At 38.1% G+C, this 72,089-nt stretch overlaps 2 protein-coding genes across 5 annotated transcripts; one reads left to right on the top strand and one right to left on the bottom strand.

Annotated features, from left to right (window-relative positions):
* Nucleotides 1-12,192: 12,192 nt before the first annotated feature.
* On the bottom strand, nucleotides 12,193-12,650 carry LOC118987328 (cytochrome c oxidase subunit 8A, mitochondrial-like). The gene has a single exon (XM_037046424.1). The coding sequence runs from the start codon at nucleotides 12,590-12,592 to the stop codon at nucleotides 12,275-12,277; it is 318 nt and encodes a 105-aa protein (XP_036902319.1). The 5' UTR covers nucleotides 12,593-12,650; the 3' UTR covers nucleotides 12,193-12,274.
* Nucleotides 12,651-36,574: 23,924 nt separating this feature from the next.
* On the top strand, nucleotides 36,575-66,643 carry C1GALT1 (core 1 synthase, glycoprotein-N-acetylgalactosamine 3-beta-galactosyltransferase 1). Of its 4 annotated transcripts, XM_037046421.1 has the most exons (5): nucleotides 36,580-36,804; nucleotides 49,090-49,206; nucleotides 51,718-51,954; nucleotides 55,326-55,993; nucleotides 62,988-66,643. In XM_037046421.1, exons 3-5 carry the CDS (start codon nucleotides 51,735-51,737, stop codon nucleotides 63,204-63,206), a joined length of 1,107 nt encoding a protein of 368 aa, XP_036902316.1. In that variant the 5' UTR covers nucleotides 36,580-36,804; nucleotides 49,090-49,206; nucleotides 51,718-51,734; the 3' UTR covers nucleotides 63,207-66,643. The 4 variants fall into 4 exon arrangements, with proteins under 4 accessions (XP_036902317.1, XP_036902316.1, XP_036902314.1 ...); XM_037046422.1 differs by lacking the exons at nucleotides 49,090-49,206; nucleotides 62,988-66,643 and adding an exon at nucleotides 59,046-59,236 and having other exon boundaries at nucleotides 36,575-36,804; XM_037046419.1 differs by lacking the exon at nucleotides 49,090-49,206 and having other exon boundaries at nucleotides 36,581-36,804.
* The last annotated feature ends 5,446 nt before the right edge of the window (nucleotides 66,644-72,089 follow it).

The following is a 72,089-nucleotide window of genomic DNA, read 5'->3' as shown; positions in this document are numbered from 1 at the left end:
GCTGACTCCAGTGTTTGGTCTCCTAGACAGACGCTGAGGCCACTGGCACTGTGAGTCTTCATATGTATGGGATTGTCACAGTGCATGTAAAGCACGAGGTCTCAGCATCCATTCCAGCCACCTTCTATACTACCTTCTTGTACTGCGCAGGCTAGAAAGCTGCAAGTTACGTTTCCCTGACTCCTTTACAGCAATGTTCAGACTCTGAGTTGAATACACTGAAGGGACCTGAAAAGCAGGAGTGACACCAGGGGAGTGTTACGAGTCAGTGAGTCCAAGGATGACCGTGGCTTCATGAGCCTGATTCCCACTGTGGCCGTCACCCGAGAATTCAGACAGATGATTTTCCAACAGACTCTGGGCTCCCCACTTTCAGGTCTGTGGCGGGGCAATGGCTTCTCTGGCAAATCTGTTTGATAGTCATCTCCTGGGACTTATTGCTGGAAGTTCACTTGGAGACTGTTCCTCTAGCTCGCCAATTATTTTGCAAGCAACCAATGAAATCTCTTTCTACCTATAATTGTTTGAGTCATTTGCTTCCCTGGAACTATACACTGACATTGTGAAAGATGGTGTGGGGTTACATCCATAATGGTAACTAAAATAATTACCACCATCATCAGATTCATAGCAACTTTTACTGAGTAGTGACTTTCTGCCAAGACAAACACAACGGGGCACATGCAGGGGGCGGCTCTATTTTTTCTCTCCATCCTACTCAAGCTCTGTGAGTAGATATGCAAACCACTCCATGAGAAAAATGAGGCAGGTCTTCTAACTTTTTCAGTCACTTTCACCTCATCAAAAGTCCTCCAATTCATTCAGTCCCCCAAATGCTCCCATTTCAGTCATTAAAAAGTCCATTCCATTAGCATATAACCCAATGTTTTCATTCCATTTAAAGCTACTTACAACTCTAGCTTGAGCTTTCTTAGGGACCGAAAGCCTGTCGTTCTGAGAAGAGGAAATGATTGGCTTCTGCTCCATTTGTCTGGAGGATGTTTCTTTGTTTCCCTTCCCCTTTCCATGTCCCCTCCTCCACCAGACCGCCTTAGGATCCTCTGGGTGTGGGAGGTGGCAGGGAAGAGGTGAAGATAGTCTCTTAAAAAAAAGTCTCTAAACTGGCCTGGCTATCACCGGCATTGCAGCTCTCTGGGTATGGCAGATTCCAGCACTGATTTTTGCTCTGCTGTCCATGGGGGTGCACCTGGGCCCCTGCAGCCACTAGACAGGCAACTTCAGCCGTAGCCTTCCACATTTAGTCTCTAAGACACGAGTCAAACATCAATTCCCACTTCCCTTGAGCTCCCGGAAGGGTCCCTGTCTGCTGACTTGAGGTGAGAGGGCAGCATTCCTCTCCCCGCCCACATGAGGAGCAGGAGGAAAACTCAGAAACATTCCTCTCTTTTTGGCCTTAGCATGGCCTTGCATGTGCCACCTCGAAAAGATTCGTATTCTGTAGCATGTCTTACACATGTGGGTTAGCAACTCACTTCAGAATGTGGAGGTCCTCTGCAGTCACTTGCATCGTTTTGGGTCTGTGAAGCCATGGAATGTTGGTCTCTGGCCCAAATTGAGACAGGGTGCTGTTTCAGCGTACCAACAACACTCCAAGGTGGTGATTCATGCTCCCATTTTAAAGACACACGGAGGTTCATTTCAGGTTCCAACTGAGGTTTAGCAACAAATGAATGAAGGGCAGAAAGGGGACTCCAGCACAAATGGGTACGTCGGCGAGGCCTTTGCTGTTAGCTGTTACAATTACACAGGCCTAAGCAGAAGTAGGTTTATAGTCATGAGTGACATGTTTTTTTGAGTTAATAAATCCATTGTAATGATCATAACCTGCATGCCTTTTCCATACGGACAACTGGAAAGCTACGTTTTCCCTCCCCCGCATGTGGGACTCCACCAACATGGGTGATGTGAACTGAACTATGTCCCCCAAAGTTTACACGTTGAAGCCCTAACCCCCAGAGCCTCAGAGTGTGACCTTACTTGGAAACAGAATCCTTGCAGATGTAATCAGTTAAGATGAAATGATACTGGGAGCAGGGTAGGCCTCTACTCCAGTATGACGGGTGTCCTATTAAAAAGGGAGAAAATCTGAACGCAGACAGGTACACAGAGAGAAAGCCACGTAAATATGGGTGTTAAGCTGCTACAAGCCGAGGAACTACCCAAGTTAGGAGAGAGGCTTAAAATACATCTTTCTCTAGTGTCTTCAGAGAAAGCATCGTCCTGCAGATGCCTTAATCTTGGGCTGTGAGCCTTCGGGTTATGAGACAACATATTTCTGGTTTGTAAGCCATTCAGTTTGCAGGGCTGGGTGATGGCAGCCCTGGAAAACGAATAAAACAGCTATGCAACAGCTGTGAGAGTGTGACCGAAATTCTGGCTGAAATAAGTGCTGTGGGAGGGAGAGCGTCTGAGCTGCTGAGAGAAGACCAGGTGCTGCAGCAGCTGGGGTGGGGTGGGCATTTGTCCAGGCCGGGTGACAGGGAGCGGGGCTGGTCACTAGGGACCTTCGGGCAGGCTGAAAAGCAGAAAGCTTCTAAATTAATTTCACTTTCCTAATAATAGAGGATTACCAAATTTACTTTGAAAAACTTTAAGAAAACAAAAAACCCCTACATCAGAACTTTGCATAATTGTATCTGGGAAAGCCTAAAGCTATTAGGGTGGGTCAGACAGGAAGTTATACCTGTAACTTAATTCACAGAACTAGGAGTAAATGAAAGGGCAACATAGTATAAGCTGATCTTGAATACTGAATGTTCTTGATGGCTTTGAGAATAGGAATGCTAACATACAGGAATATTTTAATAAAATTCACTTACACATTCATAGGACCTCCAAACAAGTCTCTATAAACAAGTACAGAGATTTTCAAATTGTAATTCATGTAGAATGTGGAGGCACATTTGCATGTCCTAAACAAGATACACACATACACACACACATTGTTTTAAAGATTTTAGGTTTTAATTTCCAAAACTATTGACATAAATAGCACAGATATGCAATTAAATATTAATAAAAATATCTCCGAGTCTCAGTGGCTTATCGCCACATACATGTACTTTTCACCCACATCTGTCCAGTGTGGATCAGATGGCCCCCTGCAGCCCGTAGCTGTGCCGTTGGGAAGGCCTGGCTCCCACTGAAGGGAAGGGAGGGACAGAAAAGGCACACTGGCTTTTAACTGGCCCAGTCCAGGAGAGCCGCACGCCACTTGCGCTCATAGATCATTGGGCAGAACAAGTTAAATGGCCCAACCTGACTGCAAGTGAGGCTGCATAATGTAGGAGAATACCTGGGATATGAGGGGAATACTAATTATCTCTGCCATGCGGCTATACAAGGAGTAAGTGTATAAAATGCACTAAGTCCAAAAGTGAGATGTTAGTGAGAGATCCAATGAGAATCTAATCTCAGTAATCTTAATGAAAGGACACTCTGGTGCCTTCCCACCTATACGCAAATTATTACAGCATGACTAATTGCTAAAGTCAAGTGATGCTCAAGAGCCGCCCCCCTCCCCTCCGCCGCCCACCATTACTTCTGGTAGTTCCCAGAGGAGTGTCCCACATGTGACCCCTCCTACAAACCCAAATAAAACAAAAAGGCAGTAGGGGTTCCAGGACTTGGAAGAGAAATAAAAAGCATGAGAAGAGGGTCTCGGAGGAGGGAGGGAGGTCTAGTCAGATGGCAGCTGGCAGGAGCCCTGGGGGAAAGGTGGCTAATGACAAATACACCCCATGTCAGGGCAGCGATAGCCAACATCCAAGTTTGCCTCATCCTCAACTCCTTCCTGAGCTGCAGTGCTGTCTCTCAGCCTAAATAATGCTAGCAGTCTGCTATCCCAGAGAAAGGGCCTGGCCTTCCGAATTAAAGAGGGTGGGTCCCATATTTCACAAAAATTCACTTTTCAGACTGTGTCCCAATGTTTTTTTTCCAAAAAATATTGTCACTGTGCAAGTTCCCTGTAGGAAAATAGAAGAGAGGATTTTTGTGGGCAAGACGGAAAGGCCGCATAGAGGGTGGGTGGCGGCAGATCTGAAAGCATGTCTAGGCAGCGTATTTTTCTCAGCTGTTGCCAGCAATGTTGTGCGAAAAGAAAAAACCATTTTCCATGTTTTCATTGTACTGTATTTGCATAAATAAATCTTAGAGGGATACCGAAGGAGCTAATAAAATAGCTACTTCATATGGGGAAAGGGGGGAAATAGGGCAGACAAGGGTAGGGGTAGGAGTGAGAATGTTCACTATGTACCCTTTTATATTATTTGATTTTCAAACCATGTGAATATATTATCTATTCCAAACTGTTAAAATAATTAAGGAACAGTCTCCCAACCAACCACAGCTTTGTGTTCAAGCTACTTTGAGAGAACAAAAGAATCAAATCAGAATCTATCAGGAGAAGCCGGGTAGAGAGTGGGCAGTACCCATAAGAAAACAAACCTGCCAGCACAAGTAGGCGATGGGAGCAAAAGGCGGTGAAGGGAAGTGGGAGCCCTTGACTTGACTCCTCACTCCTTAAAGCTCCAGAGATATCTGGGGGAGAACCCAAGGAAGAGGAATGTGAGGCTGAGCTTTCTGCACATGGAACAGGAGGTGGAATCTGAAAATCTCAATAGAAGAGGAAAGGGTGGTCCCGGCAGGATGGGAGAAGTTGGGGATATCCAGCTGACCAACACTGGGCTTGAACCACCATGACATTCAAGGCCCTTGACAATTTGACCTGATCCTTTTTGGGTCTCACTGCTCTCTTTTACTGGAGCATTTCTTCCACTTAGCAGCAGTCCAAGGGACACCATTAAGAAGCTCACACTCTGGTTGGCAAAAATGGACTTACAGACAACAAAATGTTACTAATGCTCTGCCAGGAAAATGCACAGTTTCAGTGGGGGCACCAGTGAAGAGTGGCCAGTTGAGCCAGGGGGAGACCGGGCAATTAGGCTTCATAGTCAAGGTAAAGTGTGAGCTAAGTCCTGGACAAGGAATGGATATATGGGAAAGTGGGGGAGGTGAGGAGGACCTTCCTGGCAAAGCCGTCTGTGCATAGGCTTAGAGGGATGGCTCAAAATGGGGTTTCAAATCTGTGCTGTGCAAGTGACTCCATGGGGTAAAAAGAGAAACAAATAAAGGAGGTGCTGAGCCGGAGAAGCAAGGAGAGAGTCTTTGCGATGAACTTCATCCTACTGGGGGTGTCCAACCTTTTGGCGTCTCTGGCCACACTAGAAAAAGAATTGTCTTGGGCCACACATTAAATACACAAACACTAACGAAAACTGATGAGCAAAAAAAAAGTTTTAAGTACATTTACAACTTTGTGTTGGGCCACATTCGTAGCCATCCTGGGCTGCATGTGGTCCTTGGGCTGCGGGCTGGATACCCCGGCAACAGTGGGGTATTATAAAGGTGAGTAAAAGATCCTGTAGACATTTGATAACATGGGCTTCAGTAGTGAGAAATGATGGCATCTACTGGAAGGATGTGGGACTGGAAGTTGGTGAGACGAGTTAGAAAACCACTGCCTTGGAAAGAAAAAAGTTGGAGGGAGCCTTTTAGGCTTGGGTGTGTTTTATCGTAACACATCCAAGTGTTACGATACGAAATAAGGCATTTGCATTACACCTTACTATTGTGCTGTGACTCTGCTAGCTATGAGGCCTTGGACAAGTTACCTAACTTCTCTGAAGCTGAAGTTTTTCACCTGCCAAATGACCTGCTTTACAGGGCTAAACAAAACAAATATAAAGCTCCATGCACACAGAAAATCCTTGATTAATGGAAAAACTATTACTCCCCAAAGCCAAGGATCTCAACACTGTCACCTTTCTGTGGGAAGCCCTGGGTATTTCAGTTACCTATTGCTGCATAGTAATAAATTACCCCAAAATGTAGTGGCTTAAATCAACAACCACGATTCTGTGGTTTTTCTGGGTGGTTTTTCTGCTTATCTGACTGGGGCTCCCTCCCAGGGCTGCATTCAGCCAGTGGCTAGGCTGTGCTAGGGGGTCTAGCACATATCTGTGGCCACAGCAGGGCTGGTTGGAATGCGGGGACGTAACTTTATCCACATGATCTCTCATTATTCCATTGTCTAATCCAAGCTTTTATATATGGTGGCTGACTTCCAAGACAGTGGAAAGGGAAGCTGCAAGGCCCCTTAAGTTTCCCAGATTTATTACTATGAAACAAACCATCCCCAGATAACTCTACCATTTACTTGATTTACTTGCTTATGATTCTACAATTTGGGCAGGAATTGGCCAGTTAATAGGAACTGATTGGGGCAGCTCAACAAGAACTACAGGATTCAGGGTGCCAGGCTTATTCACAAGGCACCCCAGCTCGGGTGACCGAAATGTGGGGAGACTGCCTGGATTTCTCTCTCTCTGCTCTCTGTCTTACCATTCAGTGACCTAGCCTCCACTTTTTTATGTGGGGGCCAGATCCTAAGAAGTCAAAAAAGGAATTTGCAAGGCCTCTTAAAGTCTACAACTGCTTAGTCATGCTCCTAATTTTCACCCCACTCTGTTGGTCAGAGCAAGTCCCAGAGCTACTCCAAATTCCATGCAAAGGAAATAAACACCACCTCTTGATGGGAGGATTGGAAAAGGCTCATTGCAAAAGGGCGAGTGCACTGGGAGGGGTTAGCTGGCTCTCCGGAAAGGATCTACTCCGACGAGAACGCACTAGTTTGGAACATCTACATACTTGGCTAAAGATTCTCATTCCATCACTCATTATCCATTTGACCCCAAATTTAGTGAACTCAGATTGACCACCAAATCTCTGGACTGTCTAAGTATGCGGTATATGTCCCCTGTGAGCACCTTAAGGGAAAGATTCTGTGGTAGTCATCCCTCTATATTCAGGATTTAGCAGGATGCCTGGCACTTACTAACAGAACAAAGCACTCAATAAGTATGTGTATTGAATTAACAAATAAGGAGGTAATAAATAAATAAATAACAATATCAGCTATTTACTGGGCACTTCCCATATATCAGAACTAGTCTAAATGCTTTAGACATACTGATGACTCATCCAAGTGTTACGATACTATGTGGTAGGCCCTATTATTCTCCACATTCATATTAGGGATCAAGGTACAAAAGCTAAACAGTTTGCCCCCAGGTGAGTATGTTAGTATGTGGTGGCCTCGATTTGGCTCCACTTGATCTGGCTCCGGAGCCTTGTCCAGAACCATCAGGCTTTGCTGCCTTCATGAAAGTATAAATGACTATAGTGGACAGGGGATTAAAAACTGATGAAGTACTGGACCTGGAAATGAATAATTATCCCAGACATGAATCTTCTAGAAGAATCATAGCATTCTGGTTAAGAGTACAGTGTATAGACCTCTGTGTCAGACATATTGATTTAAAGTTCTGCTCCTCCAAGTATCATTCCTTTCGATGGGACACTCTCCAAGTCTCAGTCTGAAAAATAAATCTAAAAATAGTACCTATCTCGGAGGATTGTGGTGAGACTCAAAAGAGATACAGAAAATACAGACCTTATCTCAGAGTTCACACATAATGAAGGCTCAGTGAACATTTACCATTGGTCACATATTAAGGAATATGGAAATGAAATGGTAAGGCAATGTTTAAAAGAAAAACATTAGGGTCAGATGCAGGTGTATGTATATTATACATGATAAAATTTCCCCCCAAAAGTTTTTAAAAACTTTTTCAATACAGTGAAATCTAAGAAGTTGGAAAAGAAAAAACAAAACTCTTTATTGGAAAGCCAAGAAAAGTTAGAGCATTAAATATGTCATTTAAGCATTAAAAATGCCATTCTTTTATCAAGAATGCTCTGTTGATCTTTTGAAAGAGGTGGGTTATATCAAAAAAATTGTAAAGGACTACTACAAGCAGAAGACAAATACCATATGATCTCACCTATTAGTATAACCCAATCAACAAAACAAACAAGCAAGCAAAGTATAACCAGAGACATTGAAATAAAGAACAAAGTGACAGTAACCAGAGGGGAGGAGGAGGAGGGATAACGGGGGAAAGAAGGGGAAGGGTCATCAAGGAACATGTATAAAGGACCATGGACAAAGCCAAAGGGGGGCAGGATGGAGGGTAGGAGGTGGGGGAGGGTTGAGGGAAAATGGAGACAACTATACTTGAACAACAATAAATTTCTTTTAAAAAAGAAAGAAAATAAAGGGGTGTTAGGTAAAATAGTAAAGTATTATAAATCCCAAGAGTCAAAAGGACTACCCAAAGAGCAAAACACAGAAAGTGATTGATCTTTATAAGAAAGGAAAAGAAAAAAACCCCCAGCATGCTAAAAAGCTAATGTCAGTTTTCAATTTAAGGTTCAAGGACACTATAAAGAAACTCAGAATGTAAACACCAAGTGATGAAAGGACAGAAACTTATTGACACAGGTTTTATTAAAAGAAGATCATGCTAGCTAAGTTCAATAAGCCTGTGATTGATATCTGATGAAAGAAAAGTCACAGACGTGGTCACTGGGGTTGTCTAAATAATTTTTTTACATCAATAAACCTTTATTAGAAAATTAGCAAATAACTGCTGTGGAAATAAAAAATGATGCATTTTATTAAATTTCATTGACAAAGATGACAGTTGGGAAAATCCTCCTGTAATCTTTTCTCAGCCTGCTGTGTCCGGCCCTTCTCCTCTCCTCGCCCTTATTGAGGTGGGACAAAGATCTGTACGGCAACAGCGGTGGTGGGGGAAGGCGGGTGGGAGCTCCTGAAGTTGCTGCTTCCTTGTTTCTATTGTATATATAATAGCTACCATAAGGGTTTTTTTTCCATGTAGAAACTATATATATTTTTTACTTCAAATTATAAATACAAATTGAAGTAGAAGATTATAAGACTGCATAGATCTTTCTTAAGAGGACTTTCATAAAAGAATTGGCTGTACAAGGCTCTAGGGGACTAGAGATTCTTGTACAAGGTGCATGGTGTTCCTTTTTCAGATCAAATGTTCATTACACAGCTCTGTAGACTATAAATGATGCAGCATTATAAGCACTTTTGGGAAAAAAAGGCACAAAAGGTCTTATTTATTTTAGGTATGAAAACGTAAGAGTACTTTAGAAAGAGAAGATAAAGTAATATACAAGGCTACTTGGCTTTAATCGACTAAAACAATGGGATTCTTTCATTTATCCAGCAAATATTTGTGAAACACATAATTATATGTGCCAGACACTGGGAAGACAGCAACGAACAAGACAAAGTTTCCACTCTCTTGGGCCTTGTCCTCTAATGGGGTGAAACACACAATAAAGAGACAGTTGAGAATAATACACAATTGAGTTCTATGAAGAATGGTAAGTCAGGGTAAAGAATGGAGGGGAAAGTTATGAACCTCTTTAGGTTTGTCCTCCCATTTTTAAAGGTCTAACCCCAGACCAAGAACTTGGCATATATTAAGAACTCAATAAATCTTTGTTGAATGACTACCCTACCCATCAGTGGTCCCTGGTCAGCATGAGTCTCCAGGGTGTTTGCTGGTGAGTGTGCTAGAGTGTGACGGGTCACAAGGAACAATGGAATCAAAGAACCTACAAAGGAAACATAAAACCTCTGGGGTCCTTCTCCTTTGGCTCCTGCCTGGTGAAGACATCCCTCTACTGCCACAAGTAGCTCCAGGAACACAGGGCTGGGCGGGCCTCTTCATCTGGCCACCACATGGGGCATGAAGCAACACTCATAGAAGTTATTTTTATTGTGCACATATCCTGACACTTCCTGGGCCTCAACTAAGTCCTAGGACACCCACCCCCTCTCCAATAGGCCCATAGGCACAAAGGATCTCCTATGTCTTTGAAATCAGAATTATACCACCTTGGAGAAAGAGGCCAGGACCTAGAAAACTGGTTTGTCCTCCCTGGGCGGCTAAAAGGAAGCAGTGTTCAGAAACTTTCAAGGACAAAGACCTTTCATCCTTTGTCAACACTGTGTGTATATGTATGTGGACCTACATTTCCTCTCCTGGAGTCACCTGCTCCTCTCTTCTTCAATGGGCCACCACATGCTAATCCTGTTATTTAAACAGTGCAGGAAATTAAAATGATCCTGGAAGTCAAAATGATATGACTGAATTATTTTTTCTTTTTTTTATTTAATTCTTGTTCAAGTACAGTTTTCCATCCCCCACTCCCATCCCAGCCCACCCCCCCAGGCTCCCCACCTCCCTCCCATTTCCACCCCCCTTAGTTATTCTCCATGTGTCCTTTATACTAGTTTCTGACTGAATTATTTTTTTAATACAAGCAATACTGAGAGAATGAGAGGTCTTGTGACAGATCAAGTTATAGATCTTCAGATTTGAACCCAGGCCTGCCTGATTCCAAGCCCTTGTTTATTTCATTTCATGACCCAGCTTCTTTTATGATCCCAATTAAATAGGCCCTGGTAAGTGAGATTCGGGCAGGGGTTAAGGAAGCCTGGGCATGAAACAGAATAAGACTGAACTTTGGGCAAGAGCCAAGAATATCAACAACAGCAACAATGATAACAATATGCCAGGCATGGAGCCAATCTGAATGGAGCCAAGAAAGACAGCCCCAAATCTACCAAGAAGATGCCAACCAGCATTCCCACAAGTACTGGGCTCTTGTGGAAACTCTCCCTAAAAAAAACATGAAAAAGGGGGTCTTTAACACCCAGAAAAGTAGGGTGGTGAAGATTAGACACTGGTGAAACCAATTACACAAATAACCACAGGAAGTCAGGGTGGGGGAGAACAGGGGCCTTTACATCTTTCAGGTGAGATAATAGTACTACTAATAAGGCCAACAACAGTAGCAGCAAGGGCGGCCCCCAATATTTGTTGAGACCTAACTGCCAAAAAGTGTGTTAAGTCATCTGCATATGTTATGTAATCTGATCACACTATCCCTCCATGACGGGTGCTCTCGATGGTCTCATTTTACATATAAGGAAACTGAGGCTTGTGGGGCAATTGGGCTGCACAGTCCTTAACCACTGCATTATAGATTCTAATTTCCTGTACAAATACCCTATCCTCAGTAAGGACATTTCTACTTTTAACACTCATTTCACTCTATTTATCAATAAATAATACCCTAGTCTTATCATGCTAAGACTGATTACATCTAAATTTCTTTTTATTTTTCCCCCAATTATTTAAAAATGCAAGAACCATTCTTAACCTGTGGGCCATAAAAAACAGATGATGGGCTGGAGTTTATCAACCCCTGGTTTGGAGCAAAGACCATGCCTATTATCATACATGATCCAAAACATATTTTGTGTGTATGTGACTTCCTCTCTGATATAAAGTCACTCCTTTCACTATGTCTATATTAAAAACTATCCAGATGTTTTGTGACGGTACTCACCACTTCTGCGGCCCTGAAATGTGATGTGTGTGTTATGGGCTGTTGAGTCCAACCCACGTCCTGATGACACTATGAATGAGCAAGGTCCACGACCTCCTGGCAACAGCCCTGCCCGGCTCCTGTACACTCACTCATGCCTATGCCTTCTTTTATGGAGTCAGTGCCCCTCATATTCGGTCTTTCTCTCTTCCTGCTGCCTTCTAGTTTTCCCAGCATTATTGTCTTTTCCAAAGAACCCTTCACTCTCACAATGTGGCCAAAGTAGGACAGCTTCAGTTTTGTCATTTTTGCCTCCAGTGATGTTTCAGGCTTAATTTGCTCTCTGACCCATTGGCTTTCTTTCTGGTGGTACAGGGTATCCGTTGAGCTTTCCTCCAAGACCAATTTTCTTTCTATCAGCCTTCTTCACTGTCCAACTTTCAACTCCATGCATAGTAATTAGAAATATGAGGGTGTACATGGGCATAGCCTTGGTTTCTAAGGACACATCTTTACTCATGGTGATCTAATCCTTCCATTGCTGCCCTTCTAAGTCTCAGCCTTCTTTCGATTTTCTCAGCTACAGCCTCCTTTTGAATAGATGCAATACTTACAGCAATATAGCTCACATTTACAAAGGGATTAACACATGCCAACCTCTATATTAAAGTGATTTTTATGCATTATCTCATGATGTTCTTATAACAATTCTATGAGGTAGATAGTATTATTTTCATACTTCGGGTAAGAAAACTAAGGCTTAGAGGGAGGTAAACTAATTTTTTTCAAGATTTAAATAGACTTTATTGTTACAAGGTGGGGGGCGTCCTACTGAACAGGGCCTTATAAACTGGAATATGTGGTCCCAGGATGTCCCGATGGAGAAATCGAGAGGTCCCAATCGCAGAAGAGGTCACTGTAACCAAAGGACGGGAACCAGGGGCGCAGACCGGGAATGTAGCAGGCACCAGCAGGACGGGCGGGGTGGTCGCGTCCCAGGGTGAGGGAGAGGACAGCCCCTTCCCTCCTGCTTCTTGTAGCTCTCCAGGTGAGACAAGACCCAGTCGGCCGGCAGGAGGATGCACAGGAAGCAGCAGGTGAGCCCAATGGTGAGATCCATGGTCCCGATCTGCTCCCCCAGAGGCTTGGAATGGACCTGGGCGTGTGGCACCAGGAGCCGCCAGGCCGGGCCCATTAGGCCCCTCAGCAGCAGCGGTGTCAGAGCAGACATGACTGCACTGGATGGACAGTAGACAGAAAGCCGACAGAGTCCAAGGTCGGGAAGTCAAAATGGCCTAATTTTTTTTTTTAAATGACTCAGTGTCTAGTGGCAGAGCTGGGAATAGGATCCAAGCAATTTACCACCCAAACTTACTGCTATTAGTAAAATTTTAAGTTAATTCTATAAACTATCTAACACTAATCCCATAACTAGATTTGCAATATGCATTAATGGTCAAACTAAATAACTCTGGTTGCTATTTATCACAAAAATCAATGTTTTTGTTACTTCCTGATGAGGTTTACTCAGGATTGGGTACATATTTGAAATGAGAAAACCTAAAATTCTGATCTGTCAGCAGAAGATTTTCTAGCTGTAATGTTGTTTTTGCATCACATATGGTATTGCCACAGTCCAACAGAGTTAGGGGGCCCTGTCCATAACAACACCTACAAGACATGGAGACAGGAGGCACTGTGCAGTAGTGTGGTGGATCGAAGAGTTGGTTGCAGAACCTTCCTATCCATTGCATTGAGCATTGTGTGCCCAAGACCACAAGTATTTTAAAAGTCTACAAAATGGCTTGATGCTTGAAAAAGAAAAACATTGGGCCCACAATACATAAAAGAAGATATTGAAAAAAATGGAAATTGGCTCATGTTAATTAACTACCTGTAAAGGTAACATCAAATCAAGTTGGCTAACTGCAGCTAAATCTTCATTTGGCTATATGCAAATATCTGCAGTGGGGGAATGGCTGCCTTTTAATATGTTTCATAGGAAACATATAATGAGGTGGAGCCAACACAGGAAACGGGTCTGAATGGTCTTCCTCTCACCCAGCCTCCAAGATGCCAGCCTTGCACTGCCCTCTGTAGCTTCCTCAGATTTCTCCAGCCCCAGGCCTTTGGTAGGAGGCCTCTTCCCTAGAGCCACATTGGATCATGGCACCTCAAATATAAACAGAGAACAAAATTAAGGACAGACAAAAGTTACACTATATATAAGTGACCATGAATGAATTGAAATCAAAAAATGCTAAGGAAAATAAAAGGTAAGAATTACAATTTGTATTTCCATTGAAATAAGATCCGTTTAAAGATTTTTTGTGTAATTTAGTTCTACATATATTGATAATGAAAGATGACCATGATATATTTAGTGAAAAAGACTACAAAACAATATGACATGATTCTAGTTTTGTTTTAAATACTAGTGTACGTTTGTTCAGAGAATGAAAAAGTCTAAAAAGGGCAAGTCAAAAATGTTTATAAACATAATAGTTTTGTCTGGGAGATGGGATTATGAACAAAGAGTTTTTTCTCTAATATTTCTATAATAAACATAAACTGCTATTGTAAATTTTACAAAGTTAATGAAAAAAAGTTATGGTACAGTCTTCAAGAAACATTTTACTATGGGATACAGAAAACAGGATTAATTTATTTAGGATAAAAGATGAATAATGCAATTTAAAGGTTATACTTTATCAGTGAATGCGTTTTTAACAAACTATAGAAATGATCCCTGAAAGTACAGTCTTAGCGAATGAGTTTTTAAAGAGAACTTCACTAAGCAGCAGAAAATTCTGAATTGATTTCCTGGCTCACCCATTGGCCATCTGTGTATCTTAGGCAAATCACTCAAAGACACAGTTTGTTCATCTTTATCTAATAAATTTTCCCAGGACTACCATTCTTAGACTTCACATCCCTAGCTCTGTGGTAACTAGTAATACAGACGACCCTTCCCTTTTCCTCCAAGGTATATACTGAAATTAAAAAATTAATTCTTTGCCCTGGCTGGTGTAGCTCAGTGGGTTGAGAGCAGGCCTGTGAACCAAAGGATCGCGGTTCGATTCCCAGTCAGGGCACATGCCTGGGTTGCAGGCCAGTTCCCAGCAGGGGACGCATGAAAGGCAACCATATATTGATGTTTCATTCCCTTTCTCCTTCTTTTCCCCTCTGTCTAAAAATAAATATTAAAAAATTAATTCTTTAACTCATGTATCCATCCATGTATCCATTTGTTCAACTGACATTTATCGGCATGCTGTTACATGCCTGGAACCAAGCTAAAGCGCCTTCTATTTCGTGGTTGTCTGAGGCTTGTTTCCTTGGTAGATTTCTCAGGGAACACTACACCATGAGTTACTGCGTGTTCATAGATACTTGATTTCTCTATAGTTTTTATACTTAAAAACAAGTTTGAGTGTGTATAAAAATCATTGTTTCACGTTTCCTTTCCTTGCGTATCTTAATCTATGTTGCTCTGTTGTTTTATGCTGTGGATTGATCTAATGAAAATATGGTTTTATTTTTCTAAGTGACTTGGTCTTTATGCCTGGACGTCCAAAGACTTTTTCTCTTTATTTTCCAGTTTTACTAGAATAAATCTTGCTGTCGAAAATTCTGGGTTCATTTCCCAAGGTCAGTGGTGTGCTCTTTCAATATAGATGTTCAATTTATTTTAAGAAAATCTTCTTGTATTATAAATTTTATATTTGCTTTGTTCTATTGGCTTCATTTTCTTGTTCCCACATAAATTACACTTACATTGGACCTTCTTTTCCTGTCTCCTATGTCTCTCATTTTTCCTTGAATCCTACTTATTTATTAATTTTCCTTCTTCAGTAAACTGTATTTCCAAGTTCTGCTTCTGACAAGTTGGGCTAGGTTACTTCAGAACAATGTGATAGGTATTGGAAATTCTCTCCCTATGTGGTATGGCTCATTTGGTAGGAGTGTTGACCCAAAACTGAAAGGTTGTGTGTTTGACTCCTAGGGCACATACCTGGGTTGTGGGTTCAATCCCCAGTCCAGGTACCTATGATCCCTAGTCCCAGAATCCAGCATGTACAACAGGCAACCAGCTGATGCTTCTCTCTCTCCCTTCCTCTCTTTTTAAAAGCAATGAAAAAATGTCCTCAGGTGAGAATAAAAATTTTTTTTCTTTAAAGAATTCTCACTCAGGCAGTGAGAATTTATGGGGACATTATCCAGGGAATCCCAAAGGGATGAACAGCACTGCTTTCAGATTTGAGGCATTTGCCTATTAGAGAATAGCAGCCGAAAAGATTAGAACTTTAAAGCTTTTGATAGATTCATGCGGTTGGGGGAAGATTGGAGTTCAGGGACATGCAGGGAAGAGGAAATCCATAAATTTCAATTGGGACCAAAAAGGGAATACTTACACTATGAGTAAGGGTAAATGGGAAAAGACCAGCCCTCCCAGTGACTTAAGACCAGTCTGAATGATCTTAGTCCCCAAATGAGTTAGTCATCTCATTGCTGAGTTTCCTAGTTCTCATATTTGCTGTTCTCTTCTAGTTTCTATTGTTTTCTAAAATCATTTTAGATAATTCTACTATGTTATTTAGTTCTTATCTGCTTTTTGATTGTGTGTTTCTGGTATGCATTAATTATTCATTGTTGTATTATTTAGTTTATAATAGTACATTTGGTGTTCGACAATATCCTTTTCTGGTTTAATGTAGAAAAAAAATGGAATGTTCTGTGCTTTCAGAAAGTGGTTCTCTTGCAGGGATTGTGATGCAGAATGGTAGCTTTCCTTGTTTCACTGCTTGAGAGCTTTCTCCTCTACTGCTGTTACACAATAGACAGGTGATAGGTAGATAGATGGATCGCTACATAGGTAAATATAAATGTAGACAGCCTTCCAGTGTAGTCACACCTGCCTTCTGCAATCCGTATTTTCTGGAGTCCCACCTCTTCCCCACAGCGCTTGACCCTTTTCTCCCCTTCGTCCTCAGAGTTCCTGTCCTGCTCAATTTTAATACTCTCCATAGTAGCGTTCTCCTTAGAAAAGGAGTTTTATCAGCTACTTCAGTTCTTTGAGGACTTAAGCCACTGCATTGGCTTTCATCTCTCTCTCCATAGTCCCTTGGTGCGTTGTAGCTGTGCTCTTTATGTTCCATGCATCCACAGCTGGAGTCTGCAGCCTTGGTTTTGCACTGCGGTTCTCACAATATTTACTTGCCAAGAATTCCACTCAAGGAGGGACCTTTTCTTCCTGAATATTTGTTGGTAACTGTTGTATTACTGTGCTTATTGAACCATCAAAACTCTCTTTCTCTCCTTCTACTACCTCTGCATAGCTACTAAACCTCAGTATGTCCTATATGGCTCCTGCGTTGTCTGTGGTTTGGGTGGGGCAAACCCAGTGGTGTTATGAGGGTCATGGGACGTTGTGTCCCTTAGTTTTCTGGAGGATGGTGTGAGTAGAGTTGTTCTATTGCTATCCTAGTTATTTAGTGTGTTTTAGGAAGAGATTGGAGAAATTCAAAACTATGCATTATGATCTTGCCCTGCCTTGGGCTTATTTTTAAATCATGAACATATCCATCAGAGTAATACAGTCACTGTTTCTGCCTTGACTACCTGCTAAGACTATAATTACTCCCAATACAGTTTCTATTCAACTTAGACAAGTTTTTCTCAGCTTCCCTAAAGATATACTTTTGAAGTAGAACCAGGTTCTGTACCTGAAAGGTGCCCACAATTCTAACATTGCTTTCATTTTCCTCACCAACTCTCTTCACATTATAGCTTCCTTCATTAGCTAGTCTCAGAGTATGTGCATATACATTCTGAAAATTCCTTTAAAAGCAGACTTCATTTGAGAAACTCCTTATATTAAAATTGCTGTATTTTCCTCATAGGCATGTTTCAAGTCGTTCTTTTTAGTTCAAGGGCCTCAGTCAAAATAGTCCTTGAATGTTCAGAGAACTCACTAAATCAAAAATGGTTTTCTCAAGTTAATATTGCATTAACTTTGCAGTACATTCCTTCCTAATGAAAACTGGTGTATTCATGCCTGCTATCCTCAAAGTATGACAGACCTGATGTAGTTCTTTGATGAATAAAGTAAAATTATTTTTCTGCAATTTTGTAGAGTCCCCTCTGTAGAGGAAGGGGGTTAGAATGGTCCCCCTTCCTTTCTCTAAATAAATGAAATTAAAGGAGAGGTGTTTTTTAGTCTCCAATGATCTACTGTAGGATTCTGCGCTTGACGCTGCTTGGTTTAATTCAATCAACATTCCAACTTACCATGAGTGCCTCCTTTGTGCTAAGCTTTGTGTTGAGTGGAAAAGATAAGAAATCATCCTTTAAGGGGGCAGTACAGGTAGATGTTGACTTGAATCCTGATCTATCATTCACCAGCAGGTGACTCGAGTTAGCTATTTGATTTCTCTGAGTCTTAATTCCATATCTACATGATACATATATAGCTATTATGAGAATTATATTTATATATACTTTTAATATTATATGTACTTAATATATACACACATTTGTTTACCTACACAAATACATATGTATGTGTACATACATATAATCACGTATATACATATATAATTTTTACAACAGCTATATCATGCAGGAATTGTATATGTAGATACATAAATAGTAGGCAGTGCTCAATGTTCATTCCTCTTGGATAATGTTACAATCTACTTGTAACTTGGTAACATTTCTTTCTCTTTTACCTCTCCCACCACACAAATATGACTCTTAAATAGCCTATTGATTTTCTTGCTAAATGAATTAAAATTGGTGTTTCAAGATATTCCTCCTTTCTCAAAAATTGTGTGACATTTGTGCAATGTATTGACACAACCAACAGGATTCTTTATCTGGGATCACAAACTCCTTAGGTGTTCAGGAAGTTCTTGAACCTGCTGAAATAGTATGTGGGATTGAGTATGTTTATGACTCAGGCCTTGTTGGAAGGAGGCAATTCATTGCTATCCCCAGATTTTTAATGGGACGGAGAAACAAACAACAAAAAAGTCAGGAATCATAAAAGCACAGTTGGGTTTCACAGAAGAGTGTATACTTTAGCAGTCAGGCACTGACTGTAACATTTCCTTTTCTAAAATGGTTAGCTCAGAGCCAGGAAGAGTTAAGAACTTAAACTTTAAAAGATAATGGAAGTAATGATAGCATTCTGTTTTTCTACTAGGAGGGGCAGGTTTGAAAACAAGAGCTAAAAATGAAAAGGAAGAGACTGAAAGGAAGCAGGCCAAACACTGGCAGCAGTGAAAGAATAGGAAGCAAACAAAAAAAAAGAGAAAAAATAACACCCTCCCCAATATACACACACCCTGCCCCTAACACACACACATACACACACACACACACACACACACACAGAAAGAGGAGAGGGGAAGGGAAATCAATTATACAAGAAATATAAATGCAAAGCAGGAGAGAGATTTAGGGAGGGAGAGAGAGGAGGAGAGAGATTGATTATTGGACTGTGGTAGTTTGCTTCCTTCTGTCTCCTTCCCCATTAATCTTTTCAAGCTAAAGAAGTCTCCTTACAGATTTCAATAAAAGAGGGAGTTTTACAGACTGAATGAAGGTACAGGAAATTCCAATTTTATCTTCATTTCATTACAGTGTTCTTGGCAAGTCATTGTTTATCACCTGAATTTTCTTTATCTGCAACACTTATATGCTTAGTGATAGTAAAACTAGAAAAAGTCCCCTGTCTGCACATGAGCTAAAATCCGGAAATTCATTTAAAGGTGATCCATTTTGAAGTAAGAAGGGGTTTTCCTACTGAAATAGTATTTAAAACAGAATTACAACAGTCCATAAAAGCATATCTAACACGTAATGGAAGAAAAGGAAACTGGCCTTTGGGTCATCAGCTGGGAGCTTGGTAAACTGGAACGTGGCACATCTTCTCATTTCCTTTCTCACACCCTACAGAGCTTTGTACTCAGCAGTGTTGACAATTTGGAGGGCAGGGCGTGTCTGTACTTCAAAGAATAAAAGGCAGCAATACCATGAATGGCTATTTGTACATGAGATCCCTATTTCTTCAAAGACTTCAATTCTTTCCTGTCCCAAATGTGTGCCCTTCTCAACCCAAGTATCTCGCCACATTTTATATTGGATACAAATTCCAGTCTCCTCAGAGCACTAGAGATCTGGTTCTTCTGAACTCTGCAAGTTTCTTTCTATTCTGTTGCTGAATATCATTCTCACTTTTTCTCTAGACCTTTCAGGCTTCAACTATAAAGGGTTACCTCCCTGCTCATCAGCTTTCAACTTTCTACCCTCAACTCCTAGCCCCTGCCATTCCCCGCCATCATTTATATCCTTGATAAAAGTCTAATGTATAAGGGGATAGGTAATGTTATCTTGACTGAGGATGCATGTATTAAATGGTTCAAGTAGAGCACAAGGAAAGATAAAATGCTATCCAGCTTCTTGTGAGAAAGGAGGTCAGACTCCTCTTCTTAGCCAGGAAGTAGAAAAATGGATGTAGAGACAAATATTTAGAAGAGGAAAAAAATAAAGATGGTCCTGTGTGTCTGTTAGTTTGGATCCACTCAGCAAAAAACAAAACAAGTGTGGCACAAAGTGGAGGTAAGGTTTGACTTTAAATAGGTTCAAAAGTATAAACAGATACATGCAATTCATTCTAGAGACAAAAGGTGAAATAGAGGTCACATGTCCACGGACACATCCAAAGATCTGATGTAGCTGCAGCAACTGTATCAGAAAAACTGGTCCCGGGACCAATGTTAACAGATGGCAGAGAGAAAGCAGAATTGTCTCCATTTACAGACACAGTATTAGTCAACAGAAGTAATTAGTATTCAGAAAAAAAATAATGAGGCATAATACACAATCAAACAGAGTTTAAGCAACGAGAAGGCTAAGACAAAGTAATGGGCAGCAATTTGCATTTTTACAATAATTTAATCATTATTCATTACTTCTGGACTGCCAGGTATTTTGTACAAACAATGGTATATTAGATTAAGGGTCTGAATTATTTGCAAGTAGACTATTGGTCAAGAGGACTTTGAACAAGAAGTCTATTGACATGCACCCACCCTAAACAGAGAGAGACTGAAATTCCCCAAAGTAGTTGCTTCTAATTTTGGAGGGCTATCCTAAGCCATAGACTCATGAGGCTTTAATTTAACTGCTGGAAAGAAAAAAAGAACAACTTAGAAATCACTTAATCCAACTTCTTTACTTTAATGATAATTGCCCTTTGGATGAAAATCACTATGCACATTTCAATATAGTAATCTATATTGGGACTATCTTTGCCTGATAATTAATATTTGCTACTAGGAAACTAAAATATGGCAACAAATTAAAATATTTGTTGAAAAGACACTTCCCTTAAAATTTTTTGTCAATTCATTTACTATCAGTATAGTTGTTCATAAAAATATATAAATATTTTAACTATATATACTACCATTTACTGAGTACTTATAATTATGGTAGGCCTTTGAAAACATCCTCTCATTTAAGTAACATGGTCACTCTGAAACATACTGTATTTTTTGGACCTTAAGACACACCTAGGTTTTAGAGGAGGAAAATGGGAAAAAAAATTTTGAAGCAAAAAATGTGAAATATTTAATAACATAAATAATATTTCACCAATGTAAATGTAAACAGAACTCAACAGCAGAATTAACAACCATCATTCCTCCCAAATTAGGGGAGTGCATCTTATAGTCTGAAAAATAAGGTAGGTATCATTATCACCCTCCCATTTATAGCTGAGGACCATGAGGCTCTGAAAGCAGCTACGATTAGAGCCAGCATTAGAACACATTTTAGCTAATACTTAGTATTTCATCAGGTTGAATCACCATGGAAACATTTTTTTAAATGTTAGCAAAACATGAACCTTTCCATGCTTTCTCTAGTATGTGATCTTTCAAGTATCCTTAAAATATGTGTGTAAGAAGAACCTATTGAGGTTTACCCTCAGGCCAAGATGGTCGTTAAAAGGGCTGACATCGTGAAAGTATTTGAAAATTCTAGCTTGGATTAAATGTGAAAAATCCAAAAGCTTCAGCCCAAATCACCATGAATGGCACGGTGAAATTATCATGAGCTCATTTGTGGGCACAGAACAAGACTGATGGTTCGCACCGCATCTCTTTCTCTTCCTTTCTCATATGGAGCACTGATGTGAATGCTGTTTAGGGAGACAAAAGTCACTCAAATTACATCACCTATTGACTGTGGATACCTAAAAAGGAGGCTGAATTTCAAGGGGAATGAGATACAGCCTTCCTCTTGCTTTAGGTTGTGCCATAGGCTGGGTTTCCCAGACAAGTCTCTAGAACAGAGATCAGCATGCACACAATTCATTAGGGAGCGATTTTGAGATGAATGCCCGAGGAAGGGAAGAGAACGAGGCAGGACTTGACAAAGGGAAAGCCTGGGGGATCATTCAGTCCTAACAGAGGATTTACCCAACTAGATAAAAGAACTCTGATGATGGACTGGCCATAATGAATATCATTTGGTTTTGGGCAGCTGGGTTTTTATACCCTTGGGTTGATCAGTCATTGGACATGGATGCCCTTGAGCTAAGGCAGCTGTCTGCACCTGAGGCGATTCCCTGAGAGGGCTGGCAGCCTAGCATTGTCACTGGCGACACACCCAATAGCTGGGGGGAACAGTCTTACAGTCCTGAAGGGGGATCAGAGCAACACATCACAGTGTCTACCTCAGGTATGCTGCCTTTGATTGTATGTACAGTATTGTTTTGTGTTATTTAACATGTATGGGGTGAGTCCTCATAAAATGTCCAAGTCTGATAAAGATTGACTTTGTCAACTTTATTGGGCACTTAGGAATTTCCTTTAGACCTTCCTCGGTAGAGGGACCGAATAGTGTCTGGGAAGTTAGAACTTAAAGGGTCAGAACCCTAACCTCACACCTGTCAGAATGCCTATCATTAATAAATCAACAAACAACAAGCACTGGTGAGGATGTGGGGAAAAGGGAACCCTAGTGCACTGTTGGTGGGGATGCAGACTGATGCAGCCACTGTGAAAAACAGTATGGAATTTCCTCAAAAATTAAAAATGGAACTGCCTTTTGATCCAGCAATTCCACTGTAGGGACTATACCCTAAGAATCCCGAAACACCAATTCAAAAGGACCTATGCACGCTAATGTTCAGAGCAGCAGTATTTATAACAGCCAAGTGCTAGAAACAGCGTAAGTGCCCATCAATAAATGAGTGGATCAAAAAAACTGTGCTACATTTACATAATGGAATACCACACAGTTGGAAGAAAGAAGGAACTCCTACTCTTTGTGACAGCATGTATGGAACTGGAGAATATTATGCTTAGTGAAATAAATCAGGCAGTGAAAGAAAAATACCATATGATTTCACATATAAATGGAGCTTAATGAACAAAACAAACAAATGAGCAAAATAGAGCCAGAGGCATGCAAACAAGGAACAGAATGACAGTGACTAGAAGGGAGGTTGGAGGGGGTTTAGGGTAGAAAGAAGGGGAAGGTATTAGACAAGGAACATGTATAAATGACCTATGGACATAAACAAGGGTGTGGAGATTGACTGTGGGAGCAGGGGCTGGGCAGGTCAGTGGAGAGCAAAGGGGTAATAATCAAGACAACTGTAATAGAATAAGCAATAAAACTAATTTAAAAAAAGAACTTAATAGGTTGGACTGGTATTTTTCTGTGAGCAGGACAAGAAATTACAGTAGCCAGTGAGAGAAGATGGCCAGAAAACCAAAAGTCAGAAGCCAGGTGAGGAAGGAGCTCAGACCGGGTTGTGCCCACCCACCTGTGTAAGGGAGTGGTGATCCGCAGAAGCAGGGACATTTTAGTCCCTTTATTTAAGGGACTAAATAAAGCTCTTTCATGGGCTGAATTTGGCCAAAAGGCTGTAGTTTGCTGATGCCTGATTTAAAAGATTAGCATTAAAAATACTGTCCAGGAACCCACTTGGTTTCATTTGCATCCAACATCACAGATTATTGTGTGACCCTCGGCAAGATCGAAAAACTTTGTGTGTCTCAATATCCTCATCTAATACATAGATGTAATAGTAGTACTTATCTTATAAAGATGTGAGGAGTAAGTAATAGCCATGGCTGGTGTGGCTCTGTGGATTGAGTGCCAGCCTGCAAACCGAAAGGTTGCTGGTTCGATTCCCAGTCAGGGAACGTGCCTGGGTTGCCGGCCAGGTCCCAGTTAGGGGCATGCAAGAGGCAAACAATCGATGTATCTTTTGCACACAGAAGTTTCTCTCCCTCTCTTCCTTTCTCCCTCACTTCTCCTCTCTCTAAGAATAAATACATAAATAAATAAATAAATAAATAAATATTTTTTAAAAGAGTAGGCAATATAGTCCAAGTTAAATATTGAGTAGGTTGTCTATCACTTAGGTATTCAGCAAGCAATTTTTGGAATTATTATTGTTGTTACATTAAATATAATAAACACTAAATTAATTAAATATTGTCTGTCAAAGCCACAACTAGCTTACATTTTGGAGGCAGGAGAATAAGAGAGTAGTTCAAGTGAATTGTTAAAATTTTAAAACAATAATCAAGGAAAAAGTTGTATAGCCTTTCTTTATACTATTCTTGCAACTTTCCTATAAAACTAAATTTATGTCAAAATAAAAAATGGAAAAGAAAGAAGTAAAACTCTTTGACTTTGCTGGAATTACTCAGGATAGAAACATGCATCTAGGCACCGCGACTATTTTTTTTTCTGCTTGGTTTTATGTAATTGTGAAACCTTTACAAAAACCTTTTAATTTAACCCTTATCTTTTTTTTTTGTTGAAAAGATCACTATTTCAGCCATGCTACACAATGAGAAAAAAAGTATGTTGTACATACTTGTACTAGAGAGAAGAAGGGAATATTGTATTCATGGGGCAGGGGACAGATGAGATTCAAGAAGGGGAAATTAAAGTGAGAAAGTTTTTAGAAGGAGGTGAAATGCAGGAAAAAAGAATGCAGAAAGGCATTATTGCTATATTCTTTCCTGGTTCTTTCCTGGAGATATTTCTTTGTTAGGAATAAATGAATACTTATAAGCACCCACTGTGTGCCAGGCACAGTACTAGGTGCTTTCACATTATCTCATTTACTAATTACAATACTGTGGGAAATAATATTAATGCCACTTTACAATGAGAGAAATTGAGGCTCAAAGAGAATAATTCCATTTTCTAAGACCACATAGTAAGTTACAGGACTTGGGGTGGGGGGGGATGTAGCAAAGGTTTTGAGTCAGAAACAACTGGGTTAAATATCCATCAGCAGGTAAATGGATACACATATTGTGATAAATCCTTAAAATGGAATACTGCTCAGCAGTACAAAGGAAGGTACCACTGATAAACTCAACAACTTGGTTTAATTTCAAAGTAATTATGCTAAGCCAGACAAAAGAGAGAATACATTATATGATTCCATTTATATAACTCTAAAAAAAATACAAACTAATATACAGTGCAAAAGCAGGTAAGTCATTGCTTGGAGATGGGGTATGGTGGGGAGTGGCAGGAGAAAACTTTTGGGGTTGATAGATATGTTTACTGTCTTGATTGTGGTAATAGGTTTCATGGGTGTACATATGACAAAATATCATATTATACACCTTATATATGTATAGTTAGTTATTGCGTGTGAATTCCACCTTGATGAAGCAGTTTTTAAAACCTGGGTTGAAATCCCTGTTATACTACTTACAAGTGCTTGATCTCTGAGACTAGTTTCTTCATCAATTAATATGGTTGATTAACACCTACTTCAGAGGGTTGGTGTGAAGTTTAAAGTAAATCAGTGACATCAGTGTTTAGTATAGTGCCTAAAACATAACATAGTGTCTAATATATAGTAAGAAAGCAGAAGTCATATAAGACAGCCTAGACTCTGAGTTCTTCCCTCTTAGAGCTTTCTTCACTTTAATTAGTAGTGTTAGTCACTGTTATTTTTATTTATGGCTATAATTTACACTCATCAATCTTACTCCAAAACCCTAGATCTTCACACTAAACCATGACAAATTTTATGATTTAAGGGACACCATCTCCCGATGGAGGACCAGACCCAGTCTTGGCATAAAATCTATTTTGTCTAAGAGCCAAGTTTATCCAAGCTGTGGTAACTATTGTACTCTTCAGCTCCAGAATTTGTGTTTAGCTCCTTTTTATTTCTCGTCTTGTCATGTTTCTCTGTATTCAGCTCTCTTCTCAGTTTCTCACTGCTGTGAACTTGATCCATCAATGTATTCATTTCCAGTTCTGCCTCCTTGATTCAGGGAGTCAGCTACATGCTGCCTGGGAACTTTCTGAAGACAATAAGGTTGATAATAAGGCTCTCCTTGTCTGCTTATGTCTACCTCTTTATTGATATTATCATTTTGCTCATCCATTATTTTCCACATTTCCTTTAGCTCATTGCTCATGTTTTCCATTAGTATTTTGAGCATAAGACAGTTGTTTTAAAATCTTTATCTGGTAGTGCCAATGTCTGAACTTCCTCAGAGATGGTTTCTATCAATTTATTTTGTTCCTTTGAATGAGCCACACTTTCTTGTTTCTTTGTAATTTTTTAAATAAAAACTGAATTACTATAATGTGGTAACTAAAAGTTAGATTCTTTGTATGCCTTGTAATTTTTTCTTTTTTAAAATGCATTTTATTGATTATGTACTACAGTTATCCCATATTTTTTCTCCCCTTTATGCCCCTCTTCCCTGCACCCTACTCCCATCAGTATTCCCTGGGTCGTACATATAAGTTCTTTGGCTTCTCCATTTCTCATACTATTCTTAACCTCCCCCTGTCTATTGCTTCTTATTCCCTGTACCTTTTCTATTATTCTCCCTCATTCCCCTCCCCACTGATAACCTTCCATGTGATCTCCGTTTCTGTGATTCTGTTCCTGTTCTAATTGTTTGCTTAGTTTGTTTTGGGTTTTTTTTTTTCAGGTTCAGTTGTTGAAAGTTGTGAATTTGCTGTCATTTTACTGTTCATATTTATGATCATCTTCTTCTTAGATAAGTCCCTTTAGCATTTCATATAATACAGGCTTGGTGATGATGAACTCCTTGAACTTGACCTTCTCTGGGAAGCACTTTATCTGCCCTTCCATTCTAAATGATAGCTTTGCTAGATAAACTAATCTTGGATGTAGGTACTTGCCTTTCATGACTTGGAATACTTCCTTCCAGCCCCTTCTTGCCTGCAGGGTTTCTTTTGAGAAATCAGCTGCTAGTCCTATGGGAGCTCCTTTGTAGGTAACTGTCTCCTTTTCTCTTGCTGCTTCTAGGATTCTCCCCTTAATTTTAATCTTGGCTAATGTAATTATGATGTGCCTTGGTGTGTTCCTTCTTGGGTCCAACTTCTTTGGGACTCTCTGAGCTTCCTGGACTTCCTGGAAGTCTACTTCCTTTGCCAGATAAGGGTAGTCCTCCATTATTTTTCCAAAAAATTTTCAATTTCTTGCTCTTCCTTTTCTCCTTCTGGAATCCCTATAATTTGGATGTTGGAACATTTAAAGTTGTCCTTGAGGTTCCTAAGCCTTTCCTCATTTTTTTGAATTCTTGTTTCTTCATTCTGTTCCAGTTGAATGTTTATCTCTTCCTTCTGTTCCAAATCATTGATTTGAGTCCCAGTTTACTTCCTGTCACTACTGGTTCTCTGTACATTTTCCCTCATTTCACTTTTTGTAGCCTTCACTTTTTCCTCTATTTTGTGACCATACTAAACCATTTCTGTGAGCATCCTGATTACCAATATTTTGAACTGTGCATCTGATAGGTTGGCTATTTCTTCATTGCTTAGTTCTGTTTTTTGGAGCTTTGATCTGTTCTTTCATTTGGGCCAAATTTTTTTGTCTTGGTGTGCCTGTTACATAGTAAGGGACAGAGCCATAAGTATTCACTAGGGTGCAACCCACATTGCTGCATTGTGGCACTTTTTGTGAGGGAGGGGTGTGAGAGGGAACAATGTTCCTTGCTCAGCTCTCTCACTTTCATCACTTCCTCCACTACCCACAAGCAAATTGGGCCCTTCTGGTGCTGATTCCTGGGTGGGTAGGTTTGTGTGTTCCAGGACCGGTGGGTCTCTCTGGTGAAATCTCCCGTGAGGCTGGGAGTCTCTCCTATCACTGTAATATCCACAGGTTTTTATAGTCAGAGGTTTTGAGGCTTTATTTCCCACACTGGACCCCAGGGTTGTGCAGTGTGTCTTGCTCCCCAGTTGTCCCTCCTGGTTTATCTGAACACAAATATGGAACAGCCCATTCTGCTCACCACTGCCTTGCCATGAGTCCTCTCTGTCCCAGCTGCCCATCTCTGCCCCTCCTACCAGAAGAAACATGAATGAATGTTTCTTCTTTAACTCCTTGGTTGTTGGACTTCCATACAGTTAAATTTTCTGGAAGTTCTGATTATTTTTTGTTTTTAAATTTGTTGTTGTCCTTCTTTTGATTGTGTGAGGAGGCAAAGTATATCTACCTATGCTTCCATCTTGGCCTGATTCCTATTGTGATTTTTTTTCTGATAAAAACTGAACATTGGACTAATATAATGATTCTCCCCCTTTACCAGGGTTTACTATTTGGGGGTTGTTGAAGGCTGTAGTAGTCTGTTTATTTAATTTCCTACCCAAACTATTATTGCAAAGACTGTTGTATTCCTGTCAACGTGGTCACTAAAGTCTGTGCTCCTTAGCTTGTATACAGCTTATGGTTTGATAGAAATTTCCTAGAATGCTGGGAACCTCCCAGTCTTTGCAAATTGGCTCCGAGCCAGGGCCCTCCTTCAATTTGCCAGGCTTGCACTGTGCCAAGGGATCAGCCCAAGGTGAAAGCTTAGGGTCTTTTAAGATTATTTTTCTGAGAACCTATTTACCCTGGGCATGCATACAGTTTTCCAAATTCCTCTATATCCATGGTTGCTTTTAAATGTCATAACTTTCTAAAGAAACCCGCTCCACCTTTTGCCTTAGACAGCATATTGTATATTTCACTGTATTCCCTGTCCCAGCTGTCTAAGGGCTATTAATTTGGCTTGCATTGTTTTCCAGCTTTTCCACCTGAGCTCTGAGTTAGGCAAAACACAGCAGGACATTTTGCTTCAATCCTTCAGGTTGTTCCCTGTATTAATTAGTCTAATTGGGCTACCATAACAAAATGCCACAGCCTGGATGATTCAGACAACAGAAATTTATTTCTCACAGTTCTGGAGACTAGAAATTCCAATATCAAGCTTCCAGCCAATTCAGTTTCTGATGAGGGTTCTTTTTTCTGGTTTACAGACAGCTGCCTCCTCACTGTGTCCTCACCTGACTGAGGGAGCGATAGCTCTTGTAACTCTTCTTCTTATAAGGGCACTAGCCTTATCAGATGAGGTTCTCACCCTTATGACCTCATTTAACTTTTATCTCCTTGTCATGGGCCCTACAGTCACATTGTAGGTTAGGACTTCAACATAACATTTTGGAGGACACAATGCAGTTCCTAGCACCCCCAGACAGATTAGAACAGACATCACAACAGTCCGTGAGCAAGGTCGGCTTTGCCCCCTCCAGAATCAAGGGAACAACGCCACCCTGAGAACACAGGGTGCTGCCACTTTAAGACTGCTACCAGTTTCAGACTGCTGCTTCTTCACAACTGACTGCAGCAGCATTATGACGGCTGCTGCTTTAAGACTGCTGACACTTTAAGACTACTGACATTATAAGACTGTTCCCATGCAGGGGAGGAGGCAGGGGGAAGACAGGTAGGGGGAAGTAAAATCCCCAAATTTTCCTGCTGCTTTGAAGTGCCTTTTTCTTGATTCAGTGCTCACTTGGTTGCTGTAAACTTTTAGTGTTTTCTAGAGTTCTCACAAAATTGGTTCTGACAGGTGCTGTGGGGAGAAAAGAACTTGGAGCTTCCCACTTTGCCATTTTGCTTATTGTATACAAAAGATTATAATTTTGCCTGCTTTTCATAAGCCTTATATTATTCCTCACACCAAAGGTTTCAACATGCTTCTCAGTTCTTATAAATGAAAAGAAATATTTAGATCTCTCTTAAATGAAGGGAAGACATGTATTTTAAAGAATGGGAAAATTACCCATTCACATTAACTTAACCCAAAAAAGTGTAATTTAATATAAGAATGCAGTGAGGGATTCATAGGACTCCTGAGCAGGCAAGCCATCTGCCGGAAGGGGGGATGGGAAATCTGCGAGAAGCTAGAAAGTGACTCTCTCCTCGTTTTCTCTCTCTCTCTCTCGGGGACCACACAGCTCTGGGTCAGTATTCTTCTCAGAAAATCTGCTTCATTTCTGTCTCTCCCTGCAGACTGGGTTCCCCTCACCTTGGGTTTATGTTTGGATTACAAGCCCCTGTTACAGTTTCAGTGTTCATTCAACAGAGAGTAACTGAGGCCTCTCTCTCTCCCAATTCCAAATTTCCAGCGGAGAGAATCTGGTTGATTCATGTTCCTTAAAGAACCAAAACCTGTTGAATCAGCTGTGGCCAGGAAGTGAGAAGGGATTTCTCATATACATAGCTATGGGGACCCAACCTGTAGAAGGAATTGAGGGGAAAATGGATGAGAAATGGGACACTTTTCTATCAAGAATGGACAGAAACCCAAAGAGATATCTGTCACAATCCATTTTTTAATGATTTTATTTATTTATCTTTTAGAGGGGAAGGGAAGGAGAGAGGGGGAGAAACATCAATGTATGGTTGCCTCTCTTGAGTCCCCTGCTGGAAACTGGCCTGCAACCTAGGCAGGTGCCCTGACTGGGAATCGAACCTCGATTGTGTGGTTCGCAGGCCCGTGCTCAATCCACTGAGCTACACCAGCCCGGGCCCATTTCTAAAATTAAATACATTTAGATACAACTTAAAAGAAAAAAAAAAGTGCCACGTTATGCAGCTAAAATTTGTCAGTCAGTTTTTTACAATAATAGAATTAACATACATATTTATAAATGTTCTACTACTTAGGGATTTTAAACTAAAGCCAGCGTCACCTATTCCATTTACAACAAATGTTCTCTGCTTTTGTTGAGCCACTAGGGAAAATAATTAAAGAACATCCTGATTCTTATTCCAGAGAACTAGAGAAACACCAAGTCACCTCAGGGAGCCCCACCTCTTAAGTAGAGACTGTTTCTCTAGATGACACGAGTTCCTCAGCACACACGTGTCCGTCTCTGCTTTTAAGCTAGTATGTTGTGAGTCATGCTGAGTCCTCTTCCCTTGAGGTTAGAAGTATGTCCTAGACTTCTTTTTTCTTTATTTCCTCCTCTGCTCCATTTTCCACCTTTATCCACTTCATGTGTCACTGAATTCAGAAGATAACACTAACCTTTGCAACAATCTCAAAGTCTTGGTAGATTTGGTGGAGATGTAGCTGCAAGGAATAAAAACTGTTTGAAAAGTGCTCTCTTAGATTCCATAAGGTAAAAATACTTTATCCCGGCAGGTATTTTGATATGAGATGAGAAGCTCAGTTGAAAAGAATATAATGTCCAGAAAGGGAAGCTCTGCCCTTTTCTTCTTAGGATTCTTCCTACTTAAATAAATAAAAATGATAGGTAGCAGGAGCTATTTCCAAACACCAATAAACTGTCTAATTAAGCCAGTAGTTTCAGCTGATTTGGAGTCACAGCTGATTTGGAGTCACAGCTGAATAGCAGAATGCAAGAAAGAACAACAATACCTAACCCAAAACCAGGGAGTCTGGGTAATTCATCCACTACATAATTGGCACTTGAATCTTACACTGGGGCTCTCCATCTTCCTCATCCTCGTACATTCACTCACCTGTGGGGTTAGCCATTCCCCAAGTTGTGCATTGTCAATAACTACCTAATCTCTACCTCTGATGTCCTCCTTTCTGAAGAAGAAATACATGTAGTCTACCATTTATTTTCTTGCTGCTGGGTAAAATTTTGCTCTAGGATAAACTCTTAGATGCAGAGCAAATTACTGGTTAACTGTATGTTTATTACTAAGTATGTTTAACTACCACTGTTACCATAAAGAAGGGCACACACCCAACCACAATTACAAATTAATTCATGAAAAGAAAAAAAGCCAGTCGTGATTATGTATTCTTTTAAAAGTGCAATAAATTTTCAACAGGCTAATAAAATGAGATCTGACATTTAATAACCTACCAACCTGCCACATTCTTAAACCCTAACTGCTTACTATAAATGACGTTAATACTTTGCAAAGGAACACAGTAAAATCAGTTACTACCTCTTGAAAGAAAAGTCTTCCTGGTATACACACCTAAAATATTTGATGCTCAACTGTAATTTGACTTTGGATACAAGAGCACAGCAAAAAGTAATGAAAGCATTATGTGAGAATCATTTGGCTATATAAAAATTCAACAAAAAGAATTTTATATTTTGTTATTTTTATAGAATTGTGAGATATACATCCTTACATCAGTAAGATTTATTCTAAATTAATGTATGTATAGATATGTATAGATATGTATACATAGATATGTATAGATATGTATATGTATAGAGAGATATGTACACATATAAGTAAATATTTTTTAGAGAACTGGTTGTTAAATATTTCCCAGCAGACCATTGTATAAAACTCTCTTTCAAGCTTCTCCCCTTCACATACACACATTCAAATTAAAGTGAATATGTACTCTTCAAAAAAAATATTTAATGTTTAATTGCTTAAAAATAAAATAGGATAGACCTCATGAGCCTAATGTAATTAAAAGCATGTTAATGCTTTACAATTACACTGTCACATATAATATCACTGACTACCTTTTGAGGCAGATTTGGATTATTTCCCCCAATTTATGGATAAGGGAATTGAGATTTAGAGCTCTTAAAGGACTTGCCCTGGGCCACTCAGCTAATCAGTGATGAAATTGAGAGCATTAGTCAAGTCTCAAGGGTTCTACTGTTCTACTCACTATATATTTCTTCCAGGACTGTCCATGTTTAGATCTCAGATTCACAATTGATTTCTCTATGACAGGGGTGTCAAACTTATTTTCACTGGGGGCTACATCAGCCTCGCAGTTGCTTTCAAAGGGCCAAAATAATTTTAGGACTGTATAAATGTAACTACTCTTTAGCTGTTAAGGAGTTAAAATTACATTTGGCCCTTTGAAGGCAACCTCAAGGCTGATGTGGCCCCCGGTGAAAATGAGTTTGACACCCCTGCTCTATGATCATGTCAGAAAAGGCTTATGTAATACAGGTGTCAGGGGCCAAAGATAATACCAGCATTGTATGTTACTGTTTAAAGTGAAAAACAAATATTCTACTTCGTTCAATTGTTTTTTATTCAAACAGCAAATAATTAAACACCAAAATACAGGGCCCAGCAAAAATAAGGCCTGCTTGAGTGTGGTTGGTAGAGCAATAATATCAGCATAATAATTTACAGTTTTTAGTGTTTCACCCAAAATGTCATATAGTATGATATTGTTATGATATATCACATAGAGTGTGATATCAGTATGATATTGTTATGTTACAGAATCACATGCTTATGGTTTTATACTATGTAATAAAAAAGGGGTGTTACTTGTGCCAGACCCTGTATGCGCCAGGCATTGTGCTAGGCACTACTATACCTAACTCTACTAGTTATTTTTGCAGCATAAGAAATTATCCCCAATGTAATGGCTTAAAACAACCAACATTTATTAACTCATAATTTCTCTTGGCCAGGAATCCAAGAGCACCTCAGCTGAGTGGTTCTGGCTCAGGTTCTCTCCTGAGATCCCTAAGATGATCAGGGATGCAGTCATCTGAAGGTCTGACTAGGGCTAGATCTGCTCCCAAACTCACTCACCTTGCTGTTGTCAGGAGTCCTCAGTTCCATACTAGCTGTTGGCTAAAAGCCTTAATTACTCATAGTGTGGGTCTCTGTATGTTTTATAATGCTCCCCCCACCCCCAAAATCATACTATGTCATTTCTCAAATGTTCTATTCATGAGAACAAGTCACTAACTACAGTTCAAATTCACGGTGAGGGGAATACAGCTCCACCTTTTGAAAGAAGAAGTAGCAAAGAACTTGTGGACATATTCTAAACCTGCTACACCAGTGAACATAATTCAATTTACAGAATTTAATCTAATTACTACAAAATGATTTATTAATTGTAATATTGGGGTATTGAAAGAGAAACTAAGTCTATCAGAGAAGAGAGTGGTTTCTTATTGTTGTTATTGATTGTTTGCACTCTGTCCCCATTTTCATCTCACCCTGTTTATTGAAAATACTACATAGTGCTAAGTAAATAATGACTTCGTCTACTTTAATATGCCAGCTAGGAATTGCATTCAGTGCTTGTAATAGAAAAGCCAAATAACAAAACGTTAAATAGGAGGAATTCATCTTCCCTCACGCAACAAGTCCAGAAATGGGCAGTCCAGAACTGGTAAGTTGGCCCTCCAAAGCTATCATGAAACAAACATCTTGTACTTTGTATGTTATTAATAGTGTGTGGGGCTTTTGTTATTATGGTTGAAATACGGCTGTTCTGGCTCCAGGATCATGCCATTGCTCCTGGTAAGAAAAGGAATGGGTACAGGTTCAATGACTAAGTGACCATTTCTTCCATGAAGCTTTGAGTCCCTCCTAGAAATAACCACTTTAATTTTGTTACAGGCCACAGGGCCAACCATGGCTTATAAGAGTCCGGGGAAGTAAAGATTTTTAACTGGACACATTGTCACCCTGAAAAAAAAAAGAATTCTACTAGTAAGGAAGAAAGGTTATTGCTTTAAACAACTAGCAGTGTCAATCACGCTGCTCCTCCTCCTCGGGACACCTCAGCCCCAAAGAGCTCTGAGACATGCTACTGAAACACCACACCAAACTGACACAACACTGTCTGAGGTTTACCTGTGTTTCAAATGGGAGAATCTGGTTTTGAGTCCCACATATAAAGTATATTTTTCATAGCAGCCACACTTTCTTTTTTCTAGTTTATAATGTTGAAGAATTGGCTGACAAAAACATCACTTCTAGGCATTTGTCCCAAAAGATAATTAACTGCACAGTAGTACAAAGGGACATGTATGAGGAAGTTCATCAAAGAGTTGTTAAAAATAGCAAACATTTGGGAAAAAACATAAATGTCAATCAATAGAACACTGGTTAGATAAATGATAGTATATCCACTTAATGGATGTTATACAACTTTTAAAAGTGATGTTATTCATGACATACTGTTCAGTTAGAAAAGAACCATGTACGTAAGATCCAATTTAGAAAGTATTGTATTTATAGCTCAGTGGATTGAGCATGGGCCTGCGAACCACACGATCGCAGTTCAATTCCCAGTCAGGGCACATGCCTGGGTTGCAGGGCAGTTCCCAGCAGGGGACTCACAAGAGGCAACCATACATTGGTATTTCTCTCCTTCCCTTCCTCTCTAAAGATAAATAAAATATTAAAAAATAAAGTATTGTATTTATATGTCTTTATGCATTTTTTATTCTCGGAGATGTATGGAAGAGAAGAACATGAATTTTAAAATGGTTATCTCTGGATTATGAGATTTGGGAAAACACTGTATTCATCTGAGTAGTATGTGTTGTTTTCATCAAAATAGTAGCTATTTTCAAAATACCCAAGAGGGTGGGAGGGACTGACCTTATGTGGTATTCTTCAAATCAACACGCCTTGTTGCCAGTAATTTTCTTAGGTATGCTGTGGCTGAACTTATCCTTAAACATTTCTTATCTTCGCTCACTAGAAAACGTTATTCCTTAATTATTATAAATTTCAATGAAATTGAAACGAGGTTTTTTTTTTCCCTCTGCTTTCCTTTCTGTTTCAAACAGTGAGTTCTGAGGGCTTTCCTTTCCCTGTTTTATTGCAGCTATGGAAGGGAAGACCAGGAAAGAGACAAGAGAATGGAGGTAAGGACGAAAAGAAATCTGGAGGTGTGGGCCAGGGAAAGAGCAGAAAACTGAACATCAGGATCCTTGCACTTCTAACATGAGCCTATCAGTTTATCTTTCTGACCTCGGCTTTCTCATCAGAAAAATGAGGCTTCCATAAGAATCACTAGATGTTTTAAAATTATTTTGGAAGTTTCTTTTGTATCTATTTAATGGCATATCCTGGAAAACTACATTAGAGCAGAATTTAAACAAATTAAAGGAAAAATAACAATAACTTAAAAATGTTGTTTCTTGTTTCTCCCAGGCACGTTAAGTAACAGTGCAAAGATTACACAACTAATAGGCAGGCAGAACGTCCAAGATTCCAGCCGATTCTACACTCCCAATAGCTTTGCTAAAAGCCACTATAGAAGTGCCTTAGGAGGGCATTTAAAGGAAGTAGATAGCTTTCTCACCTTCAAGTTAGGCCTCGTAGATGATGGTTAACCCGGAAAAATCCAAGACCTTACCCCAATCTTCTGATTGTTTCCGTTGCCTCTATGGCCCGACAGGCTCCTCCCTCTCACTCAAACACAACTTTCCGATTCAGTGTTTTTTTGCCAACTAACGATGAGCTAAGTTTTGTAAAGCGATAAGGAAGCTTCTGCCATTGCCTGACAGCACTTAAGTAATGGCAGGACCCAAGACCACGTGTACCAACAGATGGCTTTGTAGTATTATCACTGAATTTTCAGCCCTTCCTAGTTCACAGAACTGGTTACCCAGCACTCGTTTGCCTACCTCATCTTCCTGCATTTCCTTTCATTAAGGCCTGACAGATGCCGAGTAAAGAGAGCACAAGGGTGGAGTAGGGGAAACGGGAAAAACAGTAAAAGCAGACTAGAGGTCAAGACTCCTGTAGGGCTACATCCCGTCCCTCAGAAAAAGGTCCATAAGGCGCCCCCAGATTCAGTCCCTGCTGTCTCATTGCTGTAGTCCCTCTTAAGGTCCTGCCTTGTGTCAGACCCTACAGCTGGAAGAGAACGGTGAAGGCCAGCAGTGCAGTACCGCCAGAGGACTGGGACCAGATCTGACTTCCCAGACCCCTACGCAAAAGGGCGAGGCGTGAGATGGACAGCCAATCCCCGCATCCGCACGTCTCCGTAGCTCCGCCCACCCTACCCCAACTCGCTCTCCCCTTCCCTGGGGCTGGTGCCGCGGCGGCGACGTCAGCGATAGGAGACCCCTGGGTGGCGCCTGCGCCGTCTGCGGGCCGCGGCCTGGACGCGGTGCGGGGAGGGGCGGAGCGAGAGGGCGGGAGCGCGCGCTGGGCGCCTCTGGCCGCCGCCGCCGCCGCTGCCGCTGCCGGGGAATAATCCAGGCGGCAGCGGGCGGCCCGGGCTAGCGGCCGCAAACTACTTCAGCGGCTGCTGGGGAGAGCGAAGGTCGCCGGTCTCGTGTGGTCCTCCTCTCCGCCCCCCAGGAGGGGCGAGAGGGAGCCGCAGCTGATGTCAGGTACGGCCGGCGGAGGCGCCCTTAGGCTGCGAGTCCTAGGTCTTGGTTCCCCTCTCCCTCCTCCATTTCGGAGTGTGTGTGTGGGGCGGGGGAGCCTGGAGGGTGGAACCAAACCCCGAGCAAGCCAAACAGGTGTCTTGGAGTCGCCGCGGGAGCTGGGGAGGTGCGGGCTCCTGAAGACAGTGCGGGGCACTTCCTGCTCCGGGCGCTTCTGCGAACTGCCATTGGGTCCGCCTGCCCAGCTGTCCGCTATTTGCTTAAATTATTGCGTCCTCTTCGCCGTGGGTTCTTCCCTTTTGCCTCCTCGCGCCTTCCACCTCCGCGCTCGGCGTCTGCTGTCGGGCGACGACAGTGGGACGCCGGCTGCAGCCGGTTTACGGCGGGACCATTTAGCGGTCCTGCCCCGCCGGGCCCTCTGGACCCCTCCGACCTGTGGGTGGAGCGGGACCTGTCGCTCAGGTGTGGGCACCTTCCGCGAGAGCCTCTGGGCTGCCGCGCCACCTGAGCTTCCAGCGAGTGGGCGCCTTGCACGAGTGCCGGGGACTTCCTCTGGGCTTTCTTGGAACGTCAGGTTTGTGAGAAATATGTAGTTTTAAATATCTCTGCCTTGGCAGAGTGACCAAGTCAGCTTGTGCTTTGACCGCTTGGAGGAGGAAAGAGTACCTCCCTGCTTTATCCCGGAACATGATTTGATGAGTAGCTGCTGACAGGTTGGCCGTACAGCTTTTGGATAAATTCTATGTTCTTAGAAGGTGATCGTTATTTAGGAGTGGAGATTTATTTTTTACCTTGTACCTCATACCCTCTCCCTTTATTTTGTAAAATAATACATAGACCAAAAAAAAAAAAAACATCACACGCTCTGGAAACGTTGACTAGATGTATAAACTAGTTCTCTGAATTCATTATAGCTATGTGGTGTATCCTTTTTACGCTTCTCAGATTGGAAACTATTACTACCTGTGAGTTGATTTCATTATGAATTTAAAAGTTAGTTATAAGGTTAGGACTTTAATGCATCAGAGTGAATAATTAGCCAATGTGTAAGGGGTAGAAATATGTTCATTCACTAAAAGCTGGGCATAAAACAGATAGTTATGTCTGGGTGCCAGGAAAACGTGTGCGTGATCTCAAGTTGTTTAATTCTGGTGTAAGTTTAGACAGTAGGAATCCTGAGTTTATAAGAGGTATTTAGCTTTTCACACCCTTATCGGATAAATGTTAAATGATCTTTGTGCACATGATGTTATATGTATTCTAAGTATTATAGTAAACTATACTTTATTTTCCATCAGTCTTAGTATATATTGCTATGTGATTAAGTGAATATAAAGTTTTAAGTTACCAGTTAACTCTTTTTTTAAGGAAAACAGTGATTTACTAAGGAAAGTGTGACTCATTTAAAGTTCTTAACAGGAAGAGTTTTTCAGTACTAGTAGAGAAGTATTAAATGTCTCTTGTAAATATGCCTGGAATTTATGTTTTAATGAATCTCTTAAATTAGGACTTAGCATTTAAAAATATTTTGTGGTTACTACCCATTTAAAGGTAGGTATCTTTTTTTAATATACTTTTTTTTAGTGTAGAAAAAGTATATATTTCTGAGTGAACACAGTATTCAGGAATTGTTAGAATTTTATCACAAACTTATTTAGGTGTACATATAATGAGTTAATGTTCACCTAAGTCAAGGAACCATAAACGTTTGTCACTAGACATACACCTTTTACTACTTGTGTATTGATTTGTGCTCACTAAAGTAAAAACTGCATTATACACAGCTTATGAACTTTACAAACCATGGTAATTTAAAGTAGTCTTTGTGTGGTAAAATCATTGATTGGAATTCTTGTGACAGTGCAGGTATAACATTAAATGGGAAATGGACAACCATGCTGAACTTAAGATTCACTTAAAATATTAAGCTTCCCAGTATAACTGTGTGACTAAGATTTGTTGAGATATGAGTAGAAAGGCTTACGTACAAGCTAGGAGGATGGAAAGAAAAGTATAACAAAATTCTTTTACCCAAAGTACAGTGGGATTAAGGCCATTCTTTTAAAAGAAGGGAAATTAGCATTTTATCTTAAAATCTAAGTGTGTTTCTAATGTGTACTTAAATTCTCACTTTGCAGCTAATTCAAATGTCCAAGGGGAAAATACATGCCAAAACCTGTAATGTGTGAAAAATAGGAAATGTCCCTTGGTGAAAAAAAACTCCCGTCACAACTTGGGGGAGTGCTACTGGTATCTAGTGAGTTTAGGCCAAGGATGCTGCTGAACATCTGACAGTAAACAGAGTAGTCCTCACAACAGAGAATTATTCAGTTCAAGATGTCACTTGTGCCAATTTAAGAAATCTTGGCTTAATGGGACTTCTGTAAGTTGGGGCATAGGTGGTGGAGGGAAGAGGATGTTTGTTGTGTAGACAGAGAAGACAGTAGGAATAGAGGAGCTAACTTCACTGGGATGTTTAGCAAACTAGAGATAGTTCAGGATTGCTGAAGCATAAATTAATAAGGTATGGAGTATTCAAATGTGAGTTGGGAAACCTGGAGAGAATCTAGATTAAGGATTTATCATGGATGTAATTTTTGTTTTATAGGCAATGGCGTTCCATGGAGGATTCATGGAGTGACATTTAGATAGGTCATTTTGGTGACGGAATGGGGATGAGTTGAAGAGACAGCATTTGAGTCAGGGAAACTGGGGAAATATTGCAGTACCTTAGGGGAGAGAGGAGGATCTAAAATAGGACAAGTAGTAGAAATGGAGAGGAGAGGATGGATTAGAAAAATATTTAGTAAATAAAATTGGCAAGATTTGGTCATTGGATGTGGGGTAAGGGTAAGGAGAGTGTTAAAAATGTCTTCCTGTTTTCTACTTCAGATAATCGGATGGCTGCTAGTAAAGTAGGAACCTACTGGTTAGTAATTTAGATAATTACCAGCAATTTAAGTGAGATGAGCAGACTTAAGGGAGGAAGGCAGTGAGAATGAGTCTGTTTTGGAAAGTTGAATCTGAGATGCCTATGGTCCAGGTGGAATGGCTTGTGTATATATGATTCTGAAAGTTGGAGAAGTCTGAAAAGTATCAGCAGATCTTTTTGTGTGACAAGTGTAGGAAGATTAGTGCAATTTATTTTTTCTTATTTCACTCTATATAAAATAGACTCCCTTTATTTTTCTTGTCAGGAAAATAATAGGTATGTACTTGACTTATATATTAAAACAAAAAGATTATGAAATGAAGATAAATTTATTTTTCCCTCTTGTGCTACTGGGTCTTAGTGCCCAGAGATATTGCTTGTTAAATATTTTGTGCACAGTAGTTCCCCCTTATCCATGGAGCATGTGCTCCAAGATCCCCAGTGGATACCTGAAACTGTGGATAATACTAAACCCTGTTATACAGACATACCTTGGAGATATTATGAGTTCGGTTCCAGGTCATTGCAATAAAGCCAGTTGTAATCATTTTGCTGCTGGAGGGTTTTTGCCTTCCACTTGTAAAAAAAAAATGCAACATCTGTGAAGCACAGTAAAGCAAAGTGCAATAAAACAGGGTATGCCTGAATATACTGTTTTTTCCCCTAAATATACATACCTTTTCACTTAAAGAGGCACTTTTTACAGCTTCTCTTTGAGACCAACACTACTGTTGTGCTTTGGGGCCATTGTTTAGTAGAATAAAAATTACTTGAACATACTAATCAATACCGATGGATCTGATAACCTGACTACTAAAGTGACTAATGGAAGGAGAGCATATATAGCTTTAAATGGTGTACAAAGTGATGAATCACATCCTGGGTGGTACAGAGCTGGATAGCTCGAGATTTCATCATGCTGTTTAGAACAGTGTGCCTTTTAAAACATATGAATTGTTGATTCTGGAACTTTCCATTTAATATTTTTTGGACCACAGGTAACTGAAACCACAGAAAGTGAAACTGGATTGGGGGAGGGGTTCTGTACTTATTTTTTAGAATTTTTTGATATATACAGAAGCATTTAAAAACTGAATTTAGTTATACGATACAGACTGAAGTAGTGCTTTGTCTTAAAAAATAAATCTTTTATCTTATACAGTTGTTAAAAGAGGTTGTGTTATGAGAGAAAATAAGAGAAAAGGATAGAGACTAATGAGTCTAGAGCATATCTCTTTGATGTAAATTAAAGGATGCACATACATGTATGCTGGTATGCCATTACTTTTTTCCCCCCAAGAATATACAAGAAGTGGTACTAGTTACCTTTGGGGAGAACTAGTGTAGAGGTGGGAAGGAAAACATTTTCTTTTCTGTGTATTTTATTTTTTCCTATGGTTTCAACTGGGTTTGTTTTACCTTACTAATAAAAGGTGATAGTTTTTGCCAGAAGTACAAAGATTTTTATTACTGCCTTATGGTTCATTGTTTTCAATAGCTGCAGAATGTTCGATGGTATGGATTGTGTTATTTTTTAAATAGTTCCTTGTCAATGAACAAACATAGCTGTGGCTGCCATGAACATCTTTCAGACCGTGACCCTAAGAGAAATTTCTAATTATGAAATGATGGGTCAAGGCATATTTATTTAAAATTTTTAAAAGATAATGCCAAATTGCCCTTATAAAAGATAGTAAATATTGTGAGAAAGAATGTATGAGTGCCAGTTTTCTCTCATATCTCTGTCAATACTGGGTGTTACTAAAGTTCAATTTGTTTTGCCAGTATGTTAAATTAAAAATAGTATCTTCATTTAATTTACGTTTCTTTAATGTGAATGAAATGTAAATATCATTGACCACTGTATTTTTCTTTTTTTGTAAATGCTTTTTTAAAAATCTGTTTGTACTTTTTATACTTTATTTTTAGATTTTATTTCTTTATTTTTAGAGAGAGGGAAGGGAGAGAAAAAGGGAGGGAAAGAGACAGTTTACATGGTTGCCTCTTCAGAGCCCCCTACTGGGGACCTGGCCCGCAATCCAGGCATGTGTCCTAGACTGGGAATCCAGCTGGTGGACCTTTAGTTCTCAGGCCAGCACTCAATCTGCTGAGCCACACCAGCCAGGGCTAAAAGCTGTTTTTATATTAGGTTGATTTTTTTTTCTGTATGACACTTTTTTTGTTCCTGTACAGACCTTTGAACCAGCAATTTCACTGCCAGAAATTTATCCAGAGAATAACCTCATACAGTTTTTCTATAGTCACAGCTTTTGAGTTTTGGAAAGATCTCAATTCATGATGTAAAAAGATGTTGTCTTCTAGTTTTGTTTTAATTTTATTTTTTAAATATTGAAATCTTGGTAATATTTGGAATTTGAAAGAGAACGGTAGGGATCCAGCTGGTTGCATTTTACTTTTTCCCAAAAGATTAATTCAATATAATTTCTTGAATAAGACATGTTTTTCTTGATTTGAAATGCTATGTGTATTGTGTATTAAATTTCCATATGTACTTAAAAAAAGATTTTATTTATTCATTTTTAGAGAAAGGGGCAGGGAAGGAGAAGGAAAGGGAGAGAAACATCCGTGTTCAAGAAATACATCAGTGGGTTGCTTCTCACACACCCTCAACTGGTGACCTGGCCCGCAACCCAGGCGTGGGCCCTGGACCTCGGAATCAGACAAGCGGCCTTTTGGTTTGAAGGCTGGCACTCAATCCCCTAAGTCACACCAGTCAGGGCTGTACTTGCTTTTTTTCAATAGATTATTTCATCTTAGGTAAAATTTAAATGAATCAATATTTGGTAGGTTTAAAGCACAGGGAGACTGTGTGTCAGGGGGTTAATTAACATCACACTTGTTGCCTTGGAGACTACAAAGTTAAGATAAATGCAGAATGTTCTGTCTGGAAAACCCTTATCTGACTGATTTAGAAATTGAGGCTGCTTCTGTTTTATTAATGATCCATCTGTACAAGAGTAGGATGCTGTAATATCATTGATACACTTTCTGACAGTTTGGTTGTAGAGAAAAAAAAGTTTCTCAGCACTAAGTCTTTTGTATTAATTAACACACATTTAAAAAATTGTTATACATATTCAGATACACTGATATGCCTGTTTCACCTGAATGTAAAATTATTTTTATTACTTTACCACTGTTTATTTTAGGTGATATATTTCAATATCTGATCAACCTGATCTACCTTCTCACTCCCAATACCTGTTCAAAAATTTCCCAGTATACTCACATGTTTATTTTTCCAAACAACATTTAGAATAATTTTTACATGATTAATTTTTTAAAATATTATATTTTAAATGGGTCTGGTAGACTTAGTTTACCCCCCATACCCTTCTCCACAATTTTTCATGTTCACATGTTTATTTTTCTATACTTTTTCAATACTTTTTACCAAGTTATTTAAAATTTTGAAATCTTTTTTTTTGTTGGGATACATTAGTATGTAGATTACTTTGGAAGAAATTAACATCTTTATTATTGATTTGTCTTTTCCAGCATTTTTTATCACCATAAAATACACATAAAATTTACCAACTTAACTATTCTTAAGTGTAAGTCTTAATGGTATTAAGTACATTTATATTGTTGTGCAGCTGAAACTCTGCACCCATTAAACAGTAACTCCCTATTGTTTCCCTTCCCCAGTCCTGGGCAACCACCATTCTACTTTCTCTCTGTAAATTTTAACTGGGTATCTCATAAAGTCAAGTCATATCAGATACATGATTTGAAAGTGTTTTCTTTTTTTTGTAGGTTGCCTTTTTACTCTCTTATTACTATCTTTTGGCATACAAACTTAACATTTTCATAAAGTCCATTGTGACTACATTGCTGTTGTTACATGTGCCTTTGATGTTATATCCAAGAAATTATTGCCATTTCCAATGTCAGGAAGCTTTAGTACTGTGTTTTCTTCTAAGAGTTTTATAGTTTTAGACTTATGTTTAGGTCTTTGATCGATTTTGAATTAATTTTTGTATATGGTATTAGGTAAGGGTCCAACTTCATTCTTTTGCACGTGGATGTCCAGTGTTCCCAGCACATTTTGTTAAGAAGACTGTTCTTTGCCCATTCTGTGGACTTGGCCCCCTTGACACAAATCTGGTGACAGTGAATATGAGGGCTTATTTCTGGGCTCTCTATTTTATCCCGTTGGTCTGTATGTGTGTCTTTATGCCAGTGCTACACTGTTTGATCACTGTAGCTTTTGTAGTCGGTTTTGAAATCAGGAAATGTGAATCCTCCAGCTTTATTCTTCTTTTTCAAAATCGTTTTGGCTTTTTGGGGTACATTGAAACTCCATGTGAATTTTATGATGGGTATTTCTATTTCTACCAAATTGTTGGATTTTGGTAGAGATTGCAATGAATCTGTAGGTTACTGTGGGTAGGTAACCTTCAAAGATAATTATGCATCTATCCAGAATCAAAGAGGGCACTTCAGGGAGAAAAAACAGAATGTCCAAAGGCATCCATACAAAAGGCCATGACATACTTGGCAGATGGGTGGATATGGGCTTTATGGGTAGTAAGTATCAGAAGTAAGAGGGCATGAAGGTAAAATAGAGTCAGATCTTGTGTACCAAATAATATGGACTAGATCCTGTGGCTTTAGAAAGTTTTATATTTTTATTTATTTTTTAAGAATTTATGTATTTATTTTTAGAGATGGGAAGGGAGGGAGAAAGGAAGAGAAATATCAATGTGTGGTTGCATCTTACATGCCCCCAACTGTGGACCTGGTTTGAAACTCAGGCATATGCCCTACACTGGGAATCAAACTGGTGACCCTTTGGTTCACAGGCCAGCGCTCAATCCACCGGCTACTCCAGCCAGGACAGAAAGTTTTATGTTTTTAAATAAGACTGCTATGTGAAAACTCAGTGAAGTTGTTAGTGAAGAGAAGTAAAATAACAGCCTAGAATGGTGAAGGAATGAAAGTTTCATCTCAGAGTTGAGTCACTGAAATAAACATTTGAAGGCAAAGAAGGGAATATGCTAAAGAAAACCTTAACTTGTCTTTTGAGTTTTTTGTAGTGTCAGGCCACATGGCAAACTATTAAAAATAATAGTAATTATTTTTTAGTAAAAGATAGTAATAGTAAAAAATAATAATAATTAGGAATTTATACAACTCTTTTTTCCTGTATTATATTTAAGTGATTAATGATTAAGTGAATTAACTTAAAGCACTTAGAATAATAATTTTTACATTGGCTAATAACTCACTGTTACCTGTTTTTATTTGCTAGATTGTACTTTAGATTTGACTGTTATTTATAATTTTTTAATCCCAATATACAAATGACCAAGTGTGAGTGTTTTCCTGGGGCTCCAGATGTGCATCTCAAACAGCATGCTCAACTTTATTACTAGAGCTTTTAAGTAGACACAGTATGGTATACTGAATCAGTAACCAAGGTCTGTCATGTCTTTAAAATATCTTTATTCATCCCGTATACTTGTTGGATAGTCTGGCTGGGTATAAAATTCCAGATTGGAAGTTCTTTTCCTCAGAATTTTGAAGGCATTTCTACATTTTTTTCTGGCTTTGTTGTGTATAAAAGTACAAAACCATTTAACTCCTGATCTCTTGTCTTTTGCCCCTTTCTCTGAAAGCTTACAGAATGGTTTCCTAAAGTTCTTTGTTGCAGTGCTGCCTTCACATTGCCAAAGCCTACTTTGCCAATGTACGGAATGGTTTCTGAAGTTTTGTGATAGTATTTTTGTTCACTGTGCTGGGTATCATTGGATCTTTTCAGTCTAGAAACTTCCATGAGATATTTAGTTTTTGATGTCCTTATCCCTCTTTTATCTGTAACTCTAAGCTGATCTTCAGTTATCTATTTTCTTTTTTATTTTCTATTATCTTTGCTTTGCTCACTTTGGGGGCAATTTCCTTAACATTGTCCTATAGCTGCTTTACTGAGGTTTTTATTTTCTTAAGTTTTAATTTGTAGGAATTCTTTATATTCTCAGCATATTTTTAAAGCTTGTAATTTGTTCTTATGAATAAAATGGCATGGCTTTTTTTGTCTCAGGATTTTAATGATAGTTTTTTCTTTCTTGTTTTTTTGTTTTCGTCTCATTGCATAGTCTAAGTTGTTTTAAATTTGAGTAGCTTGGTCCTTTTCTTTTATATTAGAGACTTTCCTTAAAATATCTGGTGATCCTTAACTGGCCATTAATATATTAGAGTAGATAACTAAAATACGAATTGAAGTCTCCCTGCATGTTCTTACACTTATCACCAGTGGTCTTCACTGCAAGATGATCCATCTGGAATGACTTCATTGCTGAACCTTTTGAGGAATCCATAGTGCAAATCTAAACCAAGTAGATTTTAACTTCCGCTCTCCTGAAATCAGTGTGGCAGATTATGCTAATGCGTCCTTAGGCTTGCCTGTATATCCTTCCTCTTCATCGGTTCGTGTTGTATTTTCACTCCCAGTATCTCTCTCCTAAGGTTCTTTTTTTGCAGGGCTGCCCTCACATTGCCAGAGCCTATTTTGCCAATGTACAGGCTGTGGAAATGTCTGGGAAATTTGTTTCCTGAGGACAGCCGTTAACCAATGGTCGATCGTGTTGGTACATCTCTGAAGTATAGCCTACATTACCTCCAGAACTGTACTGCAGTGAGCTAAAATTATCTTCTATGGGGTAAGATGTGGTATCTTCCATAAGATACCACAGACTTTTCCTGATATTTACCCTTGCTTGGCTTCTTTTCCTTCTCTGTCTTAGTTCCTTACAAGTTTTTATAGGGAGTAATTTCTAATTAAGTCACTTTAATACAAATGCCTCATCTCAGAGTTTGCTTCCACATAACCCAATTTAAGATGATCACTAACAATTGGGCTACATTCTCTTTGATAATGTATTATTTTGAAGTATTTAACTGAGGTTTAATGTGCTATTGATTTTGAGGGCCCATTTTGTGAAATATTGATATCAAGTTTTTACATAAAAAAAAAGAGTTGGCTAAAGTCTATGACTTAATTTTTTAGAATGATTTATGTAGCCTAAAAATTAAGTTCTTTGGAAGATTGAGATATCCTGGATATTTTTGAAGTCTGACTGTTTGACAGGATTAGCATTCTTTATTTCCACTGTGGTTTTTTTGCCCATTTACATGTGTATTTTGAGTCAGCTTTGATAATTTGCTTTTTTAAGAAAAATACGTGTTTAATTTGGGCTTTCATTCTTAACAACTGTTTGTCATATAATGTGTTCTCTTGGTTTTTCATATTATCTGTAAATGTTGATGTAGTTCGAATCCTGATTTGAATGAACCCAACTGTAAAAAAAGACATTTGTTAGTTAATTGATGCAATTTGATTGTGGAAGACAGTTGGGGAAATTTTATCAGACTGTGGTTTGAATAAGGTCAAAGAATTATTGTTAATTTTGTTAGGCACTTCATAATGGCATTGTGGCTTATAACATTTCATATTTTCAGAGTATATTAAAGTATGTGAGATGAAATGACTTGATATCTGGGATAAGCACTAAAATTCTAATTAATTGACAAAATAATGAATGAAGTAAACATAGCACATTTCATATTATAATTCAATCTGTGATGCATATATGAGGGTTCATTATTATACTTTCATATGCATTTGAAGATTTTTATAATTAAACTTAAAAACTGTTATCCCTTTGAAGTACTATGATATCATCAGAGTACTTCTTAGCATATTCTCTCCAATCCCCACTTCTTTTTCGTTTATGTCTTTGCTGCCTAGGTGTATTATAGTTAAATATACTTTATTCTCTGTAGCTTTTCTTTTCAGGATAATAACATTTCATAATTACCACACACGTTTACTCCACAGTTTTATATTGGAAAGGATTATAGCCTTTCATGTTGTATGCTAACGCTTTCATTGAATGATTTATTTATTTGTGAATTTTGTGTTTTTCTTTAAATTCAGTTAAATCTGAATTTGACTCTCAGATGAATTATATCACTAGGTAGGTGGTGGTACTTAGAGTATATATGTACTGAGTCATTTCATATTAGAAAATGTCTTTCTGTTCTCTTGATTTTTGAATGACATATTACTGATAATGTAAGTCTATTGGCCTGCTTAGGGTTTTTCCAGTGTTTTTTAGTGTAGTTTTGTTTTTTAGCCAAAAGAGGAGAAAATTACCTGTTAATTTTTTTCTTTTGTAGTTCTGCCTGATATTTTGCCTTTGACTTTCTTTTTTTTGGATAATTAGAGTTTTTATGTTTTGTTTTTTCTTTAAGCATGAAGTTCAGTATCTCTCTCAGTACTGAGTCATCCATATTAGGTTTTTCTGAGTTATATATAAGACCTTTAAATATTCAGGTCTCACTTTTAGTCAAGTTGTCAGCATATCAAGATGTGGTGGGTGCTCAACTCCTGCCACAACCGCATCAAAATTACTAAACTACAGAACAACAATCAGTCAGAACAACCTGAAATCTGGCTGAATGGAAGGCGTACAGCTAGGAGTGTAAAGAAGAAGCCACACTGACACTGCTGGTAGGGTGGAGACACAGAAAGGCTGGTTCCACAAGTGCATGTGGCAGATAAACAGTGGGAGGGATATCTTGACTGTGGAGGTCCCCTATGAGGAAAAGGGGGTCCCATCCCCACACAGGGCCCTCCAGCCCGGGAGTCCAATGCCAGGAAGAAAAGTCCCCATAACAATTGCTTGGGAAAACCAGCAGGACTTGAGGCTGGGGAACATGGAAGTTGCTGAAGTCTCATGCAGTTACTTTTGGGCTTGCACTTGGACATACTCCCTCTGAGCTCCAGCGTTGGGACAGCTACTTGAAAGGCACCAGAGTTATACAGGGAGGAACTGAATTGTTTGGCATCAGGGCAACAACTGAGGAGGTAGTTTTCCCTCGGACAAGAGTGTTAGCACAGACCATTGTTTCTTTGATGAGCCCCCCCGCAGCCAGCAGGAGGATGCCATATCTGCAATTCCATCAGTTTGGCTCACTCTGTTTACCTCTCCCTGGTGATTCCCTGAGGCCCTGCCTGATCCAACTTCAGGGCCCACCCAAGCTATTTCCACTGGCTTTTCCATACGAATGACTTACGTGGTTCAAACTTGAGATTTTCCTAAATTCTCTCAAACAGGCAGCATGTGGCTTGTGTGTTTGAGCCCTGTACCTAAGTGGCCCCAAGCCCAGTATTAGCAACAGCTGGCCTTGCTTCACAGCTTGGCTTTACTTGGGTACCTCCAAGCTCAGCACAAGTAGCGGCCATCTGCAGATTTTGTTTGTAGTTTATGCTGGGTGGCCTTGGGCAGAATACATGTGGTGGCTGACCTTGGCCTATACCTCCCGGCAAGCCCCAGAGCCTATACATCCAGTGGATGACTTCAGATTACATTGAACCACTACCACCCAACCACCTTCACAAGAGACACACTAAAGAGGCAGATTCTACAGGCACAGAGCCTGCTCAAGTAAGTCCTGCTTTGTGGGTTGGGCCTCTGCACAGCTGATCCTCCATGGTGGTGAGCAGTTGGTGGTCAGTAGTCACAGCCAGTCCTTGTAGGTGATTGGCCTAGGTAAATCCCTTCCACTCACATGCCAAGAGCAATCAGGACTCAACTACAAGGGGAAGGGTATACAACCTACATGGGGGACACATCTGGAGTGCCCAGCTTGGGTGATAGGGGTGACTGTGCTGCTGGACCCTATAGGACATCTACTACATTAGTCTACCAAGTCTGGGAAATGTAGCAGCTCTACCCAATACATAGAAACAAACATAAGGAGGCTGCCAAAATAAGGAGATAAAAAAACATGGCCCAAATGAAAAAACAGAACAGAACTCCAGATAAAGAACTAAACAATGTGAAGACAAGCAATCTCCTAGATGCAGAGTTCAAAACAGTGCTTGTAATGATGCTCAATGAACTTAGAACATCAACAGCATAAAAAAAGAACCAGTCAGAAATGAAGGATACACTAATTGAAGAATAATTTACTGGGAATCAACAGTAGAGTAGAAGAAGTCAAGACTAAAATCAGTGATTTGTAATATAAGGAAGCAAAAAACAAAACACACCTAATCAAAGCAGCAAAAAGGAAACAGAATCCAAAAATATAAAGATAGTGTAAGAAGTGCCTGGGACAACTTCAAATGTACCAACATTCTCATCATGGGAGTACCAGAAGGAGAAGAGAGCAAGAAATTAAAACCTGTTTAAAAAATGGCAGAATACTGCTCTAACCTAGTGGTAGAAATAGACATACAAGTCCAGGAAGCACAAGAGAGTCCTAAACAAGATGAACCCATAGAGGCGCACACCAAGATACATCATAATTAAAATGCCAAAGATCAAAGAGAATCTTAAAAGCAGCAGGAGAAGGGTATTTAGTTATGTACAAGGGAGCTTCCATAGACTGTCAGCTGATTTCTCAAAGAAACTTTTCAGGCCAGAAGGGATTGACAAGAAATAGTCAAAGTGATGAAAAGCAAGGACCTACAACCAAAATTACTCTACCCAGTAAAGCTATCATTTAGAATTTAAGAACAGATAAAGGGCTTCCCAGACAAGAAAAAGCTAAAGGAGTTCATCACTACCAAGCCGGTATTATTTGGAATGTTAAAGGGTCTTCTTTAAGAAGGAGAAGATCAAAAATCTGAACAGGAAAATGGCAGTAATATCTATCAACAATTGAATCTAAAAAAGAAGATTAACGAGCAAGCAGAACAGGAACAGAATCATAGATAACAGAGAATGTTTCAGTCACTATATGATGTCTTAAACACAGGTAGACTGATTCTTCCCATATTCTTCTCTTTTTAAATTGTAGCTATTCTAGTTTATTTGCCTTAATATGTAAATTTTAGAATAATCTTGTCTGTATAAGAAATCTTGAAGGGATTTTCATAGAAATTGCATTAAACCCGTGCATCTAGTTGGGGAGAATTGACATCTTTACTGTGTTTAGTCTTCTAATGCCTGAACATGCTCTGCCTCCCCGTTTATTTAGTTAGGTCTTGTTTGATTTTTTTACCAACATTATTTAGTTTTTAATCATACAAGTTTAGTACATGCCTTCAATTGTTTTATGTTTTTCATAATCTTTATCTTCAAAGGGGTCATTTAAAGGAGGACTGCTCAAGAGAGGTAAATGTCAGAAATGTGTAGCTGACAATCAGAGTTTGTTTAGATTGCATCATTTCCCTTTTTAAAAAAAAATACATTCAAGTAAATCTAACTTAATATGTTAAGTCTTTAAAGTAGCATAACTGGTATACATCCAAATTCTGTAAAGCTGTAGCAAAATGATGAAGAGTCTGAATTCTTGATTTAGGCCACTAATGCGAGCCTGAGAAAGGTTACTAACCTCTCTAAGTTCATCTATGAAATGGGATTCACAGTCTTTAGTTTATGGTACAGGACTCAAATGTTAGCTATAATTATCTCTCCTTCTATCTCTTTCTGTGTTATTTTTAAAGATGCTATTCATATCTGTAATGGTATTCACCAAGAGTTGTTTCTCATTGATGGGATTTCAGGTAATTTCTTTCTTAATGCAATGCTTTATTGTGTGCTTTTTTATTTAAACAGTGGATAACACAAAGCTTTTCCTTAATAAAGTAAAAATAAAAATTTCAGTTGTCCCAGCACTTTTTTTTATATCTGAAATCTCAATCATTGAGCCAGGAAATCTGTATTTTTTTAAATGCCCCTCAAGTGATCCTGATTGAATCATGTTTTCTCATACTCATATTCACTCATGTCCCACCCCAGCAATGATTATTCATTTTATTGACTGGTCCATAATGTGCTGTTTTATCAGCAAAGGGATAAACTTATAGGTAAAAGTTAAATACTCTTAGATATATTCTCATAGGAAAGGAATTAACTTTCCAGTGTAGCTAAGTTATCAGACTTTTTACTTTTGGTATGTGTAGTGATCTATAATTTATAACATCCCACTATTTTTTTTTCTTACAGAAATTCACTTTCGGGAAATGGCCTCTAAATCTTGGCTGAATTTTTTAATCTTCCTCTGTGGATCAGCAATTGGATTTGTTTTATGTTCTCAGCTATTTAGTATTTTGTTAGGAGAACAGGGTGACACCCAGCCTAAGATTCTTCATAATGATCCTCATGCTGGACATTCAGATGATAATGAACAGAATCATCTAAAAGGGCAGATGAACTTCAATGCAGATGCTAGCCAACATAAAGGTACAGTTTAAAGAATTAAACATAAATCATATTTTTCAGTCTGTGTAAGTATTGGAAAATTTGGGAAACGTTATGTGAATTTAATTATATCACACTGTATTTTAATTTACTGCACTATATTTTTTGATAAAAATGATCTTAATTCCAGATATTAAATGACATTCTTGGTTTGCCTCAGAAAAGGAAATTGCTAAAACCTAGATGTATTATGTAGTAAAATATTAATTTTGAATTTATTTTTCAGGAGGAACAGTTCAGAAGCTGTAATTTTGGGAAAGCCAAAACTGTTCAGACTAGATTTGTTTCTGAAAATTTTTGTTTAGTCTAATTTTGTTATCATAGTTTGTATCTTTGAATTTTGCTTTCATCTTATTTTGGTATTAGTTTTTGCTTGTCATGCTTTCTTAGAGAAACGTAAGAGTTATATATAAATTTCAGTTTATATTTTTATTAATAGTTAATATCACTAATCATTTTTCCTTTTGAGAATAATAAAAAACTAAGGAATTAGAAAGCTAGGTATGTTTTATGACTTCATTTTTTCCTGTCCTCATATCTCTAACTAGATTTTCTCAAGTCCTCTGTGTGCCCATTAAGTGTAGGTTTTCTCCAAGTTTCTGTCCGTTGGCTCTTCTTTGCCTGTGTGATGTCATCAGCCCCTATAGTTTTAATTTCCATCTCTTCTTTACTGTCGTTATCTTCAACCCTACTCTAGATACTATAAGGCATTAACAGAGTTCAGAGATCTCTTCAAATGTTGTGGTTTATGTAACAAAAAAGAATAGAACACAAGCAGCTTGAAAATAATTAGAGCTCTAGGATGCAAAGGATCCGTATTAAGAGTTGTTTCTCTTACCTTTCTGGCTGTAAATTACCTATTTCCTACTTCAAGCAGAGGTTCTAGGGCAAGGTGAGTTTTGTGAGCTAGCAAGCACATGCACACTTTTACAAATTGTATTATGTTGTTTAAATGTTTGTATTTTAGCTCCAAGCACGTGCACACTTTTACAAATTGTATTATGTTGTGTAGATGTTTGTATTTTAGCTCCAAGCAGGTGCTCTGTGTTCTTATTGTAAAGCAGTTTGATCCCTGTGCACTTGCTCTGTAGCATTGCTTCAGGTCTTGAAATGATCAATTGGATCAAGGCTCCTCTACTACTAGCAGGCTATGCTAGGTTGTCCTTAAATGCAGGAACATATACAAAATGAAGGGGATGCTAAAAGTTGTCTGTTTTCCTCAAACTTAACGTGTCAAATAAACTCCTTTTCTTTCTTTTCCTTCCTACTCCTAAAACTTCTCTACTTCCTTTCTTATTTTATATAGTTCATTACCACCTGCCTATGCTAGAAAGTGAAGCCATGGTAGATGCTTTTCTTCGCTTACCAGTCAATCTCATTTGTGACTTAAATCTAACAATTCGCCTTCTATACCATTTTTCAGATTTCTTCTCAATCCATAGTGCATTTCCCCTCGTTCAGATCTTTAGTATAACCCATGTACCTGCACTCAGCCAAACTTGACCATGCCTTTTGTCCTTTGCTTTGGTGAACATCTGCTCATTTAAAGCCCTGTTTTCTGTATCATCTCTTATTTTTGCTAATATTGCTTTATCTCCCCTTCCTCTCTTTTCTAGCCATGTTCCCACAGCTTTCTTTTCCCACAGCACATCAAACCCTTTGTACTTACCTCCTAAATTGTAGCATCTTTTTATCTCCTTAGTATGTGGCAAGTATAGGTTTGCACATGTGTGTTACTCATCTTTTTATCTCCTGTGCTAGCACTCGCTTATTACAAAGTAATTAATGAGTGAGGATTTGATACATCTATATAGCTAGGAGATTGGGCTCCCAAGTATAAGAATTGTGAATGCGCTCTGACTGGAAATAGGGTGATTTTGTCTGTTTTTAGATTGTGATTCTTGATACTCAGAGGAGCATGAGTGCACTTTCATGCCCTGCTTCCAACCTTGCCTTCTAGAATCTCTCAATCAGTTAACTAGAAGTTTATGTCTTTGTCGTTAATTTTTCATAGGACTGAGCTTTTGTAACTCACTGGTTGACCTTAACTTGAAGGATATGCTTTCTGAGGATTTTACCTAGAGCTTTGCTACATGCAGTATAGATTTTTCAGACTTCAATTAGTGTTGAAATTACACTTAAACAGTTAGAAACTTTATGGTAATTTGACAGTAATTTTGTCTGAATCTAAATATAAAAACTTACTTGGGCTTGTATTTTATATATATTTTTAAAATTTTATTTTTCAGTGTTTCACTTTTAGCATGTTTATAAAAGTATAGCTCTCTAACTATTGGAAGTAAAAATTGGTCCTCACCAAGTACTGATCTAGAATCTTATAGTTGGACTCTTCCTCTGTACCCATGTTATTCAAAATGCGGTCCTGGCATGACAGCCTGTGAATTGTTACCTGTCTGCACCCAGAGAAGGAGCTTATACAGGATGTAGATCATTTGAGTTCACTGTTTTAGGGCTTTTTGTTGAAGGAGGAGGGGAAAGTAAGACTTCCTCAGTGAGAAGATTAATATGCTGCTTTATATTCTAGTGTAAGCTCCTTATACATTTCTTTGCAAACCCATATTTTGAAAAACACTACTCTAGGTAATATTGGAAGTATTACCTCTATTCATCTGTTCTTTTTCTGACTGGTGGATTTCATTTTGTAATGAGGTGTGTTACTAATAGAAGTAATCTCAACTGTGCATTAATGCCTCTTCATCAAACTGGGGTAGTTGGGAAAGCCTTTTTAAAGCTACCTCCGAGAGTACTTGTAAAAATTCATTCCAGGGGTCTCTTGTGAGCTTCAGAATGAACTGCCACTTCAGCAGCATGTCTTTCCTGCCTTTCAGAGTTTACTCAGAGCAATGAAAAATTTCTGTCAATTTTTCTGTTAAGAACCAGCTGGAGCTTTCTTTGTAGAATAAAGTGAAAAGTAGACTCTATCAAGGCAGTGAAATGCGCACAAATCACCAGGAGAACTTGTTAAAGTTCAGATTCTGTTTCAGTGGGTCTGGGGTGGGACCTGAGATGCTACATTTCTAACAAACTCTCATGTGTTGCTGTTGCTATTTGGTCAATGAATCAAAGAAACAGTAAGAATTTAATTCGTAGTGACAACTCTTGTTAGCTCCAGTGATCTCCTGAAGATTGACAAGAAACTAGTGAATCAGAATGTCAGGTCATATTAGGTTGAGTTTTGCTTTCTTTCAAATTAAATCCCTAAATGGTAGCTAGGTAAATAGAAGCGGGGGCGGGGGGTTCCTTGAAATTGTTTAAGAAAATGTCTTCTTCAGCATAATTTGTTTGGATTTTACTTATATGTAAATTTAACTTAATTTTTTTTTGTTTAATAGATGAGAACACAGACATCGCTGAAAACCTCTATCAGAAGGTTAAAATTCTTTGCTGGGTTATGACAGGGCCCCAAAATCTAGAGAAGAAGGCTAAACATGTCAAAGCTACATGGGCCCAACGTTGTAATAAAGTGTTGTTTATGAGTTCAGAAGAAAATAAAGAATTCCCTGCTGTGGGACTAAAAACCAGAGAAGGCAGAGACCAGCTGTACTGGAAAACAATTAAAGCTTTTCAGTATGTTCATGATCACTATCTAGAAGATGCTGATTGGTTTTTGAAAGCAGATGATGATACATACGTTATACTAGACAATTTGAGATGGCTACTCTCAAAACACAACCCTGAAGAACCCATTTACTTTGGGAGAAGGTTTAAGCCCTATGTAAAGCAGGGCTACATGAGTGGAGGAGCAGGATATGTACTGAGCAAAGAAGCCTTGAAGAGATTTGTTGATGCATTTAAAACAGAGAAATGTACACATAGTTCCTCCATTGAAGATTTAGCACTGGGGAGATGCATGGAAATTATAAATGTAGAAGCGGGAGATTCCAGAGATACCACTGGAAAAGAAACTTTTCATCCCTTTGTACCAGAACACCACTTAATCAAGGGTTATTTGCCTAGAACATTTTGGTACTGGAATTATAACTATTATCCTCCTGTAGAGGTAAGTTTAGACATTTTATTATAATATAAACACTCAACTGACTTTGCTTACTTAAAAAATTAGCTAATATGTGTATGTTTCTTTAGTACCCCCTATCTCCTTTAGTCTTTTTACATAGAATGACAGTCTTACCAAAGTAAATGAGAATAAGAGTGTCAGCAATAGTCATTCAACAAATATTGGTACTTACTTTATTCCAGGCACCAAGACTATAGCCGTAGATGTGGCCAAGCTTCACTTCTCATGAACCTTACATTCTAGATGAGGAGATATACAATAAACAGAAAAACTATCTAGTTACAATATGATTCTAGATTGTGGTAACTGCCCTGGAAAAAAAACCGGGTAAGGGAATATAGCGTGACTCAGAGTGGAGTGGGATACTCTAGTTTGAGTGATTAAGGAACAACACATCAAAAGACTTTGAGGTTCAGAAAGACCTAGGTTCAAGTCCTGCTCTCCCACTTAATAATTGAATGATCTTGGATGGGCAGAATTTGGTTAACTTCCTAGCATCAGTTTCCTCTTCTCTAAAATGGACATGATTTACCTGTTGTCATTTCGGTGTAGCACAGTGTCTGTTACACAACAAGCATCTAATAAGCCTTGGCTCTTATTTGACACCTTAACTTACATTCTTGAAAACTTTATCTAAAGTGCATTATTTTATTAAATTAATCAGATGTACAAATATTTGGGAAGAGTAATATCTTCTCAAATAATATCTTGTACCCACAAACCAGCTTTACCAGATATTAATCTTATGCTATATTTGCTTCAGATTTTGTTAAATAAAAAGGTGTAGATATAGTTGAGGCCTCTGTATCCTCCCCAATCCAGTTTTTCTACCTCCTCCTCCAGATAACCACTGTCATGAATCTAATACTTATTATTGCCATGCCTGTTTTTGTATTTTCTACATGTTTATGTATCCACAAAGAATATATAGTGTTGTTGTGCAGATTTTTAAATAAATGGAATTATACTATGTGTATCCTTGTACATTTGCCCTTTTCACACAGCAGTAAAACTTATCAATTAATCTATTTATCTGCTTCTTTATTAATTTTAACTGCTATGTAATAATCTGATCCAGTGATTTTCAATCAGTGTGCTGCAAGATTTTTTAAAACATGCAATACCTGATTATTTTAGTAAGGGGCACTGACCTCTTTTCCTTTAAATTGTCAAATAAAAAAATGACAATGGCCAACATAATAGCCATCCAGTGTGCATGAATCAAAATTACAACTATTTTTTGTCAGATGAGCAAAAAATGTATTTTCTGGTATGCTGCAGAATTTTAGTAATTAGTTTATGTGTGCCATGACATGAAAAAAGTTGAAAATACTGATACAATACATGAATATACTATAATTTATCCATTTGTTTGGTGATAAAAGGTCATTGCCAGTTTTTTGCTATTATAAGCATTGCAGCAGTGAATGAAGGAGACCAGGAATCATGAAACCTAGCTTTTAATCTCAGTTCTGTTATTACTGGGTTGGCCAAAAGTTCGTTTGTTTTTTTCCATAAGATGGCTCTAGTAGCACTTAGTTGTTTTTAACTTTATCCTAAACGACTGTGTTAGATTATATTGTGACAGCTGTCATGTCAACATGCATTTAAAAAATATAAAAATTAGTGAATTTTTGTGTAGCCACTTTAACGTTGAAGATGGAAGAAAATACAAAACATTTTTGGCATATTCTATATTATTTTAGGAAAGGTAAAAACAACCAAAATGCAAAAAAACATGTTTGCAGTGTATAGAGAGGGCTCTGTGACTGATCAATCATGTCTAAAGTGGTTTGTGAAGGTTCCTGCTGGAGATTTCTCGTTGGACAGTGCTCCACCAGTTGAAGTTGATAGTGATCAAATCAAGACATTGAGAACAATCAACATACCACATGGGAGATAGCTGACATACTCAAAATAACCAAATCAATAAAGTTGGTGAAAATGAAAAATGTTTTTTATTTTATGGAAAAAACCTTACAGACTTTTTGGCTAACCCAACAATTAATAATGCCTTTAGGCAAGTTACTGGGACCTTGTGCCTTCTTTCCTTCTGGCTCTGAGATACAAGTAAGTACTTTGTGCTATCATTCCCTTCTTCACAAGTCAACACTTTCAAATCATCACCTGCTAGTTCTCAACCAGGGTTTTTTTTTTTTTAGATTTTTATTTTTATTTATTTATCTTTAGAGGGGAAGGGAAGGAGAGAAATATCAATGTATGGTTGCCTCTCATGCACCCCCTGCTGGGAACTGGCCAGCAACCCAGGCATGTGCCCTGACTGGGAATCAAACCTCGCTCCTTTGGATCACAGGCCCGCGCTCAATCCACTGAGCTACACCAGCCAGGGCTCAACCAGGTGTTTTTTTGTTTGTTTATTCCACCCAGAGGACGTTTTTCACCCAGAGGGCGTTTAGCAAATCTGGAGGCATTTTGGTTGTTTACCAGAAGGTTACAGCTGGTATCTAGTGTGTAGAAACCCACAAGATTATAACCCACTGAATGCTAAACATTCCACAACACACAGCCCAGCTCCCATCAACAAAGAATTAAAATATCTGGCCCAAAATGTCAGTGTAACTGGTGTTAAGAAAGCCTGACCTACATCTGACCCAGGCTTTAGAGGAATCAACTTTACAGGAAACTGAAACCAAGCCATTTACTACTTCTACCACCCACTAGAGTAATGTGTTCTTGGTACTTACACAGACATGATACCTGATCCTTACAGTAATTCTGCATTTAAAGGTGACAAAACTGAGGCTCAGGAAATTGAAGTGATTGGCCTCACCTGATAAGTAGTTTAAGCATAGTTGCAAACCACCTTGATTCTAAAAGCTCTTATTTTCATCCTGAGCTCTCCTGTATGATTAATGGGACATCTACCCCAGAAGGGTGGGGATAGGAGGATATGTTAGAATAAGTATTCTGTTGTTGGGCTAAAATTCCACTTTCCTAAATAAATTTTTTAAAATTTAGTTGTATGTAATGAATCTGTTTGAAACCTTATACTAGCATTTCATTTCTATTGTAGATACAGAATTTTCTAGACTATGAAACAGATGCATTTTCAAGCCTGTGTTTTGATAGTCTGCTTTTGATAGTCTGTTTTAATGAGGTGCTACTTTGGGTGCTTTTTTGATGTAAACTTTTCTTAGTGTATTCTGACCATTCCAAAGTTACCTGGCCCCTTGCCTTCTTGCATCATTTTGCATCCCTTTGCATCCAAAAAATATATACAAACTCAAAAACATTATAAATGATGTAATAAATGCCCCAGAAGGCATAAAACTTCACCAAAATTATCTGATATTGGGTTCACAAATTATCTGATATTGGATTCACGTACAATAAGAGCAAAGGGGTATCATAAATGTTACTGTTTTGTAACCAGTAAAATATCCTTTTCCTTTAAGAGAACTGCCCACAATTCCCACCAACATGTAGATGGGAACTCCCACCAACCTAACAATATGCTTCATGTGAACAAAATAAATATTTCTGTAGTGTGTCTTTCATTTAAATTGTAGTAGTTTTTAAAATATATGGCAAAATTTATGTTTTTCCTGTAAAAATTTATTGTTGTATTAAAGGCTGTAAAATAGACTTGGGAGTACCAAAATTGACCCAACTTTCTAATGTTGCCTCTTCTCTCTTATCAAACTTAAGTTATTAGTCATCCATCCTAAATTTCATACATACATTCTCTGTGGTAATCATGAAAAATTAAAGTGTAGAAAATTTTTTGGAGTCAGTGAGTGAGATATTCTAGTTCATGGGTCCCCAACCTCTGGCCTGTGGACCTATACGGGGCCACACAGCAGAAGGTGAGGTTGAATGTAATGTGTTTGAATCATCCTGAAACCATCCCCCCTACCCTAGTTTGTGGAAATACTGTATTCCACAAAACTGGTCCCTGGTGCCAAAAAGGTTGGGGACCACTGTTCTAGTTGTCAAAGAGTTACATTTTTAAGTTGGTGGTTCAGAACTTTTCATACTTCTCATACTGCCTGCTCACTTCCCTGTAAGTGAGTCTATTCCCTGGGAAAAGGCTTTTCACCAGAGAATTTACAGTCATGATACAGTAGATTTAAAGTAGATGTGTATGCATTTATATATATATAAATATATATGCTTCTGCATGTGAAATTGCTTTTTTCGTAGGTCAGAAATAAATAGGACTTAATTCTATTAGTTCTTCAGTGTTGTTTAGACTAATTCATCTGAAATTTACTGGCACATAGGTAGAGAGTTCCTGAATTTTTAGAATAGTTAACTAATTATTCCAATACCGTTTTTTAATGAGTCTTACTTTCATTACTGATTTAAGATACCTCTTTATCATACACTCTTGCATACTTATAGTAGGATTGGTGTCTGGAATTTAGTTCTGTTCCATTGTTCTGTTTGGTTTGGGCTCAGTGCCATATTGTTTTGAACCTTGTAGCTTTACAACATATTTAAGTTATTAATCTAAGAGTGGGTGTTTCTCTTTTAAATTGTTCTGGTAGCTCTTATGTCATTTACTTGTGTAAAAATTTATTAATTTAGGGACAGTGGACATCTTTGCTCAGGATTTTTAAGTTTCCTTTTAGGTCCCCTGGTGAAGTTTTACAGTTTCTTTCAGAACTTTACTTCTTCTTAAGTATTTCCTTAGATATTTACTATTTTTGTTACTGTTCCACTTAGGCTGCTTCTTAAAACTTCTTCATTGGTATATAGCAAAGCTTTTGGTGTTTTAAAGCATCTTTGAAATCTGGCTGTGTTCTTGGCTTCTTAATTTCAGGTGATTTTCCACTTGACTCTTGAGTTTTTGAGGTAACCATAATTATATGCTAAGGACTATTTTATTTTTAATAACTGTAGCTGTTTTATTATCTTTTATTGCTTATAATGCTTAATAATAACAGTATTCTGGCCATCCATTAGAAAATAATAATGCAATAGGGTATAACAATACAGTAAACCTATAAAAATATTATTACAATTTCAGAGTCAAAATTGCTTCCACAGAGGATCAGCAATTTAAAATTAACTGTTATTAGTCAGGGTTTTTTTAGTTTACTGTGCATCGGCCAGTATAGTAACCACTAAGCACATTAACTATTGAGCACTTGAAATGTGGCAAGCCCACACTGAGATGTGCTTTAAGTGTAAAATTCACACCTCATCTCATGGTTTTAGCACAACTAACAAGAATGATTTCATTAATAATTTTAAAGTATTAATTACATACTGACAAAATAGCAATACAGATTTATTCCGTTAAATAAAATGCCTTCAAATTAATTTTACTTCTACTTTTTAAATGTGACTACTAGAAAATGTTAAACTACATTATGTGATTTATTATTAGGTGATTTTTTAAAAAGATTTTATTGATTTATTTTTAGAGAGAGGGGATGGGAGGGAGAAAGAGAGGGAGAGAAACATCAGTGTGTGGTTGTCTCTCGCAAACCCCCAATGGGGACCTGGCCCGCAACCCAGAATATTCCCTAATTGGGAATTGAACCGACAACCCTTTAGATTGCAGCCCACACTCAATCCACTGAGCTATACCAGCCAGGGATAAAGCATGTTATGTGATTTATATATACCTATTGGACAGAGCTGATTTAGATAATCTCAAGTTGACTTATATCACAAGTATGACTTATAAACATATAAACATGACATATAAACATATAAGCATATGACTTGTTTCACAAGTATGACATATAAACTTATAAACATATACGTCATACTTGTGATTCTCATATATTTTTTGTATTATATTCCCTAAAGGCATTAAAAAGTTGACACTAGGTAATTTTTCGGTGCCTACATAGTTGTCCAAGATCTCACAATGTTTGTTTCAAAGGAAAAGTTGAGAATCAGGCCAGAGAAAATATAATGAACAATTTCTCAGTAATTTTTACTGCATTGTAAGCTGCCTACTTTCAAATATGAATTATTGAATGTTCAGTTTAATAGGTCAATATCAGTCTTCTCTGGGAACTTGTCAAACTGTCTTTCTCCCTGGATCCTTGCAAAGACATTATGTAGAATCCGAATTTTGTTGGAGTCACCTGGATGAAATATTCTCCAGATATCAATTCTGATCCCCAAAATGACCTTGTGATTGTTTAATTCTGTGACCAGTTTTTTTCTTTATTTTCTTTATTTTCATGCTTTTCCATTCCTATTTGTTGTACTTTCTGTCTTGTTTTAAACGTGTTCTCATACCAACTGTATTAGGAATATATGAGAATTCCGTAAGTGAACAAAGGTTTAACCATTAACTTACTGAGGGCCACCTGAATGTTATTGTTTTAGCAATAATGGGTCAGATATTGAGCATTCATGATATATAAAGCTTAGTACCAGGCATTTCACACACATTATCTTCTTTAACCATCTTTTGCAGGTAGGGAGATTGAAGCTTATAGCGATTTAATGCCATACACTAGTAGGCAAAATCTGAATTCAAACCTAGGTTTCACTCAGAACTCTCAAATACTACACAGTTTGGGTTAATGTGCAGATAAAGTATTAGGTTGCAGATACATTATGGGCAAGGCTTTCTAGTCCTTGAGTGCTCCAAAGGTATTTTTCTGAGGCTGAGCCCAGCAAAAATTTACAGTGAGAAAATTGTGAAGAGAAAGCAGACTTTGAAGAAATAGAGCTTTATCCTTTGTATAGCTAGCTGCTCCTTTCACTTAAAAAAAAGCCTCAAGATGTTTTCCTGTTAAAACACTATAGAGTATGAGGGAGTATTATTTCAGTTAGAAATATTTATGTCCAGTTTCAAATTATGAGGAACGCTATAAATTCCTTTCTTCCACATGTCTAATAAGTTAGGTGCCTCTTTAAATAAACCTTGCCAGCTTTAATTACTCGATTCTGTTAAAATTAGTGTTTCCTTTATCACTATGTGCATATTGTATTTTAACAGTGTACTGCTTATTAATAATGCCTGTTTCCACTACTTTTTTAGGGGCCTGGTTGCTGTTCTGACCTTGCAGTTTCTTTTCATTATGTTGATCCTACAACTATGTATGAATTAGAATACCTCGTTTATCATCTACGTCCATATGGATATTTATACAGATATCAACCTGCCTTACCTGAGAATATACTAAAGGAAATAAGTGGAGCATACAAAAATCAAGATACAAAAGTAAAATTGGGAAACCTTGAAAGAAAACCTGAATGAACAGAGGTAAAATGTCTAGCATTGCACTGAAGAACTTCTGCATTTCTTATATAGAACACTGGACTGCCAGTGAAGAATTCTAAGTGAACATTCCTTATTAGAAATCTTTCATATAAATTGACTGTCAACTGAAGCTTTAATGAGCTGTGAGGTCTGTTAAAATGTGTTTTTGATACAGTAATATATATATGAAAAACTTGTGATTTTATAATGTTGGCTAGGCAGGGGGACTAGAAAAGATTTTATTGCCTATTCCTGACCACATGTATTATTTTCACTGGGAAGCTAAAACAGTAAAATTATTAAAACATCACTGCACCCTATTAGTAACACACACATGATGTTAAACAGATCTGCCTTAAAATTTTAGAAGGAAGTATTGTTGTTTTTGGTGTTGTTTGTAAACTCAAGACATGAGTTCATGTTTGCAACGTAGTATCAATGAACCAAACTCCCTGCTGCCCCTCCCCCTCACACACACCAGTGTGCAGTTTTGGCTAATCAAAACTTTGCTGTGACTTTAAAATTGGCAGTATTTCTTTCAGAAGTAGGTAGAATAAGAATGCACTTGTCTTAATGTGCATTAATAAAATCACATTTTGAAATGATCATGGTCCTTGACTGTAATATATACATACTTGGTTCTAATTAATAGTAAATATTATATAGGCATACCTCACTTTATTGTTCTTTGCTTTATTGCACTTCATAGATGTAGTTTTTAAACCGAATTGAAGGCAAGATCCTCCACAAGCAAAAAGATTATGACTTGCTTTATTGTGAGACTTACTTTATTGAGGTGGTCTGGAACAGAACCCACAGTATCCCTTAGGTATGCCTATCTATCCTGAGTCCCTGCTGTCTCTTCTAGGTACGTTTAACCATTCTTGGATACCATTTTCAGCTAGCATTTGGAAAACATGGATTTTTAAGTATTTTGTTCCCATAGTTACCCATTGTTGAGTATGGGTAACTAACAGTTGCTGTAATGCTCTGGGGGGGGGGGCTTTTCTTACGTAAGTGCCACTCTCAGGAATGCTGAGTGGCATTTTTAATTGATTATTTAAAACTCTTTCCAACCACGTAATTATAGTTCCTTTTATTCTTATCCTATTGTGAGAAACTTGTTTGTGCCTTTCATAATTTGTTTAAAGCAGTTTGGAATTCATTTTTAGGATCTGAGGTGGTTATTAGTTACACTGGCAAAATGATTTAAATGTAGGATTTTACCCAGAGTTAATTAAAAACATTAGAAAATGGAAAGTTCTTAAACAAGCTGAAGTATGTCACATATTAAAAGACCAAATAATTTGTGAATAGCATCTGAATTTTGATGCAGGCTTACATACACAGGGTGGGGCAGAAGTAGGTTTACAGTTGTTCATATGGAAAATAATACAATAATTAATAAATAATAACAAGAATGAACGCTATTTTGCGTACTTACAACTGTAAACCTACTTTTGCAACACCCTCTATTTTGGGATGCTTGTTTTGCTGGTGCATAGATATTTCAGTTGAGTAGAATACCCATTGAAGACTGCCATCAAAAACACATACATGAATGTTTTGTTCTAATTATATGACCATCTAAAGAGTTTCTGGAAGGAAAATTTTTTTTCACTTTTGTTATCTTTACCAAAATTACCTGAGTGTATCATAACAATATTTTACAGACTTTCTGTAGTACTATGTTACATGTTACAAATGATTTGCATTTCTCTTATGTTTATCATTATACTGATTTTACATGGCTGTCACACCACTGACCCTTCTGCTTAACTAAATCGTTCATTGTGCCAAACATGTCAAAACCATGACCTCTTTAATGGTGTATTTGAGAGGATGTTCCTGTTAGCGGTCAGTTATGGATATTCTGCCCATCTTGTAGAAACTTACACCAATTTTTACCCATTAAATTGTTTTTCGTAGTGTTCATGGTGGTTTCACCTGCCAGAATTTCAAGGCATTCTGTTCTTTGAACAGCTCTTCACCTTGCTGTGCATATGAATTTGAGTCCATATTTGCTGTTGTACTTTTCTGTGCTACTATAAGTGTAAATGGTTTATCATAAACATCCAAAAGCATTAGAATTTACTCACAAGAAATTAGCATGTAAAAAATCCTGGGGTCCAGATTCCGACTGCCTGGATTTAAATTCTTGCTTCATCCCTTACTAGTTTTGTAACCTTGAGCAATTTACTTAATCTCTCTGTGCCTCAATTTCCTCATCTGTAAATTAGTGACAATAATATTACCTACCTCACAAGAATTTTATGAGGATTAAACAAGTGAATATATTTATGGCTTTTAGAACATTGTCTGGCCCAGAGGATGGAGCAATACGTTTAAGGTTTTATGGTTAATTCGGAGTGTAAATATTTGTTTCAAATGAATGAAAAATCTACTTTAATCAAATCAGGTGTTGAAGGAACTATTTTGTACATTTCTTATAAGTAGTCACTAGTTTTTATCTGATGCGAACTATATGCCAAGTACTGTGCTTAGATACTCTGTGTACATTAGTGTTCAATCCTCACAGATTGGGTGTTATTTCCATTATATAGATGAGAAAACAGAGGCTCAGAATTAAAGTAACTTTTCCACTGTCACAAAGTTAGTAATGAGATTTCTATTCATAGCCTGTGTGTTCTTTGTATCATGTCAGCCCAGAAGTTAGTCATTTAGCATTATTTCCATTTTTACTTAGTGACATGTGACATCTTTTACTCATTTGCCAGTAATAGTAAATTAACCAGATTGCCAAATGCTTATCAAATTGTGGTTTTTATGGTCTTTGCCTGGGAGCTTGGTAAAACTCAGATTTCAAACCAAGCCCAGAAATTCTGAATCTAGCATAGGGCCCGGCACTATTAATTCTTATTAGCTGCCCTTGGGCTGTGGTTCTCAAAGTGTAGTGTAAACTGCAGTTTCCGGGTCATTCGGGAACTGGTTGGAGATCTTATCTCTCCTGGGCCCGATCCCAGACCTACTGAATCAGGAACTAGGACTGGAGGCTAGCAGTTACGTTTTAAAAAGCCCTCCAGGTGAGGCTCATTCATGCTAGTTTGAGAACCTTTTTACACTAAGATCTAAGCGATTCTGATGCAGATGATCCTTCAAACATGCTAAGAATCACTGCATAAGTATGGTATTTTTCAAAGATTTAGATAGAGCATGTTTTAAATAGTGTAGTCCAAGATTACACTGTATTAAATGTAGAAGACTTTAAAGATGATTTAAAGGGTGAGTGGATCATTTATTTTGACAAAATTCTTTAGCTTTTTTAGAGTGGCTAATATCAGGGCCTACAGAGTTAAATCTGTAATTCTTCGAGTTTAGTAATTTCACGTTGGGACAGGAACAGTTCATTAAGTAAGTACATATTAATTCATTAAAAGCATATGTAAATGAATGCCATTAAAATGTCCACAGTTGTTAATACAAATTTTTAAATAGAGATAGAAAAATGTTTTGTAAAAATGCAGAACTTTTTTTTACTAATTCATACTATCAAAATTGCATCACTTTCAAGAATCAGTTGACTGTCCTATGTGATCTGTTAAAGAAAAGAAATTCACGTATTTGATGGAGCACATAAAACTAGATTTCATGATGATACTGACTTATCTTTTAAATTAAGATCTCTCTTATTTGGATAAGTGATTTTAATGTGGTCTCAAACATATGGCTTTTACTATTTTATGTTCTCCATAACAGTATACTTGTATTTTCAGTTGGAAAATTCATAGATGATATAAAGGATTGTTGTTCCTGAGTTAAATTACGTGTTTTCAAATACCTTAAATTTCAGAGGAGTTTTCTTCCTGTGAGATTTGAAAATAAATCACTGACTAGTTTTTAATACTTTTTTGAAGTATGTTAATAGGATTTGGGCATTAAATTTGCTGATTATTTTCATAATAGTTTTTTTTAGTATTAATTTTTACTTCCTTGAGTCTGTAAAACTATATCTGATTGAGGCTTGAAAAATCCCTCACTTGATTAATTAGATCAAGTCTGTCCTTTTATTCTTGGTTTAAATTTTCTGTTTATTTAGAGTACTGTCTTTGACAGTTTCAGCTTCTTTGTATTTATTGCCCTCTTTAAACTTCCTTTTAACTAATTTCCATTTTCTAATTACTCTTAGTGCTACCTTCACAAGGTTAATTTGGCTGTCATTAGTGATTAGCATTTGTATCACTTACTGATCATTTTATATAGCTATTAACTTTGTTTCCCTATGAGTTTAGAAGTAAAAACGTCTGTCTTAAGAATAATGCCTCCTGGCTTTCAGGATACTTGCCCTACTTAAAAGTCTACAATTTTAAACGGATTCTAGATACGTAATTATTAAACAAAGCAAAGCTATTTGGATTCTACTACCACCCCCCTACTTTTCTCAAAAACAAACAAAAAACTCTCATCTGCTTGATTTCTCTATGTTTTTAGAGTAGGGCTGACAGAAACATACTTAATAAATCTGGGGGACAACTTGTGGTTTAATTTATGCTAAATGTAACTGTTGATTTAAAAATTACTGCTTTCAGTTGAAATACACACTTTAATAGATTAGAATAACAAACTTCACAAATTCTCTAAAGAGGAACCAACCTAAAACTGGTGTTCTATTTTAACTCCTCTTCCCTCTCTAACTTTCAGCTTATATTAGTTAAGTTTAAGTAACTTTTCAGAGCCCTGCAAATGAATAAAGTATATTACAGGGAAACTAATCTTACTGCTAAGCAGTGTGCTATATTACACAGTGAATGTTTGTGTTTTGAAGTTTAAAAATTATGTAAGATAATAGTATCATGAATGGTTTAAAAATGTCTGGTGACTTGCTTATTTTAAGTGATCACCGATAAGTCAGAAAATGTATTTTTAAATATGTTTTTTAAAGTGCCTTTTGAACATTTTTAAACAATGGATTTAAACAATTGCATAAAATAAATCACCGTGTTTAAAGCTGCTTTATCTGATTATTTTTAACTAATGTAAAAGTTATGGAAGAAACATTGTCTTTATGGGTATTTGGGGGGTTATTTTACCAAAAATATTAATTTAAGTTGTTCTACCAAAGTTTTTCACTTTGAATTGGCTTAAGTAATTTTATTGCAATATACATTATTTTTTAAAGCAACAAAATATTCTACCTCAGATCTTTGAATAATGTACCTTAAAAAATTACAAATACCTATTCTGTAGTCTAGGTGTGTTTGTATGGGGGGGGGTGTGTAGAAAGAGGGAAAGATTGTTTTCCTATTTCTTGCTATATTTTGATCTGTCATATATACTAAGAAAACAATTTATTCAACTAATTATATATTCAAATAGTTGTGCCCAGCATCTACCAGAAATACAGTGGTGAGCAAGACATACAGGATTCCTATTCTTGAAGAGCGTTAATTGTACAGCTAGCCAGCAAAACAAGTTAATAGATGAATGAACAAGATAGTTCAGAGAGTGCTGTTAGGAAAGCAGAAGTGAGATGATAGAGCAAATTTCTGGGGGGAGTGGGTGCCATTCAAACCTCTGAGGGGGTAATATCTGAGCCAAGACCTGAATGACAGATATTTTATACACTTCAAAAGGTATTTATGTCTACGAAGTTCTTTGCTCCCACTACGTAAAAAAAACAGTGTGTCCACCTTTGCTTAATCATGCTTTGGGCATATGTGAAGGCTCATTGAAAAGCCATCAGTAGGCCAAAAACTTGGTGGTTTTTTAGGCATATTTCATCCAGACCTCAGATCTGTTGATATTAGAATAGTCAGGGACTTGTAAAAGATGAATAAAAATTGGCATACCTCTTCCTAAGCAAATGATTGCAAGTGTTGATAAGGACCTTGAATCAGCCTATCTGCCTCAGTTTTCAGTAACCTTCTACCCAGCATGTTCCTTCTTAGTCCATATGTACACATATGGACATATACACATATGTACACAGTGTGTCTACACACACATATGGACATATACACATATGTACACAGTGTGTCTACACATACATACACACACTCATTTGGATTAACAGCTGTAGAAAAACTAAGTTTTCCTAAGTCATTAGGAAAACCTATTGGTAAGTCATTGGAGAAGAGATTTATTTATCTAAATACATACAGATTTACCACCTATTTCGGGTTTTCCTAAGGTATAGTCCTGGAAATGATTCAAGATTCTATTGCTGAATTTATCTTCTTGCTAAAGGGAAGGGCTCTGTCTCAAACAAATTTTACATCAGATCTAACAATGCTGACAGTGTAGGTTGTCCAAATAGAAATTCCTTGTGTTTAAGACCTAATGAACATTTAACAACTGAAGTTCAGCAACAAGGACATCCTCCAGATAAATCCATCAGTATTGGTAACACATGGAAGTAAACTTTGTTTTGCCATGAGTTAGATATGTTACTAATAAATGAATTTAGTATCGCTGCCTAGAACTTCACTGTAGTTTGTGAAAAGTTGACATAAGCGGAGCCATTTAAAAATAGAGCACAGGCAGCCCATTCCAGAGGAACTGCCTTGCCTGTCTCACTGCTCAAACCTTTGGAATGTTTGAACGTGGACTGGGCCAAACCGACATTGTAGTTCATACAGCTGTTTACAAAGCTAACAGGAAGGCAAACATCCTGATTATGGACTGAAAATGAGCGAGACACTTTAGAATTAGCACCCACTATGTATAGTTATAGGATAACTGAACTTATGTGCCCCTGTACAAATTCCTTCTTTCTACTCATGTAATTATTTCCCTTTTCTTTCTCATAAAGACAAAACGACAACAAAACCTTGCCTTCACCCCAATCAAAACACTATTTGTTTAGGTTTCAGCCTATATTAGTGCTTCCCAAGTAGATATTCTTTTTGATCTCAGTTGTTGCCTCACGCTTTGGCCTTTTATTTTTAGGTCAACAAATTCTTAAAATTATTTTTGGGGTGCATCATTTCTTCTACTGAAAGAAGCACCAGTTGTTTGTGTTAGTGTTTTTTGTATTCTGTTATTACTGTTTCTTTTTTAGAGGACCGAAAGTTTGTCCAGGGCACTTACACTCTTATGCTTTGCCTCTGTCTAGTGCAGTTGAGTACAGCTGCTTTGCAATAATGAAATAGTCATTGTCTCTTTTTTTATGAGATTCAGTTCTAGGATATAAGCTATTTGGGTTTTTTATTGAATGTCTGATGGAAGATTCACAGTACTTTGGTTTGTAGAAGTGCTTGACGATGTGCCATATATAGAACTAATTTGAGTACAGTGTCTTAGTCTTAACAGCTAATCAAGTTCTGACTTTTGTCAGCTTCAAATCTTTTTTCATGGAACTTACCCTAAATAAATTGCATTGTCTTTCTTCCTTCTACACCTTCTACACTGGAATTATATGCCTGGTAGCATTTAGGTTGAATTTTACTTTCCATTGATGTTATTAGATTGCAAAGGAATGGTGTGATAAAAATCTAGAAAGTAGTTTAAAAGAGAAGCAATGATTCAACTTTTTCTTTAGATCTTTTTTTAAAAAAGTTTTGATTTATTCTTTTAAAAATATTTTATTTATTTTCAGAGAGAGGGGAAGGAAGGGAGAAGACGGGGAGAAAAACATCAGTGTGTGGGTTGCCTCTCAGCCCCAACTGGGGACCTGGGCTGCAACCCAGGCAAGGGCCTTGATTGGGAATTGAACTGGCGACCCTTTGGCTTTCAGGCCAGCACTCAGTGCACTGACCCACATCAGCCAGGGCTTCTTGAGATCTATATAAGGCTGTCTTTTCTCTATTTGTACTGTTCAGTTTGTGTGTGTGTGTGTGTGTGTGAGAGAGAGAGAGAGAGAGAGAGAGAGAGAGGAAATGGGAGTAGAAAGCTATGGTTATTTAATACTTGGATTTTTCTTAAAATATTGAAACTATTGCTTTTTCATATAGTTAGATTTATATAACAAGTATTTATATTTGATGAGGTGACAGTATGTGCTTAGAATAATGGGGTATAGAATGATTAATTGTTCATAAAAATAGTTTTTACAAAGTTACTTGCCTAGTTGAATTTCCCCTCACTTTTTGCCTGAGAATTTCTGGCTCTTTGAATTCCCCTGTTCTTTTATTCTCTCATCCCATGTATTTTCTTTTTTCTTTTCTACTCATTGGCAGCAATTCTTTAATTCAAGATGTTTTATTCCCCCATTTTCCATCAGTAGATGTTTTGAACTTTTTAAAGAATTACATATCTTTTGAGAATTTTAATTCCTTCTCACCAACTGAAGAAACTTTCTTAGAATTAACTGAAAGGAGGAGGAATAGACATGACTCAGAAAATATGCACCCACATAACTCTAGAATTTCCTCTTCCCTTTGGAAATGTGGCCTTCTAGAACCTACCCAGCAAAAATATGGGCACTTTTTTAAATTTAATTCTTATTCAACTACAGTTTTCTGTTTTATATTCCCTGCCCTGCCCCCCCTCCAGTGCTCCCCACCTCCCTCCCATTTCCACCCCCCACCTTAATTATTGTCCATGTGTCCTTTATACTTATTCATGTGAGTCCCTACCCTTTTCCCCTATGATTCTCTCCCCTCTCCTCTCTGGACCCTGTCACCCTGTTGTGTATTCGAGTGTCATTGGTCATATTTTGCTTGCTGGTTTGTTTTGTTTAGATTCCTGTTAAAGGTGAGATCATATGGTATTTGTCTTTCACTGCCTGGCTTATTTCACTCAACATAATGTTCTCCAGTTCCGTCCATGGTGTTGCAAAAGGTAGGAGCTCCTTCTTCCTTTCTGCAGCATAGAATTCCATTGTGTAAATGTACCATGGCTTTTTGATCCAGTCATTTACCGATGGGCATCTAGGTTGCTTCCAACTCTTGGCTATCGTGAATTGTGCTGCTATGAACATCG

This window comes from Sturnira hondurensis, unplaced genomic scaffold (genome assembly GCF_014824575.4).
Source record: "Sturnira hondurensis isolate 20B ecotype Veracruz unplaced genomic scaffold, ASM1482457v3 Scaffold0005252, whole genome shotgun sequence".
NCBI classification, from domain to species: domain Eukaryota; kingdom Metazoa; phylum Chordata; class Mammalia; order Chiroptera; family Phyllostomidae; genus Sturnira; species Sturnira hondurensis.
The sequence above is the reverse complement of the archived record's forward strand: the minus strand, read 5'-3'. Positions and strand labels throughout refer to the sequence as shown.

Excerpts from the sequence above, each read along its gene's own strand:
- C1GALT1 (XM_037046419.1), top strand. Across the intron at positions 51,955-55,325 it reads AGATGCTAGCCAACATAAAG|ATGAGAACACAGACATCGCT; the intron begins GTACAGTTTAAA and ends TTTGTTTAATAG. Across the intron at positions 55,994-62,987 it reads ACTATTATCCTCCTGTAGAG|GGGCCTGGTTGCTGTTCTGA; the intron begins GTAAGTTTAGAC and ends CTACTTTTTTAG.
- LOC118987328 (XM_037046424.1), bottom strand. The coding sequence starts at position 12,592 with ATGTCTGCTCTGACACCGCTGCTGCTGAGGGGCCTAATGGGCCCGGCC.